This window comes from Nicotiana tabacum, chromosome 11, assembly GCF_000715075.1.
Source record: "Nicotiana tabacum cultivar K326 chromosome 11, ASM71507v2, whole genome shotgun sequence".
Classification (NCBI taxonomy): domain Eukaryota; kingdom Viridiplantae; phylum Streptophyta; class Magnoliopsida; order Solanales; family Solanaceae; genus Nicotiana; species Nicotiana tabacum.
The window spans coordinates 15,877,994-15,950,082 of NC_134090.1; the positions used below are offsets into that span (position 1 = coordinate 15,877,994).

General features: G+C 38.0%; 2 protein-coding genes and 1 pseudogene across 4 annotated transcripts; 2 read left to right on the top strand and 1 right to left on the bottom strand.

Annotated features, from left to right (window-relative positions):
* Nucleotides 1–17,991: 17,991 nt before the first annotated feature.
* Nucleotides 17,992–20,263, bottom strand: LOC107792367 (vetispiradiene synthase 2-like). Of its 2 annotated transcripts, XM_075225894.1 has the most exons (5): nucleotides 19,857–20,262; nucleotides 19,471–19,729; nucleotides 19,055–19,193; nucleotides 18,661–18,906; nucleotides 17,992–18,560 (listed from the first exon to the last, which is right to left on the bottom strand). In XM_075225894.1, the coding sequence occupies exons 3-5, from the start codon at nucleotides 19,154–19,156 to the stop codon at nucleotides 18,264–18,266; spliced, it is 645 nt and encodes a 214-aa protein (XP_075081995.1). In that variant the 5' UTR covers nucleotides 19,157–19,193; nucleotides 19,471–19,729; nucleotides 19,857–20,262; the 3' UTR covers nucleotides 17,992–18,263. The 2 variants fall into 2 exon arrangements, with proteins under 2 accessions (XP_075081995.1, XP_075081994.1); XM_075225893.1 differs by having other exon boundaries at nucleotides 19,055–19,729; nucleotides 19,857–20,263.
* A 10,697-nt stretch (nucleotides 20,264–30,960) lies between these two features.
* LOC107792284 (5-epi-aristolochene synthase 2-like) lies at nucleotides 30,961–34,363 on the top strand (annotated as a pseudogene).
* A 5,269-nt stretch (nucleotides 34,364–39,632) lies between these two features.
* LOC107792538 (putative CoA ligase CCL5) lies at nucleotides 39,633–42,660 on the top strand. 2 transcript variants are annotated; one of them, XM_016614790.2, is made up of 4 exons: nucleotides 39,642–40,773; nucleotides 41,052–41,438; nucleotides 42,030–42,097; nucleotides 42,182–42,660. In XM_016614790.2, the coding sequence occupies exons 1-4, from the start codon at nucleotides 39,754–39,756 to the stop codon at nucleotides 42,405–42,407; spliced, it is 1,701 nt and encodes a 566-aa protein (XP_016470276.1). In that variant the 5' UTR covers nucleotides 39,642–39,753; the 3' UTR covers nucleotides 42,408–42,660. The 2 variants fall into 2 exon arrangements, with proteins under 2 accessions (XP_016470340.1, XP_016470276.1); XM_016614854.2 differs by lacking the exon at nucleotides 42,030–42,097 and having other exon boundaries at nucleotides 39,633–40,773; nucleotides 42,182–42,378.
* Nucleotides 42,661–72,089: the final 29,429 nt, after the last annotated feature.

Here is a 72,089-nt window from a genome sequence, read left to right on the forward strand (position 1 = left end):
GATGAGCTCCTGGATGGCATTTTTCAAGTGCCAGAACTTCTCTGTATCATGCCTCGGAGTACCAGAACAATATACACAGCTCAAGGAGTAATCAAGATTCTTTGGAGGAGGTTTTGGCAATTTCGACTCAATTGGCCTCAGCATATCCAACTGCCTCAATCTCTGGAATAAACTGGTATAAGACTCCCCCAGTGGGGTAAAAGTTTTCTTTCGCTGCAACCTCTTTTTTTTAACGCTGGATTAGGTCGAAAACCTAGGCCGGTGGGGTTTCGGTAGGCTAGTGGGGGTGGGTAAGCATTTTGTGGAGCTGGGTAGGTGTTTTGTGGTGTTGGGGCACGCCATTGTGCGTAGGCAAGAGGTTGAGTATATATCTGGGCATAGTGGACAGAAATCTGAGGATCTGATGATGGGAAGTAATGCTGGGGTGGATTGTATGGGGTTTGGGCGTAGGTTCGGTGATGGGGTCGAGGCTGAGTATAATGGTGTGACGGGCTCCTCGGTCCAAACCATGATCCTGATTCAATTGTCACCACATCTTCTTTCTTCTTCTTTCCGATCACTCCTCCATTACCATTCTGAATGGCTTGGGTAGTTGCTTTGATTGCCGAGTAGCTCATGATTTTGCTTGATTTAAGCCCTTCTTCCACCATGCCACCCATCTTCACTCTCTCGTTGAAAGACTTGCCTATGGCCGATATCAGATGGCTAAAGTAAGTAGGCTCCAGAGCCTACAGAAAGTACTCCACCATTTCACTCTCCTCCATCAGGGGGTTAACTCTTTCTGCTTGTTCTCTCCAGCGAAAACCATATTCTCTAAAACATTTACTAGGCTTGTTCTCAATTTTAGTCAGAGACAAACGATTTGGAACAATCTCAATGTTATATTGGAAATGATAAGCGAATGCTTTGGCCAAATAATCCCATGTATACCATCTGCTGTGATCCTGACGAGTGTACCACTCCAATGCCACGCCACTCAGACTCTGGCTAAAGTATGCCATCAATAGCTTATCTTTCCCACCAGCTCCTCTCGTTTTACTGCAGAATCCCCTCAAATGGGCCATCGGGTCTCTGTGCCCGTCATACAAATCAAACTTCGGCATCTTAAAACCCACAGGCAACTGAACATCGGTAAATAGACATAAATCTTTGTAGGCTACACTCACCTGGCCTCCCAATCCCTGTATGTTTCTGAATGATTGTTCTAGGGTTCTTACCTTCATGAACATCTCCTCCTACTCTGGGTTTTTTGGTGGTTTCTCAGTCTCAACTGGGAGGTCAAAACGAGGAGTGTAGGAGTAATGATCTAGGGCCTTGAAAGTAGGCTCCGGGGGATAGTATTGGCTATCTTGGTTCTGGAATAAGGGCTCACTAGAGGATCGATGGAGTATAGCGGGTGGGGGTGCTATGAAAACAGGGGTGACTAGTGGAGGGGGGTATGGGATTGGTTTGGGTGGTGGTGCTTGTAGGGTCTGGGAAGTGGTGCCTTGATAGTGGTGGAAATGGGGAAAGCCTGGAGATGAATCAACAGTGGGAGGTTCTTAGGATTGAGCCAGTGGCGGGACAGAAACCGGGTTGGCGGAGTTTGATGGAGGTGGATGCCCTTTCATCCATGCCTGGTACATCTCTGCCATTTGATGTTTCAACTTATGTATCTCCTCTTTCAGATTAACATCAGACTCTTCCCCCTCCCTTGACGGATCAATAACACTTGCATCAAGTTCTTGGCCAGCCATGATCAACTTGTCTTTGGACCAGGTGTTGTATGGGTGAGTTGCCATAATGCCAAACAAACTAACTGCCTGCCTGGACTAGATGACAACAAGCAAACTTGTTAGCAATTCAGAGCTTAGCAGATAGGCAACCGCACGTTGGGGATGCAATGCACCTAAGCAGTTAACCATTTTTATTATGCATTTGAACGGTCGCTTGCGTCATCCCGGCTTTCACTAACTTCCTTTCTGCAGTCTCTTTCTCTTTTTTTGTCCACTCCTGCTTTAGCTTGATCCTTGTTTTTATTCTTTTGCCCTCTCATTTTCCTCTCTTGTTTTGCCATTATTTCTTCCCCACAGTTTTTTCTCTTTTTTTTCTTTTGTTTTCTCTCCTCTCTTTTTCTTTTTTCATTTCATGGTTATGATCGAATCCTATGGGGATTACCTACGTATCATGACGCCATATGAATCAGACCAAGTATAGTTTGGGAATAGGTGCGAAATAAAATAAATAAAAAATATTTTTGGGGTTTTCAAATTTTCATAAAATAAAACATCTTGATTACAACAACTTCCCCTACAAAGTTAAACATAAAGACTGACAGACTCGTTGAGTGGACCAACAACTTCAAAAGAAAACTGAAAATATAGACTCGAAAATGAACTAGCAAACTTAGAAGAAACTGACAGTACAGACTCGAAAACAAAATACAGACATCAAACAAACAAAGTCAAGAATACATAAGTGCCTCAACTACTACTCAAGTTGGCCTTGCTGCGAACCTTTGCGCCATATCTTCTTGGAGGCAGAACAAGTCATCCATGATCTGTCGGACAAAAGTCATAACTGATGTGAAGAACATGGACCTGGTCATGTTTTCACACTCATTGCACTTCATCACAATGTAGTCCACAATTCTTCTAACCCTTTCCCTGATAATGCCCTTCTCCTGTAGCAATCGTCCAATCTGCTGAGATGGCATCCAAAACTTATTCAACTGTATGATTTTGCTCTTGAAGCTGCTACAGGTCTTTCTCTAGCCGTGACATCAGGGTATGGCAGTGCTCCCTTTCTTCTTTGAAGTCTCTCGCCTGCTTGGCCATTTCATTCTCAAGGACATTGACCTTTTTCTTTATACTCACCATTCCTTTGTCATACTTCTCCTTCAGTTGCCGAACGAAACTGGCCCGTCCCTCCACATTCTTACCTAACTTCGCTCGGGCATTTGCTAGTTTCGCTTCAGTCTTTTGCAAATCATCATCATAGTCACGCACTCTTTGCGTAAGGCTGTAGATGAACTTTTCATTTTTTCTGCTTCTACCCGGGTTCTCAGCTGCTATTCTCATTTTTCGAACTTGGGCTCGGAGAGCTTCATTCTTTTGGGCTAACCTTCTTCTTTCACCTTCAGCTTCTTACGCCTGGAGATCATTATTGAATTACATGTTTCTTGGCTTCTCTTCCAAGGTGTGAATCGCGGCTCGATATTTTTTCTCATTCTCTCCCCAGGACACCCTTTCTTGGATTTTATCATCAAAAGCTTGAACATGAGGTCTCTTGGCAGGCTTCTCGGCTCGGGCTTAGGCTCGGGCTTTGGCTCTAACTCGTTGTTTACACAAGATCTTTTCTCAAACCATGCAGCATAATTTGGATCCACTTCCCCTTTTACAACATCTGGTACCTAGGTGCCATTTTTCAGATACCGACAACTATTCCAATCCTGCTGAACTACAGTTTCGGGCAATGCAGCTTCTGGATGTAGCTCAATGACCTCTGTGGTCAGATCTTCATCTTTGAACACCACCTGATATCTTCCTAACTGCCTTAAGACCCTCTGCGGTGCATATGGCTGGATACTCCTCACACACATCAACCTCAAGTAACCCTTGGTAGCCATTATGTATATGGCTTCTATCATCAGAAGTCATCCTATAGTCCACTCGACCTGACTTGCTTTGAGAACTTTCAAGTGGGAGACCCAAGCTTCAAACCCTTCTGGCACGTTGTAGTCTTTCACCCTTTCCTAATTACTCTTAATGAAGTTATCCGGGTTCGAACCATAACTCATGAATTTAGGGTGATGGCGCAGATGTTCGATCAACCACATTTGTAGAAGAATATTGCAACCTTCAAAGAATTGAGCCCCATCTTTTCATAATGTCAATGCTCGATAAATGTCTGTCAGCACTAACGGGACAAGTTTATGATCTTCCTTGGTAGTGAGGATTTGTGCAATTATGACCATACGAGTATCCACTGTCCCTTCCGCATTTGGAAAGACCATGATCCCCAAAATTGCCACAATAAAAGCGAACCGATGATGAATTTGCCAAAGGGGCTTATCTTGTTTGTTGCTCAAACCCTTTTCATGTGTTTCGAACCTAGCTGAGTGCCCGAACCTGAAGTACAAGAAGTGGAAAGAACAACACCCTTTGCTTACATGGGCCTTCTTCATCTGTTTACTGATATTTAGGAGGTCAAAGAACTTGTTCACCGAAGGAGCCCTTGGAAATATAAGTTGTTGTTTCCTCAAATCCCGGCCAAAATCAATATACCCAGCCATTTCCTCCAAAGTAGGGGTTATCTCAAGTCCGAGAAATGAAAAACATTGTGGACAGGGTCCCAAAAAGTTACTAAAGCTTGATTAGATCTTCCCGTGGTTTGATTTCCAAAATGTTTATAAGGGCACCCAACTATTTTTTCACCCACTTCTGACCATCTTCATCTAGATCATTCCACCACATATACAACTGCAGCTGAGCCTGTTCTATGACCAACTCTAACGGGTTCTGGGCAGCGTTCACTTGTGACGGGTCCTAGAAAGTATCCATTTGTACCTGTGGAGGGTTAAGGATAGGTTTGACTCCAGTGGACCCTTTTTGTAAAACAGGTTTTTTAATTTCTAAAAAAATCAACAGACATGACTCCTTCCCATATATGCTAATTTTAGTAAAAATGGTCATTTTTGCAAACGTGGCCCCTTCCCAATTCCAAATAAATTTTGAGGCCGGGGAGAACTACTTTAAGAAAAGATGACACTTTACCGATAGACTTGTCCGTTCTTTTACAAAGATAGTCTTTTGACAACTGAAGATACTCTAAGGCTATCCCGGCAAGAACGGCTTAAGACATTACCGAAGCTGGATCGACTTATTTTTGACCAAAACCCTAAACTACATTTATTTGACTATTTACTCTGCTTTTTTCCTTCTTTTTTTCTCGAAAAATAAGGCCGAACCTTATGTAGGTTGCCTACGTATCCCACATCCGGTGAGAACCAGACCTACGTAGTTTGGTCAATTTTGACACATTCAAAAAGGACACCGTATTGAAATGACTCTTTTCTTTTCCTTTTTTTTCAAAAATTTTGGTAGAGTTTCGGGACATTTCCGAATATCAAGGATTTTTAGAACCGGCTTTATTTCCTTCTCTACATCACTCTTGGTTTTTCTTTTGCTTTATTTTTCCTACCCGGTCAGCATGCATGCCGAAATAAATAAATGTACACATAGCACATAGGATGCATCAGGATGATCTATTATTTTGGCTACACCTATCCTAGATGGTCCCAACCCCTCTGTTGAGTTCCCTAAGTCAAATGCACATGATGCAAACAAACGTTCCTACTAGGGATCTGACGTGAGGCTGTGTTTTTCTAGGTTTAAATCCTGGGGTTGTGTTCTAGACCTGGCTTACTCGAGCGGACAACTCAAGCCGAAGAGAGGGAAACGTACCGAGAGCACTGAAATCTACCCGGACTTATTGCTGGCCCAGCCCCATTCTTATTTGGTATAACTTCTAAAGAAAAAGCGGGTCATGCGAACGTGTGCACCATTTTCAGAAAACTCAGAGAGGTGGCGTAAGAAGACAGTTATATACAATCAAACAATATTAAAGCGGTAAACAGATAGCATTTAGCACAAAAGGTTTACAGGATACAGTAATATTACCAATAAATGAAGCCAAGTAAAAAATCATTTTAACAAGCTCGAATTCTTGAACCCTGAACTAGAGATTATGGGTTCAATCCCCAGTAGAGTCGCCAGAGCTGTCACACCTCCTTTTAATACCCCGAAAGCGTATAAGGGAGTTTTTTTCACTTTAAGTGACAATCGAAACAGAATTATTTATTTAAAATCAGAGTCGATACTTGGGATAATTTATGGTATCCCAAGTCACTGGTTTAAAATCCCGAATCGAGAAAATTGACTATATCTATGGTCTGCGGACACAAAAATTTGGGTAAGGAATTCTGTTAACCCGGGAGAAGGTGTTAGGCACTCCCGAGTTTTGTGGTTCTAGCACGGTTGCTTTGATCATATTTGGCTTAAACAAATTGTCTAATTACTTATTTTAGAACCTATGTGCATTAGCTGCTTTTAATTAAGAAATTATCTTGAAACAGGTCACGCGTACATGTACCCGTTTGTTTGGCGCGTCAAAAATCATGTCACACGAACGTGTCCACAATTAATAATACTTTATTATTATTAAGAAAATTTGGTCGAAGTTGCGCGGACGCATACTCCAGTTTTGTTTTTAGAAATCGTAACCATGTCATGTGAATGTGTCCACAACCACAATAATATATTAAATGTGCCTAAAGCAAACTCCGAACATTTGTTATTTTTATATCTAAATTAATACAAGGGCCATGTATGATTAAATGGTGGATGGCACACCTCGGACTATATGAACTAAAATTAATTTAGCGAACTATTAAAACCAATTTTATTAAATTTGATCGAAGTTGCGCGAACGCATACTCCGAATTGGTTTTTAGAATCGTAATTATGTTACACAAATGTATGCATAATCACGATGATATTTTAAACGCGCCTGAAGGCCTTCCTACGAATATTCATTTTAAATAACCAGTTATGATATTTATGAGGGCCATGGGTGATTTGATTAAAATGGCACATCTAAACTATTATAGAGAAAGAATTATGGATGATCAGATTAAATCTAATTATGTCCAATGTAAACTACCAATTGAAAGTAGACACTGAATAGATTACTAGGAACTTAATTATTTAAAAAAAAAAAATTGGAACAGCAATGATCCCAACATCACTTAAAGCCTTTTAAGGAAAACAAGGCCACGAGAGGGGCGTCGGGCTGGAAATTGAGCCCAAGGATAAGAGAAAAAGGGCAAGTGAGCTTGATTCAGCCTAGCTACTGGATTGGGCTAATATCAGGCCCATCGAAAATTGCTATGTTAGAACTCGTTATTTGTAAGCCAATTGATGAATGAAGATTGCTTAAGGTAATTGGGCACGAGGTAGAGCCCAAAAACGAAAGCAAAAAGAAGTTAGGGCACTCTAAACCTGATTTCAACCAGGGTGGCACGCCTAGGCCCAGGCCAGGCCCAATTATCATTGAGGCTTATTGATCCTCTCCAATACACTTAACCACAATTACATAAAGGGTGAAAATTAATCTATGACTTAACCATGCAAAAAGTACTTGAATTAATTTATACAACATGGATAACTAAATTAAATTTATACAACTCTAGTCATAATAACTCTAACACCCATGGTATGTAGCTAATTAACACTTGCAGCTTCATAAAAAGACATTCCAATCTTGAGCTAAGGCAAATTAGTCCAGCCCAGGTGATTCCACAATTTCTAAAAGACAACAGTTGCATTTACAAGGATAGCTACAAAGCTAGCCTGCAAACCCGCATCTAACTCTCCCCAATTGAAGCAAATGAAACATCAGTTAGGGTGATTATAGTATTTCCATGACTTAACACACAAAAATCAGAGAAGAGACATGCCAAACAAAATTTTTCTTTTTTTTTAAAAGGGTTAATTCAATGAAACAGCAAGTCCATTGAACTATAAAATTCAGAATCAGCCATCAAAACATCAAAGTTAGTTATATTACATGCTTGTAAACGCAAGATATTAAGTTGAATCTGGATTTCACTATCATTTGTGTTACTACCAAACTTCAACTAGAAAAATTGCATAATCAAACTAAAGAAGGGAACAATTAATCATGGTAATTCTTAGTGATCAATCACAGAAATAACATAGAGAAGACATTTTTTTCATTGCATGAATTCAGAATAAGACAAAGTAGGTGAAGGTTTACATACCTAGAAGGGAGATAACAGCAAATAACCAAATAGAAGTATGAAATATAGGAGTGAAATCAGTTTTTTGGGTAACAGCAGTGAGAACCAGCAACAATACTCAACACAACTGTGCTATCAAGCCATTCTTAGCTCCCAAAACCCAGAAATTTTAGAGAAAACACACTTCCAAACTTTAGAAAAAGAAGCTGGACCTCTCAAAAGAATTTTTAGGTCTGTTTTGCGTGTCTAAAGAGCGAGGGGAAGGCCTTATTTATACAACAGAAATTTGTTGTGTGCCATCAGAGGTAAGGAATAATTTTCTTGAAAACACCCCTTACAAAGCATCTTTTTTAACAGCAATTAAACAGCTGGCCATTTCTAATTGGCTTCAGCATTTGTACTGGCAAAATGAAACCAGTTGTCCATCCTCCAGAACCTTATAAATACCTTATCTAAAATCCTCATTTCTAAACCCCAAATTACCCCCTTAAGTTACTGATTCGAATCCTTTTACCCTCACAAGTTTAATTTGTTCACAAAATAATACCAACAAACCAAACAGAACTGGGCACGAATTAAGAAATTAGTAAATAAAAAAAACCTAAATTTTTATGCAATTAAATCCTGAATTACTCCCAACCATAACTAATGAATAAAATTGAGAAACAACATGAACAAACATCGACAAGGAATTGCTAAAGCTGACTAATCTAGCCACTGAACTGAGAACTCAAACAAATTTTAACAAACCAATATGAAACTTAACCCTAAATTAATCTGCAAATCGGAATCATGCAAGCTAAGAAAATGATGAGAAGATGAATAGCGAGAGCTCTTACCCCAAACCTGCCCCAAGAAAGGTACAAATGATGGATTTCAACCGGAATCCGATGAGTCACCCAAATCTGGCGCTCTTGAAGTGACTAACAACTGCCGTCAATCGATCTTATAGAGAGCAGTCTATTAACGTAAGTTTTTAGTCAAATCGACTCGGATTTATGAAGAAAATCGAAGAAGGGAGAAATAGGGCTAATTCTGGAATCCCTATATCTAAAACTAATAGCAATTGGTTGGATTCTTCAGGAGTTTAATGGTGGCTCGTCAGTGAGGTGAGCGTGAACAATATGGGGTGTGGATCTAATCACGTTTGGAAGTCATTTGGTGGGGTTGGAACGGCGATTAGTTGATGGAGTTTTTAGGGGCGGCTAGGGTTTGATAAGATGAGAGAGGGGGACGAAGTGGCTTGTGAGTTTAGGGTTTGGAGGGATTGAGTTTGGACAATTAAATATAACCCCAGTACCCAGTTCACAGTCGTTGGATTACATAAGATCAACAGCTGCGATGATAAGGGCCCCAGAACAGCGTCGTTTGGTACGGGGTAAGGATGGACCGGGTGTTCCGATTTGGGCCTAGATCGGAGGAGATTTTTGAGCGGTTCTTGGGGTAAAAATCTTGGGCTTCAGCATTTTGGTCCAATAAACAACAACCCTTTAATTTCCTCTAATTCCCTTTCTTCTTTTTCCTTTTTTTCAATTTTTCTTTTCCTATTTTAATTAATTAAAACCTAAATTAATTAATTTGAAAAAATTAAGCTGATTATCTAATATAATATTTAAAAAAATTAATTATTCCTAAATTAAAAGAGAAACTTACTAATTTAAATTTAAAAGGCTAAAAATGCAAAAGTAAGCCAATTTTTGTGATTTTTATTTTTTAAATAAAACAACTAATTTACCAATTAACCTTAAAAATATAAAAATAAAACCTAAATGCAATGCATGGTATTTTTGGCATTTTCATGATTTTAACATAATAAACATGAACAGAAATGCAAACAATTAACACAAATTCCTACAAAATCCTATAAAATTGTAAAAAATGGAGAAATTTTTTTTTTCCTTGTATTTTATGGGAGTAATTCCTATAGGGCAAAAATTCCGTGTTCACACCTACTATCAAGTTATCCTATTTATCCGAGTTCCTTCTGGATTACCTTCAAATTGATACTCCTCCTCACCATAACACCACAACCCTCAACCCAGACTCATCCCACTAGACCTAAGCATAAAACCACACCACCCTAAAGCTCATAAGCTGCTAAATACTCTCTTAAATATCCCCAAAAGTACCACATTCAAAATACTTACCTTGAAAAAGACTTCGTGCGAATCTAAAGTCATTACCTTCCTGATATTGATATGTAGAATCCATAAAGATATACGAACCCAAAGTCTTGACACCATCCAATGTAAACCTCAGTTTCTTACCAATTATACATCCTAAAGATCCCCACTTGTTATATATAAATCTTGAATCCATTAGAACCATTCTCGAGAGTCGTCCACTCTTCTTAGGTCTCAATTAGCTGATCAAATGAGCCGAACGACCTGTGTCCCATTAGTACAACAACATCTAAGAAAGTAACCCATTATCCTAAGTCATCGAGCGATTTCCTACTCCATGCACGTTACATCCTTTACAAATAACAACTAAATCATCCAATATTTTCTCGTATACCCATAAAGCATAACACAATCCTTATCCAAAATTTCCTTTACGCAAGTCATCCTTGATCTCAACCTCTGTAAGCCATAACTAATTCACCAGTATACCTCAAACTGAAATCAATACAACACATAACTGTGCAATCAATTGATCAATTCTCCCATACTTGCTCAAAGCCATAGATCCAAAACACACAATAACTCACAATGCCCATACTCTATTACCGCCATAATACCAAAGTGAGATTCAGCTAAAATATTTCATAAGCTTATGCAACCCAATCCACCTAGTATTTCAAATCATCAGCAAATCTTGCATTCACCCTCATAACAGACAAGCCCACTCTCCTAAGCGATCCAATTCAAATTGCCGCACATATATTTCACTGGTAAAAGAGAACTACCAACAAACAACATAGGGATCACACCAAGCTCATAACACTCCGCAGGAGATAACCCACCTGCTTTGCCTCAAACTGGTATCTCTCTATACTCCTCCATAATCATAAATATTACGCAATTACTTAGTCTCCCTGAGTCTGAACTCATAACACAACATGAAGATCTACTCCACTCCACAACTAAACTACACGAGAGGTCCTTCAACACACCCATAGCTCGAGGCCATACGCCAACTCAAGACAGAAGTCAAGCACCCAATAGCCCTTGCTACATCCCCAACAAACTCTTTTCGCCATATTTGAACAATCTGAACACATCTCGTAATCAAATCATACCCATCACGTAGCCATACAACCACAAACTCTACTAATAGGGATACTACTGTACATATAAATCTAAAAGCAATTGCTCTCACAATCAACACCTCAGTGCTCGAGCTATAGTCAAAACCCGATCTGAAATCCTCCAGACTAGCCCATCATCAGCATACTGAAATCACATCTCGCTCTTCATCCATGGAATCACAAGCCGTCAATGCACAACTGATATCGAGTGCTCATGTGCGCTTACGAACGCGTGGAAGGAATTCAAAGAGTTACATTTCAAACTAAATTAATGTCGCACGATTAGAATTCAAGAATGTGAAGTTTCCTAAAGGTTCTACATCCTCTCGAAGATAAGTACAGACGTCTATGTACCGATCCGTAAGACTCTATTAAACCCTCTCATCACTCATGAGACCTATGTAACCTAGCTCTGATACCAACTTGTCACGACCCAAATCTACCATGTCATGATGACGCCTAACGTGGAACTAGGTAAGCCGACTCTTTTACCAAAATAATTCCATATTTCAAAATAAATATTTCTTCAAGCTATTTAATTAATAAAACTTCATAAGATAAATTTGAATAACAAAGTGCGGAAAGAAAAGCCCGACATTGGGGTATAACTAGTCATGAGCATCTACCAAGGATTGTCTGATAAAAATAAGACTAATACAGTCTGGAAAACAACTAATAGCATCTATAGGAAGATAAGAGGGAGAAGAGCAGGGTTGTGATCGCCATGTAGCTACCTTGCTAACTCCACAGATCTGCGACAGATGAAATCAACACTCGCTAGCACGTCCAGCAACCCCTGGATCTGCACACAAGGTGCATGAGTAATGTGAGTTCGCCAATTCTGTAAGTAATAAAAGTAAATAAAGATTGAGCAGTAGTGACGAGCAATAAAACATATACAGTTCATATCATGAAATCTCAGTAGCATACAACAGGCTTTTAAAATCATGGTTTTGAATCAACTCGGCTCATTTAAATCCAGTTTCAGCAAAACCGTTTAAAACATCTTTCAAACAAAGTGATGAAATAGTGAGTAAAAATGATGAAAACATAAACATCCCCTCGGGCAAAACATCACTCGTGAACAGTCCCTGGTGCAAACATGAATCATAAATAGTCCCTCAGGCAAACCTCGTAGTCACTCATATACAGCCCCTTGGGCATACCTCACAATCACTCGTAAACAGCCCCTCGGGCACAACATGAATCAAGAATAGCCCCCGGGCAAAACATCATATCACTCACTCAAGGTACCTGTGCTCACTAGGGGGTGTGCAGACTCCAGAGGGGCTCCTACAGCCCAAGCGCTATAACAAGCCACCTCGTGGCATAAATCAATCAGGCCCTCGGCCTCACATAATCATGAATCAGTAACAAAATGTTGTGGCGTGTAGCCCGATCCCATAATATCCTCACAAAAACAGGCCCTCAGCCTCACTCAGTCATAAACCTCTCAAGTCACTAGGGCTATCAGTAAAAATAGGGTGCTCACCCCAAAATAATATTTTATACGCATTAAATCAGAGTGATAAAGACTGAGTTATGAAATCAGTAAATATAGTATGACTGAGTATAGATTTTCAATCAAAATAGTGGGACGATAATAAGGAAAAGGCCCCTAAGGGTCCAGACAGCTCTATCACAAGGCCCAACTATGGCATTCAACCCAATTTATAGAAACTCTTTCTAAAACACATAAGTATCATATAGTATCATTCAAATACGCAACTTTACAGTTGCTACGGGACGGACTCACAATCCCCAACAAAGCACGCCTACATGCCCGTCACCTTGCATGTGCGTCACTTCAAAATAGTAAAACGATGTGAAATTCGGGGTTTCATACTCTCAGGACTAAAATTACAATCATTACTTACCTCAACCGGTCAAATCCCTACTCCGTGATTCTCTTGCCCCTCGACTCGGCCTCCAATCACTCCGAATCTATTTACAACCAGAACAATACCATCAATATACACTAATGGAATGAATTCCACAAGAAAAAATATCAAATTAGGCACAAATCCCGAAATCTTCTCAAACCCGACCCCCGGGCCCATATCTCGGAATCCGATAAAAATCAAAAACCTAGAAAGCACTTACACTCACGAGTCTATACATACCAAATTCATCAAAATCCGACATCAAATGGTCCCTCAAATCCCCAAATCAAACTCTCCAATTTCCAATCCCTAACCCCTCATTTTCATCCCTAATTCCTACTAATTACATGCTTTAAACAACTGAAAATCACCAAAAGCATGAGTATTAGGCTCAAGTAACTTACCTCAATGAAACCACCTTGATTCCCTCTTCAAAACTCTCCAAAAGCTTCAAAATACGAATAGAAATGGTGATGAATGATCAAAATTCGCGAAGGATTTAATTTATACCTTCTGCCCAGGCATTTTCGCACTTGCGGTGCTGCTTCTGCGCCCAAATGTCTGCATCTGTGGAAGTCTCTTATAGTCCAAGGACCGCATCTGCGCCCCAGGCATCGCACATGCAGGCCTGCAGATGTGTCAAACCCACCGCATTTGCGGCTTCTCTCTGAGTCCTCCAATTCCTCATCTGCGGCTTCCCCACCGCATCTGCTACCTCGCACCTGCGGTTTCCACTTCGCAGGTGCGGTTACATCAGAAGCAGCAACTTCAGCTGCACAATTCTATTTCCAAAACTTTTGTTAACCATCAAAATTCATCCCGAGGCCCTCGGGACCTCAGTCAAAAATACCAACAAGTCGCATATCAAAATACGAACTTAGTCGAACCTTCGGAACACTGAAAACAACATCAAAACACCAAATTACCCTCGAATTCAAGCCTAAGAACTTCTAAACTTCCAAATTCCGCAAATGATACCGAAACCTGCCAAACCTCGTCCGAATGACCTGAAATTTTGCACACACGTCACAAATGATACTACGAACCTACTCCAACTTCCAAAATTTTATTCCGACTCTGATATCAAAATTTCCACTGCCGACCGAAAATTGCAAAATTTCCAATTTTACCAATTCAAGCATAATTCTACCACAGACCTCCAAATCTCATTCCGGATGCGCTCCCAAGTCTAAAATCACCCAACGGAGCTAACAGAACTATCAGAAATCCAATCCAAGGTCAAATATTAAAAAGTCAAAAAATTGGTCAAACCTTTCAAATTTAAAGCTTCAAGCTGAGAATCATTCTTCCAAATCTATTCTGATTAACCTGAAAAACCAAAAACGACGATTTACATGAGTCATAATACATCATGCGGAGCTACTCATGTCCTCAAACAACCGAGCGAAGTGCAAATACTCAAAAAGATCAATTGGGTCGTTACAATAAGCCTAGAAGAAAACATGTTCAATCCCTACAAGTCAAAGCCTCTAATCTTTTCTCACAAAATAGCTATGGCCATCAAAACAAGACACGAATTTTGTTAAGTGGTATCACTTGATTTATATTTAGCACAGGTACGTCAGTTCTATGTCTATTAGCAAAAACTAGTATTAGTACCCATGCGATGCGCGGACACAAATCATATCGGATTGTGATTTTGATTATTTGAATTATGTATAAATAACTTTAAAATATAAACCTTCCAGATAAAATTTATTGATAATCATTAGATATTAATTAAGAAGCAAGACATGAAACCATTTCGCAAATCTCATAGTGGATAACCTGTTTTCTTTTTCTATATTTATATAATCCAATAGGGTTAATTTTAGTACTTGAATTTCGTTTCGTTATCAATATTAAAAATTACTAACTATGTCATGTGGTGATTTGTCTCGTTTGAACATATTAAATTATATTATTTTAATAAAATTTTCAATATTAGTTTATTTTTTATCTCAAGCTTTAATAAGTCTTACTCTTTTAAATTTTACACAATTTTTTTTGTTCTTTGCTTATAATTATTATATTATTTATTATTTAATATTATTATACTTTCATGTGATTTTTTTGGCTTACTAATTGACTTTATATTTTGCTTATTATTCTTTTAATAATTATAATATATTTTTTATTCTTGAAATTTAATATATTTTACGCTTTTATCCTCTTATTCAAATCTATTTTACAATCTATCAATAATACTTTTGAAAATAATTCAATTATTTACTTTATTTTATTTTAAATTAATTTAAAGTATAAATATTCTCACATTGTATCTATTTTTTTCTTTATACAGTCTCTTCCCTATTAAGAAATTTTTAATTAGTATTTTACCCGTAATCAAAATAATATCATATTTGACTTTAAGTTGTAACTTTGATTAGTATAAAATATTAATATATAAGTTCTTTGATTATTATATTCCAAATCTATTAAGTTTTCTTATATTTATTTTTTGTATTACATACAATAAAAAAAAATCTCTTTTAGTTTCAACATACAAATTTGACTTTTAATTTTAGTTAATAAAATTACTTATATTAGATATTTATTTTATATTTTTAAATTTTAATTCTATATCTAGCAAGACTTTAATTTTTGGTGCCACTTTATTTAGTATTATTATCCATTACTATCCTTTAATATAATATAGATAATCAAGAAATTTTTTAATCTTAAAATAAATATCTATTTTATTTTTAAAATATTTCTTGAATTCTTAAGTTATTTAAATTTATCAATAGTATTTTTAATTATTTTATTTCACTTTATTTTATTTTCTAAACCAATTCTTAGAATAAATATTCTCACGCTATTTCTAATTTATTTTAAATATTTTTAAGTTCTTATTTTATCTGTTAGACATAAGTTGCGTGGTATTATCCACAATATGATATTTCTTATCATAATAGATAAATAACAACTTTCTCTTCTCAAATATTTAAATAAGTTTTATCATTTTCTTTATGATGAAAGATTTGATTAATTTCTCTCTATTTATTCCTTATTTTTGCTATTCTATTGTTCAATAAATAATATTATTACATTGTTATGTGACTTTCATTAGCTTGTTTAATTTAGTATCTATTTCTACCACTCTTATTTTAGTATTAATCATAAAAGTTAGTTTCTTATTTGTTTGAACACATTATATCTAATGATAATATTTTCATTATCATTTTATTTCTCTATGTACTATTTCTAAAAATAATAAAATTATGAAATGAAAGAAAAGAAAACAGATCAAGTGGTTAGTGAATAATTATATTTGGAAAGCTATCAAAATTTATTTACTATAAGAATGTGAGTCAATTTTAATTGATTTCTACCATAAATTAAATTTGATCAAATCTAATTTGTTTTAATCCTTATTAAATTTGTCTAAAAATCTATTTAGATTATGTCTTAAAAATGTTAAGTGACATTTTCTGAATATGCCCCATGGCTTAATGTCATGCCTCACTACCTTCCTTTTAATATAATATATATAGAAGATACAAATATTTAAGTTTTTTCTTATCTTATAAATAATTGTATACTTTATGTAAGATCTTATTTTACTGCTTGAATATTTTAATTTTTGAAGTCAATAAATCTTTAATAGCATAAGTAAATTTTGGTTTTATTTTATATTTTAACTTACTTCAAAGTATAAATAGTCATAGGTTATCTCAATTTACGTTTTTATATATTTTTTATTTTTTCCAATTATAGTTTTTTAATTAATTTTTTACCTCCATATTTCTAGGTAATTTAGAAGAAAATCTATGAGTGATTATATATATATATATATATATATATATATATATATATATATATATATATATATATATATATATATATATATATATATATATATATATATATATATATATATATATATATATATATATATATATATATATATACTACTCCCCAATTTAAATTGTTAATTATTTTTCTTATTTTCATATTTTATAGATATTTAAATTCAAAAACAATAACCAATAACTAATTATTAACTAAATAACTAATTATGCCAAGTGACTTTTTTCTAGGCTGCCACTTGGCTTAAGGAGAGGGCTTTTTCCTCTCCTTTTAATAATATATAGATTTTCGCCGAAGCGGTGTGACGTGCCACTGATTACACTAACGTGTGTCCACCCTTGTTACGGGGAAAAGCTATTTTTTCAGTTTATGTTTTCTGCTACTATTCAAAAAGTGCTTATGTCTCCTCTAAAAACTTGGTCAGACACCTCAGCTCTCTTAAATAAATACTTTTAATATTTAAATTAAAGCACTTTTGGCTTCTTAAAAACTTGGCCAAACAGGCTACTATTCAAAAAGTGCTTATGTCTCCTCTAAAAACTTGGTCAGACACCTCAGCTCTCTTAAATAAATACTTTTAATATTTAAATTAAAGCAGTTTTGGCTTCTTAAAAACTTGGCCAAACAGGCTATAAATCAGATTTAAGTCAATAATATTGGAATAGATTTTCCAATTTCTAGTTAACGTTTAGGTTTTTGCACTACTATAAATATAGGAATGCTAATATCTATTTACTTGTGTAGAAAACATTGAGAGATGTATTGTAATTATGAATTAATTATTTTTCGGTTAATTGTATACCTCGAAAATGGTAAGTAAATTACACCAAAATATCAATTTTCTCAAAATTTCAACATTACGTGTGTTCCTACCTGTTTTTTGCAAACTCAGTACAGCGTTTAAAAGATGGAATTCAGTTTCGTTTAATTGCCCCACAACTTGAATTTTTTAAGTTTCTGTTCTCTGGAAGAGAAGGGAGATACTTTAAAAACAATAGTAGAAGGAATTCACCTTTGAGTGGAATTCAGAGAGTTGAAATTTCAGAAAACCAACCAATTTTAAGAGAAGCATACCATCCATTAACACTTGTTCGTATCATTTAGCTCAATGATTTCGAGAAGGGATTGTTTCAGAGTGTGAATAATTGTGTTGATAACGTGTTATACAATGGTATAAATTGAAAGTAAAACAAAAAAAATTAGAAAAGGAACTTAAAGAGAGATTTATTTCTTCTTCTTGGTGTATTACAAATAGGTCACAAGTGACTATTTATAAGAAAAGGAAGACTCCCACATGAAACTTCATAACCTTAACTTATTGTTATGTAACAAGATTTCTCCATAAATCTTGTTATGGAAAGACATCCACAATGCACAAGGTCCTAGTTAAGAAGTGCACTGCACTATCGCAAAAGCGACTCCCTAACAACTTTATTCAACAAGATAAAAACACAACATCTTATTTTCTAAACAAAGATGAATGAAGTTTCCTTAAGATGAGCAATAGTTGGCAGCTCTAGATTTTGATGGATTCCACAAGTAGGGCAATAATGTGAGGTTTTAAAACTTTCTCCGGGTTAGTATATCCATCTTGATTGTTTTTATATGTAAAGTCAACAATACGAGCAAAATTAAGAATACGAGATAAAAGCTCCATAGAGACAGGAGTAGGCCTAAGAATTCCTTCGTTAACATCCTTCCATGCTGCATCAACCATTTCTTGAAATTTAGTCATTGCCTCTTCTGTTGATACTCCATAATCTCTCATGTAGCACTCAATTCCTGTTGCAATTTGTCCCCTACTTTTTTCAACCTGTAAAGGCAGATTGATTAATTAGGGTTGCCTCAATTGTCGTTGCAATACTTTGTTTGGTCAAATATCATATAATGATCTAATCCGTGTGGGATACTACCTCGTATGTTGCTATGTCATCAATAATTCGGCATAATATCGCACTAGCTTCAAAAATCTTAGGATTCTTTGCTAACCACTCAAAATCCTGCTCGGTAATAGACTTCACGCCCAAATAACATGTTGTAGGGCACGAGTAATAGGTGCTAGTTGCAAGTCCATTGCTTAGGTATTCAGAAAAATGTGGCTTATATCCTTCAATAAACCATTTTGCCTCGATATTATAATTCCTTACTAGTTCTTTGACCTGTAAAACCCAAACATATGAATTGAAGTGTTAGAGAATTGTATCTTGATTGCTCCAAGTTTATGATCTGCTAGCCGCCAGACAAAATGACGTGAGAAATGAATTACGAAAAAAATAATTGGATAGTTAGGTTGTTGGGACTACACACTCTTTCTTTTGCATGGTAGACAACATGAGATCTTCCATCACTAGACAATTCCTTTTCATAATCCTCATGAAGGTCTAAAAGAGCCTTATAACTGATTTTCATGTAATCAGGGAGCCGATCAATTTCGCTAATATCCCATCTGCAAGGTGACAAAGCTATGGTAAATTTGTGCATTTTAAAAGAGCATAAATATAATGAGCAAAAGCTCGCCTTAATCTTTTCATGATATTGATCACTTTCAAAGTATATTTGAATAAGTGAATTGATGAAGTTCATATATACCTTTCTATGGCATCCGTGTATATGTCAAGTTCTTTAATTGTACCATAAGCATCAAAAGTGTCATCCAAACGAATATATATAAATAATTGTAACAATATTTTATTAAAGGCGTATGTGCTTCATGATGAACTTACCTGGAGAGATGTTGAAACCATGTTGCCTGAGCAATCGAAATTGAAGTGCAGAAGTGCACAAATCATCAAAGGTTGAGTTTTGGTTGTAAATTTGATCCAAAATTTCATCAATTTCTTTCTCAAAGTGGTAGGCTATGCCAAGGCGTTCAATAGTGTCAATTAAATTCAACGTATCAGCCAATTTACTTCCAGTAGCTAATAACATACTCCTTGTTTGTTCCTTCAATGGTTCAATCTCTTGAGCATACTTTTCTGCAATCTATTTATAATGTATTAAAAAAGAAAACTAAAATTAGCAAAACTAATGTTGTTCAATAAACATAAAGAAGAAACTAACCATGCTTGCAAGAAGAATTAAACTATATAGAAAGAAGTTAATGAATTACCTGATTTTCAAAGGAGAATGAAAGGAACTGATCACCCCAAAGACTAGGGGAGAAGTTGGCGACGGGGCGAACGATCTCTTCTTGATAGTTGTCAACTGCTGCTGCTGAGGCCATTGCTAATGCAAGATGAAAGTTGATAGAAGAAAGAAACTGTATAGTTGAAAACAGTGAGTGTGATGACATAAATGGAAGAGAAAGGATAAGCATATATAGTGGTGAGAGACACACAACCAACTCTCCAAGTAATCTCTTATTTAATCTTAAGATCACGTTAATGTGATCTTAAGATCAGATTAACTGATCAAAATTAATTTGCAGGATCATCTAATCTTCTTGCAGTTGCCTTACTTGACATTAGACTAACTAGTCATCACTCACAAGGTTGGATCACTTAATTCTGCACGTTAGAAAGAAAACTTAGGCCCAACTGTGGACTTCCAAATATTATTGGAGGCTTCGCGCGTTTTTAAAAAGATAGAATGCAACTTTTACCTACATTTATATTAACTGAAATAAAATACTGTTAAGTAACTTTTATGAAGTGATGGTGTAAATAATTTTGAAACTACCAGCCACGAGGTTTAGACGTCAAATCTAAACTTTCTTATTAATTTATTACTAAAGTAAAAACTACTAAATGTTTTAACAAGAACATATTTATAAGAAACTTTTAAACTCGGTACACTAAGTTCCCGCTATGCGTGGGGTCTATAATGGTCATACCTTCTATTCTATGCAGCCTTACCATGCATTTCTGCAAGAGGTTATTTCTACGGTCAAACACGTGACCTCCTAGTCACATGACAACAACGAACTTTACCAGTTACGCCAAAGCTCCTCTTCTACGAGAGACTTTTAAGCAATGGTAGAAAAGTAGTACTACATTTCCAATTAGAGTCATGGTCAACGTGCCCAAGGCACCCTTAACTATTAACACCAAAATCAAAGATATTGTCAAGGAGATAGAGTAATGGTTAAACATTGTTACAAAGAAGCAAATAAAGTTGCAGATATAAATTTGCATTCATAGCCATATCCACCAAGGCAAATTAGAGGCTTTCTTCAACTAGACAAATAGGAGATGATTTCCTTCATAATCACACAACTAAAAGCTGCAGAGAATTTCAATTTCAGCTACTTGAACTTTGTTTTGTTATTAGTAGATTGAGTAGTGTTTTTTCTGTTGAAGTTTCTTGACAGAATATTCAGAGTTTGGTAACTCTCACATTCTATGAAAGAGTCAAGCACTGCGATGAAGGGAGCCATAGCGTAACTGGTAAAGTTGTTGCCATGTAACTAGGAGGTCACGGGTTCGAGCCGTAGAAACAACGTCTTGCAGAAATGCAGGGTAAAGCTGCGTACAATAGACCTTTGTGGTCTGGCCCTTCCCCGGACCCCGCGCATAGCGGGAGCTTAGTACAGCGGGCTGCCCTTTTTACTCAAGCAATATGGTCCTCCTTTTCCAAATAAGATCCTTTCCCACTATTCTATTTTAAGCTATCCCATTGTATTGTAAATAATTCGACTTAAAAAATTAGTTAAACATTCTTTAAACCTCACACTTATTTCTATTATATTATGAGAAAACTTTTGAAAATACCAGATGTAATCTAAGTTTAACCAACAATACCTTATTGTCGCACTTCCTTTGGTAATCGGTTGGTAACTTAATTTACCAACCAATTTGTTTTTTTGTCGGAATATTCTTTTGTAGTGAATCCAATTATTTAGTGGGTAGACCTTTTTGGTAGATGTAATCGTTCATTAGATTAAAAAAAAAAGGAATATATGGGGTATAATGTAAAATATATGTTTGGTTTATAATAAATAAATTTGGAGAAACTTTTATTTCCAGTTTTTACACTGTCTTAAAAGGCTTTGGATGAAGAGTATTGGTGAAGGACACTTTTGTCATTTAGTTAGTTTATCCTGAGATTATTAATCTACATTGAATAATGAATATTGTATAAAAATAATACTAGAATTGTAATATATCTAGTCCCGGCATTGCTCATACTGGAAACGAAAATTCCAAACATGGAATTAATTAAAGAATCTCATATTTTTATTATGAGATTATTATCTCTTATCCCACAAACCAACAGAGTGAATAGAAGCATATGGTCCAAGTCCTCAATTTGACCTACTTAGATAGAAAATGGCAAGAAAATTACATCAAAATATCAATTTTCTGACTCATTATTGTCTGTATCTCAAATTTTCAACATCACGTGTATTCCTAGCTACAAGTTTTTCCTTTCGTTTAATTGTACCACAAGTTGAATTGCCAGCTTTTCTCCTTCTGTTATTAAAGAACTTTCAAAGTTTTGTTGTGTGGAGGAGAACAGATATGAATTTAAGCGTTTTAATGCTTTATTAGTGGGGCCAAAGTATCAATGAACCCTATTCTCTGTGACAATTACTATGAACAAACCAATTATATACGTTTATTTTTAAAATATAACCACAAAGGCGGCTAGATTATGTTAAGCAAATAAAACTTAATACTGAATTTATAAAATGAAATCTTATTAATTTAGTCACTATAGAAGAGATAAAATTTTCATGTATAGGTATATAATATTGTAAATTTACTCGGAATATTAGAGATAAAACTTTCATGTATATGCATATAATAAAGTGAATTTTATAAATTAATGAAATTAACTACATAAATATAAATATTTCTCGGATTTTCTCCAATACTCTTCCGTATTATCAACTCCCTATAAACGGATGATAATATTACATTATGATGTGAACAGCTCAAACATATTAAAATGAAAAAACCATATATTTTATATACAATAATAGTTTGCAATAAAACATTAACAGTAAGCTATATAAAGTAAAAGAAAGAAAAGGCCATCAATTGCTACTAAGAACCTAATAACCTAATAGAACTTCTATCGCGCCGTAAAATTCATGGACTGGCGTGATTAGCACCCTATACTTTATTCGTATTGAGCGAATCATTCCATATGATATGCCCAAACCATATGCATTAAAACTAAAATAAACCATTTCCAAAACCATGCATAAAATATTTAAATCGAGGCTCATTCGGCCCATTTCATACAAGTAAAAAGTAATAAATTATACAATATCTATAAATGTCTCCGTTCATGATTGTTATGTGGAACCATATTACAACCCTACATTACTATTACTATCTATATATGGAAGCCTCTAAAACATGAAGTAAAATAACCACCCACGACAACCCCCAAATAAATAAAAAGGAAAGAACAACATAATAAGCTAGCGCGAACAAGAAATGGTGCCTCACCAAAATAAGTTGGAAAATAAATCATTTTAGCCCTGTATGCTCATCACGTGCCACACTGGCCTCATCCAGATTTCGGAAATATGACTACACAGGATTAGCGAATTATCCCATGATTACTCACAAAATAAGACGTGAAGTCATCTTATCAATTTTTTTTTCATGAATAGACCTCATCTCACACACACATATATATGTATATATGTGCGCGCGCATGTTTTCATATTGATTGTTTTTAGGTGAAAGAAATTTTTTATTGATTCCCACCTAGCAAAGTTACTTACAAGTAATATTTCCAATCCATAATCTATAAGCTATCCTATCTAGCTCAATGTCAAAACTATATCGTTATTCTCTTCTCCTTGAGCATCCCTAGTAGGTAGGTTTGCCCAGTTAGAAACTAGTCCTACACTATTGCATAGTCATTGCTATTTCTTTATCTGTACAATTTATTGATTCACTCTATTTTTTTTCTATTCTTCCTGTTGGCTTCTATGAGTTATAGTCTGTATTTGCTATCCTCTTTTATGCTCTTCCACATCTTTGTTTGCAATGGTACTTTCTGATTCCATAGAGCTTCATTATATTCCTTGCTCGCCATATTCCATACATAACTGCTGTGATGATTGAGGTCACGAATCCTCGGCATATTCTCCTTTTTATACGTCTACCCATTTTCCTCCAAATGCTTTGCATATCTGGTTGCTTCAGCTTTATTCCCATCCAGTTGCATAGTTCATCAATGCACATTTTAGAGAATTGACACTCAAAGTACAAATGATGAATTGTTTCATCCTGCATTCCACAGAGTAGACATGTTCTCTCCTGGCTTATTCCCATCATATGTAGTCTGTCCCTCATAAGTAATCTCTATCTCATGATCAACTAGCCTATAAAACAATGTTTTGGAACATTTTAATCTATTCCAAATCCATCGTGCATATGACCATTTAATTAGGTGTTGCTCTTCTTCTCCATTGGTATCCTTCATCATTTACTGTGTACCCCTTCATTTTCCCCTTCCACCCTTTTTGTTCAAACCCTACAGCAAAAACTATTTTGATATTACATATTTTCTTCCAATACCATTCACTATCTTGCGGTGGTTTGTATTGCCACCAGTCTTTGTCATTTATGTATATGTGATTTACCCATTTAACCCATAATAAATTACTTTTTTGCTCTATATTTCATACATATTTTACCAATGTTGCTTCATTCCATAGCAAACAGTCTTGTATTCCTAATCCACTCTAGCTCTCTTTTTGTTCGGCAGACTAGGTCCCATGCTACCTGTAAGGATTTGTTCATGACACTTTTTCCATCCCATAGGTAGTTCCTACAGATAGCTACAATGTCCTTCATGACCCTTTTTGGTAGTAAGAAGATGAATTCCCAATATGACTGTAGGTGCAGCAACACTGTATTTACCAATTGAATTCTCCCTGCATACAGTAAGATCCTAGATCCCCATCCTTTGATCTATACCAGTATCTTGTCTATCAACATTTCACAATCTACAACACTTAGTTTCTTTGAGGATATAGGCACTCCAAGATATTTAAATGGAAGTTTACCTTTCTTATATCCTGTCAACTCACATATGTCTTTTATCTCTCTACCATTCATATTTGCACCTAAGATGTTCGATTTATTTGCATTAACAGCCATACCAGATGCATTCGAGAATGATTTGAGTCCCCTTAGCATGAGCATTACTGATAGATAATCTCATTTACTGAATAGTATCATATCATTCGCAAAACAAAGGTGTGTCAGCTTCAATCCTTTGCATTTTGTATGAAAAGCAAATTCTTCCTTTTTAGCTACATGCACCATGCATCATGCGCGTGAAATATTCCATACAGATCACAAACAGTAAAGGAGAGATTGTATCCCCGTGTCTTAATCCTCTTTTCCCCTTTATTTTGCCATAGCACCCACCATTTAAGTTCATATTAATTGTTGTCGTCCATATTTATATGGAGTTGATGATATGGAGAGTGTGGGAGCAAATCCGAGAAATATTTATATTTGTGTAGTTAATTTCATTAATTTACAAAATTCATTTTATTATATGCATATACATGAAAATTCTATCTCTTATATATCGAGTAAATTAAAAATTTGATACGCATATACATATAAAATTCGTTTTCTCACTCTCTTCTTCTCCATAACCTACTTCCTCTCTCTTCACTCTTTAATTTCGTTTCACGGTGCCACGAAACGAAAACTTTGAAAATTCTCTAATTGTTGTCCCAATGTCCCACATCGGTGAAGTACCAATTTTGGTTGGTACTTCACCCTATAAAAGAAGGCCTAATGTTTAGGATTTAAACACACTTCTCATTTGCCTTCGTATCTCTTTAAGGCATTTGTATCTTCTTTCTTTAGTATTATTTCACTTGTATTTTTGGAGTGGAACAAAATATTGATTGTGTCCGAGGAAGTAGGCAAAATTAGTCGAACCTCGTAAATTCTGGTGTTCCTTTTATTGTTGCTTTATTGTCTTATTTATTATATGGTGGCTATCATAATTTTTGGTATAATAGTTGTGACTCATTCACACTATATACATTTGGCTTCCGCAACAATTGGTATCAGAGCCAAGGTACTGTCTAAGTATGATCTGTGGTTGCAGCATAGTCTGATCTTCCACATCAGAAAAGATTTATTTTGGTAAGTGAGTCAAGGTTTTGTCTGAGTCTGCTCTATGGTTGCATCTTAGTCTGATCTTCCACACCAGAAAGGAAATAATCTTGATTTGTGTCGTCAGCTATTAAATAATATTTGTGTCAAAGGTGGGAGACAATAAACAAGAAAAATCTACATCAAGTGTCAACAATACATCATCATTGGCATCTTCGCTTATGACAAGAATTGTATCAAGTGCAACATTTGCGGTAGAAATTTTTTACGGTTCAGGACATTTTGGGATGTGGCAAGGAGAGGTTCTAGATGTCCTTTTTCTACAAGAGCTAGATCTTTCTATTGAAGAAAAGAGACCAGATATTATTGGAGAAGAAGATTGGAGAATTTTCAACCATGTTGCTTGCGGTACCATTCAATCCTACCTTGCTAGAGAGCAGAAATATCCATATACAAAGGAAACTTCTGTAAGTAAATTATGGAAAGCACTGAAGGATAAATTTTTGAAGGAAAACAGTCAAAATACATTGTACATGAAGAAGAGACTGTTTCGCTTCACCTATGTTCTTGGTACCACGATGAATGAACATATCACCAATTTCAATAAGTTGGTCACAAATTTGCAAAATATGGATGCAACTTTTGATGATGGTGACTTGGACTTGATGTTGTTGGGGTCACTTCCTGATGAGTACGAGCACCTTGAAACTACTCTACTCCATGGGAATGATGAAATTTCTCTCAGAGAAGTTTGTTCGGCTTTGCACAGCTATGAACAAAGAAAGGGAGAAAAACAGAATGACGGAGAAGGAGAAGCACTGGTTGTGAGAGGTCGTCCTCAAAATCAAACGAGGACAAAGAAGGAAAAATCAAAGTCAAGATCTAGACCCATCAAAGATGAATGTGCCTTTTGTCGAGAAAAGCGGCACTGGAAGAAAGACTGTCCGAAGTTGAAGAATAAGGCCAAATATAACAATGGAAAGACCATTATGGATTCAAATGTAGCTGATTATGATGATTCAAACTTCTCATTAGTTACAACAGAGTCATCAACATCATCAGACATATGGTTGATGGACTCGGCTTGTAGCTATCATATGTGTCCCAACAAGGACTGGTTCGTGGATTTTCAAGAAGGAGAATATGGAGTCATCCACACAGCGGACAACAACCCTCTTACCTCATATGGAATTGGTTCAATACGATTAAGGAACCATGATGGAATGATCAGAATATTAACAGATGTTCGATATATACCAGATTTGAAAAAGAATCTCATCTTTGTGGGAGCCCTAGAATCAAAAGGGTTCAAAATCATTGCAGAAATGGAGTGATGAGAGTATGTTCCGGTGCACTAGTGTTAATGAAGGCCAATCGGAAAAATAATAATATGTACCGTTATCGTGGTAGTACAGTTATTGGGACAGAGACAGTGATATCTAGTGACGAAATAGAGGCAGAAGCAACCAGGTTATGGAACATGCGCTTGGGACATGCTGGAGGAAAATCCTTGAAAACTCTATCAGATCAAGGATTGTTAAAGGGAATAAAGGCTTGAAACTTGGAGTTTTGCGAGCATTGTGTCAAAAGGAAACAGACAAGGGTTAAGCGATCCATAATACTAAAGGCATTTTGGATTATGTACACTCTGATGTTTGTGGTCCTTCCAAAATACCTTCATTGGATGGGAAGCACTATTTTGTAACCTTTGTTGATGATTTTTCCCAAAGAGTGTATACAATGAAGAGCAAAGATGAAGTGTTGAGAATTTTTCTCAAATGGAAGACGATGGTGGAGAATCAAACAGGCAGGAGGATCAAGTGTATTCACACAGACAATGGAGGTGAATACAAAAATAATCATTTCAATAAAGTCTGTGAAAATGATGGCATCGTCCGACACTTCACTGTCAGACATACACCATAACAGAATGGAGTGGCAGAACGTATGAACCGGAACTTGCTGGAGAAGGTACGGTGTATGTTGTCTGTCTTGGACAAAGAATTTTGAGCTGAGGCAATTACATATGCATGACACCTCATTAATCGCTTACCATCTGATGCTATTGATGGGAAGACACCATTTGAAAAATGGTATGGAAAGCCTGCTGTAAATTATGACTTTTTGCACATATTTGGCTCAACTGCATATTATCATAACAGAGTCAAAATTGGATCTAAGGGCAAAGAAGACTATTTTTATGGGGATTACTTCTGGAGTCAAAGGATATCGCTCATGGTGTCCTATGATAAAGAAAGTAATATTCAGCAGGGATGTTACCTTTGATGAATCTGCTATGGTAAATAAGGTAACAGAAGATACTAAACAAAATGAGGGTGCTTCTAAGCAGGTGGAGTTTGAGGGAAAATTTATTTTTCCTATACAAGAAGCAGAGGAGGAAACAAATGAAGATTATCTTCTGGAAGAAGAGCCAGTAGAGAGGGAGATTCCAACTCAGGAACCTTAACAACAACTTGAATCAATAGCAACCAGCAAGCCAAAAAGGACAATAACAAAACCTATTCGTCTTTATAGAGATGGTTACTTGTGCCGCCTCAATTGTAGCTGATGATGTTCCTACCACTTATAAAGATGCAGTCCAAAGTTTAGAAGAAGATAAGTGGAGGATTGTCATGAATGATGAAATACAGTCCCTTCATCAGAATCATACATGAAGATTGGCTAATCTCTTAAAGGGAAAGAAAGCAATTGGGTGCAAATGGGTGTTTGCAAAGAAAGAAGGATTTTCTAACCAAGAAGATGTTCGCTACAAAGCAAGATTGGTGGCCAAAGGATATTCTCAAAAGGAGGGAATTGATTACAATAAAGTATTTTCTCCAGTTGTAAAACATTCCTCCATTATAATTATGTTGGCTTTAGTAGCACAGTTGGATTTGTAACTAGTTCAGATGGATGTAAAACTATATTTTTACATGGAAATTTGGAGGAGGAAATCTATATGACTCTGCCAGAAGGATTCAAAGTTGTTGGAAAATAAAATATGGTATGCAAACTTGAAAAATCATTGTATGGATTGAAACAATCTTCTAGATAATGGTACAAGCGATTTGACAAGTTTATGTTGCGGCAAGGGTACAAGAGAAACAAATATGATCATTGTGTGTATTTGTGCAAGCTTAAAGATGGTTCCTTTGTATATCTTCTCCTATATGTTAATGATATGTTGATAGCTTCTAAGAATTCGGAAGAAATTGATAAGTTGAGGATTCAACTGAAGAAGGAGTTCGAGATGAAGGATCTGGGTGAGGCAAAGAAAATTCTTGGCATGGAGATAATAAGAGATACACGTTCAAAGAAACTCTGATTATCTCAGAAAGAATATCTGAAAAGAGTACTACAACGTTTTGGCATAGATGAAAAGACTAAGCCAGTTAGTACTCCACTTGCTCCCCATTTTAAGCTAAGTACTACTATGTCGCCAAAAGATGAAGCTGAACGAGAGTATATGTCAAAGGTACCATACGCAAATGTTGTTGGCAGCTTGATGTATGCAATGGTCTGTACGAGATCTGACATTTCACAAGTTGTTGAAGTTATTAGCAGATATATGCATAATCCAGGAAAGGAGCATTGGCAAGCTGTGAAGTGGATTCTACGGTATATTCATAATACTGTAGATGTTGGGCTAGTTTTTGAGCAGGAATGCAATCAGTCTGCAGTTGGATATTGTGACTCAGATTTTGCGGGTGATCTGGACAAACGAAGATCAACTACTGGTTATGTGTTTACTTTTGCAAAGGCACCAGTTAGTTGGAAGTCTATTTTGCAGTCAACAGTTGCTTTGTCTACAACAGAGGCAGAGTACATGGCTATTATAGAGGCTGTGAAGGAGGCAATTTGGCTTCAGGGATTGCTAAAAGAGCTTGGTATTGGACAAAAAAGTATCAGAATTTTTCGGTTTATCATGCAAGGATGAAGCACATTGATGTTCGGTATCATTTCGTACGAGAAATCATAGAAGAAGCTGGAGTTGCGGTGAAGAAAATTCATACTACAGAGAATCCTGCTGATATACTGACAAAAGTGGTGACTGCGGTCAAATTTCAACATTGTTTAGATTTGATCAACATTGTTGAACACTGAAGATTGAAGATGAAGACATAACCAAACTTTGTATTGAGAGAAAATTGAAGATGTGGAATTTTCCCAAGGTGGAGATTTGTTGTGCCAAAGTCCCAAGTACCAATATAAAAGAAGGCCTAATGTTTAAGATTTAAACACACCTTTCATTTGCCTTCTTATCTCTTTAAGGGATTTGTATCTTCTTTCTTTAGTATTATTTCACTTGTATTTTTGGAGTGGAATAAAATATTGGTTGTGTCCGAGGAAGTATGCAAAATTAACCGAACCTCGTAAATTCTGGTATTCCTTTTATTGTTGCTTTATTGTCTTATTTATTATTTAGTGGTTGTCATAATTTTTGGTATAATAGTTGTGACTCATTCACACTATATACATTTGACTTCCGCAAAACTAATAACATAAGAAAAAATGCTGACAATTCAACTTGTGGGACAATTATTAAACACTGTACTGAGTTTGGAAGAAAAAAAAGGTAGGAATACAAGTGATGTAGAAATTTTGAGATAATTAATGAGTCAGAGAAAAGTGATATTTGGGATAATTTAAGAGACATCCTCTCATTTCGCTTCGTAACACTAACTTCCATTCCATTGTGGTTTACGATATTACGATCTGCCTTGGCAAGCTAGTAAGAATTTAAGTTTAGATATTTAACATCCATACCTGGTGGCTGGTAGTCTCAAAGTTCTTTACACTATCACTTTATAAAAGTTACGTAAAAGTTTTTTTTTTTATTTTGTTTACTCCTGTTTCAATTTAAATGACACATTTTTCTTATTAGTACGTTTTAAAAATAATTGGAAACAATTTAACTTTAAACTTTTTATTTTACTCATTTTGTCCTTAATGAGAAATTTTTATAACAACAAAAAAGTCATGATCCCACAAAGCTTTTTGCCCTTTAGTTTTTAGGACCATGAAAAGTGCAAGTCAAACTTTGTGGAAACAGACAGTAATATAAATGTTTCAAACGTGAAGAATTAAGTGATCCAACTTTGTGAGTGATGTCTACCTAGTATAAAGTCAAGTAAGGCTACTGCAAAAAGATTAGGTGATCCTGCAAATGTTGATCAGTTAAAATCTGATCTTAAGATCACATTAACGTAATCTTGTTAGTTGTTTAGATTACATAAGAGATTAATTAGAGAGTTGGCTGTGTGTCTCTCACCACTATATATACTTGTCTTTTCTCTTCCATTTAAGTCATCAGTTTTCAACAATTGAGAGTTCCTTCTTTCTTCTTTAAAAGAACAAAAACAATACTCTCATCTTCCATTAGCAATGGCCTCAGCAGCAGCAGTTGGCAACTATGAAGAAGAGATCGTTCGCCCCGTCGCCAACTTCTCCCCTAGTTTATGGGGTGTTCAGTTCCTTTCATTCTCCATTGACAATCAGGTAAATAATTAACTTCTTTCTATATAGTTTCTTCTTGCAAGCATGGTTAATTTCTTTCTTCTTTATGTTTATTGAACAACATTAATTTGCCAATATCTGTTTTGTTTTTTACTTTTTGTTTTTAAACATTCAAATATACGATATATAGGTTGCGGAAAAGTATGCTCAAGAGATTGAAGCATTGAAGGAACAGACAAGGAGTATGTTGTTAGCAACCGGAAGGAAGTTGGCTGAAACATTGAATTTGATTGACATTATTGAACGCCTTGGCACATCCTACCACTTTGAGAAAGAAATTTATGATATTTTGGATCAAATTTACAACCAAAACTCAACCTTCGATGATTTGAGCACTTCTGCACTTCAATTTCGATTGCTCAGGCAACATGGTTTCAACATCTCTCATGGTAAGTTCATCATAAAGCACATACGCCTTTAATATAATGTTGTTATATATCCATTTGGAAGAAGGCTAGTTACTCTATCTTGAGTTTTATTTTTTTGAAATACCAGAAATTTTCAGCAAATTCCAAGACGAAAATGGCAAATTCAAGGAGTCTCTTGCTAGCGATGTCTTAGGACTATTGAGCTTATACGAAGCTACATATGTAAGAACTCATGCTGACGACATCTTAGAAAATGCACTTGCTTTCTCAACTATTCATCTTGAATCTGCAGCTCCACATTTGAAATCTCCACTTCGGGAGCAAGTGACACATGACCTTGAGCAACCTTTGCACAAGGGCGTTCCTAAAGTTGAGACCTGATTCTTCATCTCATCAATCTGTGAGAAGGAGCAATCAAAGAACAATATGTTACTTCGATTTGCCAAATTGGATTTCAACTTGCTCCAGATGTTGCACAAAATAGAACTTGCTGAAATATCAAGATGCAATATATAAAAACAATAAAACCTTTTTGACTGATCATTTCTCTAAGTACTGATGTTAATTTGTTATGCTGCAGGTGGTGGAAAGATTTGAATTTTGTGACAACACTTCCATATGCAAGAGATACAGTTGAATGCTACTTTTGGGCATTAGGAGTATATTTTGAGCCTCAATATTCTCAAGCTAGTATCATGCTCACTAAGACCATATCAATGATTTCGATTTTGGATGACACCTTTGATTCTTATGGTACAATTAAAGAACTTGACACATACACGGATGCCATAGAAAGGTATATATGAACTTCATCAATTCATTTATTCAGATATACTTTGAAAGTGATCAATATCATGAAAAGATTAAGGCGAGCTTTTGCTCATTATATTTATGTTCTTTTAAAATGCACAAATTTACCATAGCTTTGTCACCTTGCAGATAGGATATTAGCGAAATCGATCGGCTCCCTGATTACATGAAAATCAATTATAAGGCTCTTTTAGATCTTCATGAGGATTATGAAAAGGATTTGTCTAGTGATGGAAGATCTCGTGTTGTCTACCATGCAAAAGAAAGAGTCTGTAGACCCAACGACCTAACTATCAAACTACTTTTTCCTTAATCAATTTTTCACATTGTTTTATCTCGTGTTCTTTTATTCGTGATCATAAGCTCGAAGCAAACAAGCAATTCTCTAACACTGGAATTCATATGTTTGGGTTTCATAGGTGAAAGAACTAGTAAGAAATTATAATATCGAAGCAAAATGGTTTATTGAAGGATATAAGCCATATTTTTCTGAATACCTAAGCAATGGGCTAGCAACTAGCACCTATTACTCGTGCCCTACAACATGTTATTTGGGGGTGAAGTCTATTACCGAGCAGGATTTTGAATGGTTAGCAAAGAATCCTAAGATTTTTGAAGCTAGTGCAATATTATGTCGAATTATTGATGACATAGCAACATACGAGGTATGAGTTGTATCCCCACACATATTAGATCATTATATGATATTTGAGCAAACAAAGTATTGCGACGACAATTGAGGCAACCCTAATCAATTTGCCTTTACAGATTGAGAAAAGTAGGGGACAAATTGCAACAAGAATTGAGTGCTACATGAGAGATTATGGGGTATCAACAGAAGAGGCAATGACTAAATTTCAAGAAAAGGTTGATGCAGCATGGAAGGATGTTAACGAAGGAATTCTTAGGCGCACTCCTGTCTCTATGGAGCTTTTATATCGTATTCTCAATTTTGCTCGTATTGTTGACTTTTCATATAAAAACAACCAAGATGGATATACTAACCCGGAGAAAGTTTTAAAACCTCACATTATTGCCCTACTTGTGGAATCCATCAAAATCTAGAGCTGCCAACTATTGCTCATCTTAAGGAAACTTCATTCATCTTTGTTTAGAAAATAAGATGTTGTGTTTTTATCTTGTTGAATAAAGTTGTTAGGGAGTCGCTTTTGCGATAGTGCAGTGCACTTCCTAACTAGGACGCATTTAAATCCTTATAAGAATAATGCTACAAGTCTAATATTTATAATACATAATTAAGAAGAAGAAATAAAATTGAAGTTCCTTTTCTAGTTCTCTTGTTTTGCTTTCATTTTATATTATCTTAACACAAGCTCTTTTCTTTTTTCTTTAAGTTATTTCCTGATTGTACATCTTAAGTTGATATTTGAGGTTTCTAGTGACGACATCCCCACTAAAGCAATAGTTTGAAACTTATTACAAAAATTGAGATATTTGACGAGCGCAATTTCCACATTGACAACCATTAAAAAGCTTTGAATTCGAATTTGGATTTTCAAAAAACATTGTTTGTTAGAATTGGATATTGTTGCAAATAATTGAGGATTCTTTCTAGGTCTCATTCTATCTCTCAATCCCAAATTTCAGTAATGTAAAGCAAAGGAAAAGAGAAGAGCAATTCTACCATTGAGAGCCATTAAAAAAGCTTTGAAGCTTTGAATTCGAATTTGGGTTTTCAAAAATCATTATTTGTTTGGATTGGGTGTTGTTGCAAATAACTGAGAATATGGTTTGGAGTTTATATCTCAATTTTGAGGGGTTTTGGTGAAGATTAGACTTGGTTTTGGCTGAATTTCAGATTGAAACTCGAAGAAGAAGAAGAAGACATGACATACATTATACTGTAGAAATTGAAGCAAAATTGTAGAAAAATTATAGAAAAATTGTATTTTGTTGTTTATATATTTTTCTTTTATTCATTTAACTATTGTATGAAAGTTGAACAACATTGTATAAAAATTATATTTAAGTTGTATGATATTGTAGTTGTATATAACTGAGTAGAAATAATGTATGAAAAGTGTAGATAAGTTGTATAATATATAATTAGTTGTATGAAATTTATTTTTTACCATGTATAAATCAGATACAAAATATACAAAAGACATATTGTATAAAATTTATTTTTAAGTTGTATGTTGTTCTAGTTGTATTTAACTGGGTAGAAATAATGTATGAAAGTTGTAGATAAATTGTATAATATATAATTAGTTGTATGAAATTTATTTTACTATGTATAAATTAGATACAAAATATACAAAAGACATATTGTATAAAAGTTGTATTTAAGTGGTATTATATTGTAGTTGTATATAACTGGGTAGAAATAATGTGTGAAAATTGTAGATAAGTTGTATAATATATAATTAATTGTATGAAATTAATTTTTATATGTATAAATCATATACAAATTATACAAAAGATATATTTTATAAAATTGTATAAAAATTATTTAGTTATATCGAAGTTCGTTTAGAACAGAATAGAAAGAACGTAAAGTGCCTTGCAGCTTAATTCCAAAATCTCACAATTACTACCACTACATGTTCTGGATTTCTTCTTTCCTTAGAATTGGTAACTGATACTCCTATATTAAACTAGCATAATGCAAAACTTATACAATGATAAAAGGATGGCGAGACTACTTCTTCACCGCACAATAATATTGTGTGATGACCCAAAAGGTCATCACTTGTGTTGCAAGTAAATTCAGTGTCCTAAGACCTTAAAACATCCTATTCGTCTCACCTCGATATGCGTGCACAGTCCAGACGCGTATCCGAAAAGCTATTTTGTGAAATTTTGTGAAAAATGATGAATTTTGCTTTTAAAATTAATTTGAGTTGACTTCTGTCAACATTTTGGGTAAACGGACCATGACCCGTGCTTTGACGGTCCCATTGGGTCCGTAGGAAAATATGGGACTTGGGCATATGCCTGGAACCGAATTCCGAGATCCCAAGCCCGAGAAATAAATTTTTAAAGAAAATTATTTTCTGGAAAATATGTGTTTTTGGAAATGAAATATGTTTGAAAGTAATAGTATCGGGCCCGTATTTTTTATTCCGGATCCCGATACAGGTCTTATATAGTATTTAAGTTGAGCCCATAAAGTTTGGTAAGAAACGGACTTGAAATGACATGAATCGGACCCTTGGTTGTTAAAAATGGAACTTAAGAGTTCATGAGATATTTCTTTGATATTGATGCTAAATTCGTTGTTAAAGGTGTTAATTTGACAATTTGATCGCACAAGTAAGTCCATATGATGTTTTTGAGTTAGTATACATATTTCGTTTGGAGCCCCGAGGGCTCGGGTGAGTTTCGGATAAGTTCTGGGATGTTTTTACACTTAGAAAAGTTGCAGGTTCAGAGAAAGTTGCAGGTCTCTGAAGTCAAGTCTCGCGGTCCGCGGAGAAACCTTCGCGACCGCATTGGGGACTTCGCTACCGTGGTGGGAATTATGCGGTCCGTGGTGGGTCAAGGCCATACCTTTGTGGCCGCGCTCGATTTCTTGCGGTCCGCGGTGGAGCTCCGCAGCCGCAATCCTTTTTATACAGTCCGCGGAGAGGGTCTGAGAGGGGTATATTTAAGCGGACTTTTCAGTTATTTTTCACTTTTCAAAACCCTAAAACACAATAGGTGATTTTCCATACACTCTTTCTTCTCCTAAAACACTAGTAAGTGATTTCTAACTTATTTCTTTCACTCCTTAACTTCTTTTAACAAGATTTCATCCTAGAATCTAGGGTTTTCATGGTGGAATTGAGAATTTTGGGTAAAACCTAAGAATATTGAAATTTGGGGATTTAGACCTCAAATTGAGGTCGGATTCCAAAACCAATTATATATCCGGGCTCGGAGGTGAATGGGTGATCGGGTTTTTGGTCCGAATTTCGAGTTTGGACCAAGCGGGTCCGGGGTCGATTTTTGGACTTTTTGGAAAAAACATTGGAAAACCTATTTTCATGCATTAGAATTGGTTCATTTAACATTTACTGATATCATTATGTAAACTGTGGCTAGATACAAGCGAGTTGGTGGTGGAAACAAGAGGTAAAGCGGTAGTTGAGACTTGAAATGTGTTCGTGGCATCGAGGTAAGTGTTTGGTCTAACCTTAGGTTGAGGGATTAGGAGTTGAGTCTTATTTGCTATGTGCTAAATATTGAGTACGACATATAGGTACGGTGACGAGTATCTATATGTTGGTGTCAACCGTGAGTATTATTCAATGTTTAATGTGACTCTGTTTCATATTATTCATGCTTTACATAATGATTTTTATTGATGAATAAGACTTGTGAAAGCATTATTGGCGATTGAACATTGTAGAGCGTTGACTCAAGTTGAGAATTGAATTGAGAACTAAATGTGGAAAAGAGAAGAGGTTTATGATATTATCTCTCTTGTCGGGATGTTATTGCCTTGTAGTATCTCCCTTGCCGGGACGTCATTATTCATGATATTATTTTCCTTGCCGGGATATTATTGTTGTGCTATTGTTCCCTTGCCAGAATTTTTATTTTAATTTACTTGATTCCCTTGCCCTTATTGCTTTGGGTGAGGAAGAGAGTTAAAGCTCGAAGGGTGATGTCATGCATGATATTTGTGAGAGAGTGTAATGCACAAAGGGTGATGCCGTGTATGATTTTGAGAGTGTTAATGAACGAAGGGTGATGTCGTGCCAATATTGTAAGGTAAAAGCACGAAGGGTGATGCCGTGTCGCACGATGTACAATTCCGTGCCAATTATTTTGATTTCTATGGTGAGGACGAGAGTAAAAGCACGAAGGGTGATGCCGTGCAGATTCTATTGATTCTTATGGTGAGGATGAGAGTAAAAGTACGAAGGGTGATGCCGTGCACTTGTCTTTTATTTCTGCTTCTTATTGATATTTGAACTTTGGTGGATCCTTATATTTATCTGTTGCTCTTATGTTATTATTTGATGTTCCCCGTAACATGTTTCCCCCTCCCGCCCTTAACTGTTCATTCTTGCTGTTACTTTTCGCTGTTTATGATTTAACTGCACAAGTTTATTTGGTAGTCTGGTCCTAGCCTCGTCACTTCTTCACCGAGGTTAGGCTAGGCACTTACCAGTAGATGGGGTCGGTTGTGCTGATACTACACTCTACACTGTATGCAGATCCCGGAGTTGCAGCTTATAGACCTTACCTTTGGGTTGCTGCCTTCAGTCCATTCGTAGATCCGAGGTAGTCCTGCAGGCGTCCGCAGGCCTTGGCGTCTCCTTCTATCCTTTCATCCTGTTTCATTTATGTATTTCAGGGACAATGTTGTATTTATTTTCTTCGGACCCGTATTTGTAGTGTTCTTAGACCGTCTATGAAATTGTGACACTTATTCTAGGTACTCTTTGTTTAAGGAATTGTATTGGAAATATTTAAATGGTTTTATTTTGTTCTTCCGCTTATTTAAATTCCGTTGTATATATAATGCTGGTTCATAATTGTTAAAAGATTAAAATGGGAAAAAGGTAAATAATTCAAATGGTTGGCTTGCCTAGCTTTCATTAGTAGGCGCCATCACCACTCTCGAGGGTGCGAAATCCGGATCGTGACATATTGGCATTGGATTACAGGCAATTCAATATTAAAAATTCCTGAGAATAACAGAGGCTGGCCTACAACTTTAACCAAAAAGGAAATGTAGGGTTTTTGCAAGTGATAAAAGATACTAATTAATGATGGTACTCAGAGAGTTCAGAAAGCGAAGAGGAGAAAAAAAAAGAAGGAAAAGGGGATGGGAAGCCTAATAATGAGGCGACGATTACTTCTTCTTCAAATAAACATATACTCTAAAGCATGGAGTTCATATACTTCTGCATATTCATTTCTGCACTTATGCAGAATTTGACAAAAATTTTGCCATTTCAATAGTTTTGCTTGACCTTTTAAAAGAAAAATAAATATCGTACACCGGCATTCTTCGGAGTGCAAGATGGCTTGAAAGCACTGGAAGGGGCCACTATGTTTGGTCTAATTCTTTATTATTAATCAAACAAAGTTTTATAATTGTCTTTTACCTTATTGTTTTCCTAAGAATGAACCAGAAATATTTACAAGCTTTTATAGATATCTTCCTGGAATATTAAGTTCAACTATTTTGCTATTTTTCTTATATTTTTATGTGGTATATATCCTCTCCCTTGAAACCTCCCTGCCCAGTTTACGATTGTTGAAAAATATGAAAAGAGAAGAGGAGAAAAAAAAAGAAAAGGATGTAACTAAATTCCTTAATTAAAGGCACTAATAATGGATTGAGAGCCTTTTAAGGTGGAATGTATATATTTTGTAAACAAAACTTGTGTAGGTAGGATAATTTACTAAACATGACTATTTAGGGTAATAAAGTTTCCAATAAGTGTATAAGAATGAAGAAATCCCAATTGAAAAAAAGATCTGCCGGCCCAGGGGAAAAAGACAAAAGAAACACTAATCATCTGAAAATTAAGAGCATGTTACTCAGAATTTTATATATGCCATTTTATTTATTCTTCAAGGGAAACATCAGAATTTCCAATCATTCAAACTAAAATTATTGGCTTAGATAGATGAACGTACGGAGGAAGTGGTCAAACAAGTAGATCATTAGAAAAAAGTGAAGAAAATCTGGACACACAAGTAATGGTTAACTATATATAGAGAGAGTTACCTATTTTTGCATATGGAGAGTTACCTGTTATTATTGCAGGTTAACTATATCAGGTTTAATACGATGAGTTACCTTTCATCTGACAGTGTAAAATTCTTTCAGTATATATTTATAGAGAAGTTTTATTGTATGTCTCACATTAGTTGTGTGAGGCTTTATCTCACAAATTTGTGGACCCCAATCTTATACTTTTGGGTCCACAAAAATCCAGATCCACAAAACTGTAAGACAACAAAAAATACTTCATACAACTATTGTAAGTTGTATAAGACACAAAATAAATTTTTTCATATTTGTATATTACATACCAGACATAACGTCTTGTCTTGTCTATTCCATCCAAGCAATTGACAGGCAAAATAATATACTTTTATTCGATTGGTCCGAAGAATGAAGACTTGGTCCCTTAGTTTCTGCCGACTAAAGCTAGAAGACAGAGTCACATAAATTAAACATGATTTTCAAGCTCTAAACCAAAACCTTATTTATTTACACTCACCATTTGCATAAACTAGCAGATATACAAGGTCAGTCCAAACATTGTTAGTTTAAGACATATTTTTCCTAAAAATGTCAGGTGAGGAGGGATGGACTTCCACGGGCGAAGAAGAGGAATCCATGTACGATCGGAAAAACGGCTACGATTCCAAGACTGGAATCTATCACTCAGTCCTCCAACTTAGTGAACAACACAAAATGCCTAGTGATAATCTTGATCTTGACACAGCCAAATTTGTGTTGTCACAATTTCCATCCCCTGCTCAAGCTGAGTCACAAATAGCACTAATTGACTCTGCAAATAACCAGAAATTAACCTATGCTCAACTCCGTCGCGCTATCGCCTCACTTGCCACAGGATTATACCATGCACTAGGTGTTAGAAAAGGTGATGTTGTGTTTGTTTTGTCACCAAATTCACTTTTGTATCCGACTATATGTCTAGCTGTTCTTTCAGTTGGTGCTATATTATCCCCTGCCAATCCTCTTAACACTGAATCAGAAATTTATAAACAAGTACGTTTATCGCGTGCAAAACTAGCCATTTCTGCACCAGAAGAAGTACATAAATTAGTCCGCACTGGTGTGCCAACTCTTCTCACAACTCGATCCAAGAACGACGAAAATTCAGTTTCAGTAGAGGATTTGATTGAGAACTGTGACCCTTTAGAAATGCCAAAGGATAGACCAATGCTTTCGGATACAGCAGCAATACTATACTCTTCAGGAACCACTGGAGTTAGCAAAGGTGTAGTTTTGACTCATGCTAATTTTGTAGCAATTATGAAACTTCTTAAGTTCTACGTCGATGTAACATCGTCTCAGGACGATGTTTTCCTCTGTTTCATACCGATGTTTCATGTATACGGTCTAGTCTTTTTCGGTCTGGGATTATTTTGTTCAGGTGTTACAACTGTGTTGATGCAAAAATTTGATTTCCAAGCAATGTTGGAAGCAGTTCAGACACACAAAGTCAGTAACATTCCAGCAGTTGCACCAGTGATTCTCGGGCTAGTTAAGTATAATAAAGATAGTTATGACTTATCATCGTTGCGGAAGGTTTCCTCAGGAGCTGCACCACTGAGCAAAGAGGTAGTGTTGAATTATATGACCGTATCTTTAAACGGTTAGAGAGAATATCCTTTTTACCAATTGATTATATTATTGTGTCTCAACATGTCCCTTCACGTGTGGACCTGATTCAGTTTCATGGTCAAACACGTGAAAATATTTTTTGCTTTTTGGATGACACTGAGATTTGAACTTGAACTTGTTATCTGCTTTGATACCATGTTGAATTATTTTATCATCTCATATATCAGAGAAAATTAACCTACTTTCTATTACTTCATTATATTATGTCTTAACAGGTAGCTTATGCATTCCGGGAGAAGTTCCCTTGGGTGGAGCTCAAACAAGGCTATGGCCTAACTGAGACAACTGGTGCTGCTACATTTTTTGTTACCAATGAGGAGGCAAAGGCGCGTCCATGCTCAGTAGGGATGTTGTTCCCGAGCTTCTCCGCTAAGGTGGTTAATCACGATACAGGGGAAGCATTGCCACCATTTAAGGAAGGTGAATTGTGGTTAAAAGGTCCAGGGGTGATGAAAGAGTATTTCGGAAATGAGGAATCAACTGCTGCTACAATCACTGCTGATGGCTGGCTCCGAACTGGTGATCTTTGTTACTTTGACCACGAGGGGTATTTGTACATCGTTGATCGAATAAAGGAACTCATCAAGCATAATGGTTATCAGGTATGGGCAAACTTTCATGATCTCTACATTCACTATCTACGCGTCAAAGTAAATTTGGCCGTTTTGTTTATCTGATTAAAATTAGCGATAAGTATCAGATGATGAAAAATAGTTTAAATTGTTGTAAAAAGGGCAACCACGTACACAAAGCATCCCGCATTCACGCATGGTCTATATAAGGGCCGCATCCCTAGGTGTGATATGGACAGTCTATCCTAATGCAAACATTAGTGGCTGATTCCATGGCTCGAACCCGTGAATAGTTTATATTGTTGTGATTTTTTAAAGGAAAAATGACACTGTATGGCCGCTCTCAAAACAATAGCCGAAAAATATATATTTTTTATATATATATACATTTTGTACGTTATATACAAAAATTATACAAATTTTATACATTTTTGGGCTACCAAATGTACAGTTCTGGCGCAGGCTAAAAATGAAAAAAAGCTTTTTTTTTTTTTTTTAAATAAGTACTTTGTATTATGATAAAAACGCTGAAACTGATAACAGGTATTTCATATATTTGGTAAAAAAAGTGTCGATAAGCACATTTTCAGGTAAAATAAATTGGTTTATATTCAAATACAGGCAGCTCCAGCAGAACTTGAAGCAATACTATTGAGTCACCATCAGATACTTGATGCAGCAGTTGTCCCGTGCGTTGCCTCAACTCCTCTACCCCTCTCTCACTTTTCGTTAAATACAACTTTTGTATCTAACAATATAATATTTTTAAGCAGACTAGAAGACGAGGAAGCAGGACAAATACCAGCGGCATATGTTGTAAAAGCAGCTGGTTCTGAGCTCACAGAAGACCAGGTCATTCAATTTGTTTCTAGCCAAGTAGCCCCATACAAGAAAGTCAGAAGAGTTAATTTTATCAGTGGTATACCAAGATCAGCTGCAGGGAAAATATTGCGAAAGGAGTTAGTGCAAAACAAATTGCCAATTCTGTCCAAATTATAAATTTGTCCTTAGGAACCAATAGTTAGCAGCAACAAAAGAAAATGGATACATCGACAGTGTAAAAGATTGAGATTTACCTATCAGTTTAATTTTATATGTTAAAAAGGACAGTCCGGTGCACAAGGTATTCCGCGTTTACGTAGTGTCCGGAGAAGGGTCATATCCTAAGGGGCATGATGTAAACAATCTAATCGTTATTTTTACCTGTTATAATGAATAATTTACCATGTTTTGCAAATAATCATTTTAGCTATCAATCTATGATTGTTATGAAAAGTCACATATAATTAACTTTTAGTGACCAGATAATGTAAGTCATATGTACACTATCAATGTAAATATTGTTCAACTGAATCTCTTTCGACAAAAACAAATTACGCAAATAGGGAAAGAATGATTATTATTATTATTATTATTATTATTATTATTATTATTATTATTATAACATTTAAACGTTGAATATCCTTGATGATAAGATTGAGTGTACGTTTTATGTCACGTGTCAAATCCTAGGCGATTACTGCCCATAATAAGTAATTAACTTAAACATAAACAAATAATCTATTATACAACAAGTTAAATAACACTGCATAGGCGAGTAGTAATTCGGGAGAATACTATGAGAGTAATTACTCGACTAATTAGCAACCATAAGCGAATTGCATGAAAAGGAAAGTTAATTAGAACACAATAAGATTGGTGAATCGATCACAACCCTAGAATATTTATCTTTACTGAATTCTTAACAACCATTTTCTGCCTGCTTAGCTAGTTAATTGTTACAATCTATGCTTAGTTATAATCTCACCATTCAACTTCGATTGACTCGACTAAATAACAATTTGAGTGAAATTAGTGAATAGTTAGCACAAGTCTCTATAAGTTTGACACTCTATTTATTATTGTATTACTTTGTACGACCACATGTATATGCATGTGCGTTTGGAACAAAATTAATCAGATTAATATAAAACTCTTGACTGGTAATAAGCATTTCAGTCTGGTTGTGAAAACTTGCGAAGGCTCGTAGCATTTTTGGAAGTCTGCAGTGCGACCAAACTAAATTTCATTCTTAGGAATGTTGATTTTGTAAGAATTGCAGTCTTTTGTGGCCCACATATTGTGGTAATTAATTAAATTAACTTGTCTCCCAAGTAATTACCTTATCAGAAAATATTTTATTGTTATGCACATCTAGAAGTTTCCTTAATGGAAGAAAACTATTAATTATAAGTATCTAGGGCAATCGTACTTTACGGAGAAGTCCCTACGGCTAAAGCATCTACCTAATAGTCCCTAGCCTACCTATAAATATACTTGTGACTCTATCAGTGTGGCATCCTGTGATATGCACAGGCTAGAAGACTCCTTAGGTTTTCTGTCAAACGTTTCAAAGGCGATTCTCTATATCACTTGAACAACCATGGTTGAAGGTACGTTCTCACTAATATTTCGCTGCGTAGGTTCTGTGTATGTGCTTAAATTCTACATCGTGGTATCAGAGCTTGCCTTTAGCTATCTTGTTCAGTATCTGGTTTTGCGAATATAGTTGCAATAGATCTGTATTATTGTATGATTACAGATTCTCTTGATTTTATTTGATGTCTTTTAGCTAGACCGTAAATTGGATAATCGGTAGGATGGGTTCTCTTCCGTAATCTTGACTGTGTGTCACGACCCCAAATTCTTACCTTAGGATGTCGTGATGACACCTAGTCACTATGACTATGTAAGCCTAACACATGCTGATTTAATAACAGAATTGAACTATTTAATCATTTATCATAAACCATTAAATGACATACATAGCTACAAACGGCCAATAGTTATACATTTTCCAAAACCGGTAGTACGGAGTAATAAGAATTACTAAAACACACTAGAATTTCTAAACACAATACTGTTTTGAATTACAGTTTAACAATACATAATGAAGTAGAATGGTGACTCCGAGACCTGCGAACGTCAAGCAGGTATACCTTGAAGTCTCCTATCGTGCAGACACAACTCTCAACAACACAATCAGAATACTTAGATCTGCACAAAAATGTGCTGAAGTGTAGCATGAGTACACCGAAACAGTACTCAATAAATATCAACCCTAACCTCGGTAGAGTAGTGACGAGGCCAGGTTAAGACACCTACTAGACATAGAAACATGATCAAGATATACATAAGCTAACAATGGAAAGAACGTCAATGTAAAACCAACAACGGAAAACTTATTGATTTACAACCAACAATAAAGTAATAGAAACATAAATGGTTGCAAGTAGTAAGCGAGTAATAAAGTGTGATGACCCGTCCGGTCGTTTTCAGTGTTGTATCCCCATTGGCCCATTTATTGCTTATCCTATGCTCATTTGCTATTATGTAACTTGCCAGAATAGTTAGTTTGGTTCCGGGGATGTTTCGGAGTGAGTTGAGACACTTAATCCCAAGGTTGGAAGCTTAAGTTAAAAGAGTTGACCGAATGTTGACTTATATGCAAATAACTCCGAATGGAGTTTTAACGGTTCCGATAGCTCTGTAGGGTGAATTTGGACTTATGAGTGTGTCCGGAGAGTGATTTGGGGGTCCGTAGGTGATTTTGGCTTAAAATGGCGAAAGTTAGAAAATTTAAAGTTTGGAGAGTTGAGAAATTTGACCGAGAGTTGACTTTCTAGTTACTGAGATCAGAGTTTGGTTCCTAAAGTTGGGATAGGTCCATTGTTTTATTTATGACTTGTATGCAAAATTTGAGGTCAATCAGAATAGATTTGATAGGTTTCGGCATCGATTGTAGAAATAAGACGTTCATAAAATTCATTAGACTTGAATCGGTGTGCGATTCGTGGTCTTAGTATTGGTTGATGTGATTTGACGCTTCGAGCAAGTTTGTATGATATTTTAGGACTCTTTAGTATGTTTGGTTGAGGTCCCGGGGGTCTCGGGTGGATTTCGAATGATTTACGGATTGGAATTTGGACTTAGAAGATGGCTGATGTTGCAGATTTTTAGTGTTTGCTTTCCTTCTTCGCATTCACGAGAGGGACCACGCGTTCGCGAAGTGTATCTGGTGTCAAGTGAGGAATTGTTGTTCGCGTTCAAGAAAAGGGAAATGCGTTCACGAAGGTCTAGGGAAAGTGTGCATCGCCAATGCAAGAAGGAAGTCGCGTTCGCAAAGAAGAGAGGGGCAGGCTTGGGACCTCACGAGTTTGGTGTACGCGTTTGTGAAGCTTAGGGAATTTGGATATCGCATTCACGAGGGGGATCTCGCATTCGCATAAGAGGATTTTGGCAGCAGAATATTTTTGTGCTTCGCAAATGGGAGGCACCTTCAGTGTTTGCAAAAAAGAGTTACCTGGGCCGAATATAAGTCTTCAAAACGAGGGTTAGAGTAAAATTTCACAATTTGATTTTTGGATCTCGGATTGGGGCGATTCTTGGAGATATTTTCAAGGGAGTAATTAGGGTAAGTGATTCTAACTCGGTTTGGTTAAATTACATGAATATATCATTATTTTCGTCATTTAATTAGTGTTTGGGGTTGAAATTTTGGGAAAAAATTGTAGAAACTTCATAGGCTTTAATTTGAGGATTTGAAGGTCGAGTTGTAATCGAATTTGAGTAATTTTGGTATGGTTGTACTCGTGGTTGAATGAGTGTTATGATTTGATTAGTTTTGTCAGAGTTCGAGACGTGGGCCGGGGATTGACCTTTTGAGTTGACTTTTTGACTTTTTTTTAAAAAACTTAGTTTTGTCATAGGGAATTGATTCATGTAGCTTGTGTTGATTGTATCGAATTATTTGTGACTATATTCGAGGCGTTCGGAGATCGATTCGCGAGGCAATGGCTTATTGGAGTATAGATTTGTACGGTTTGAGGTAAGTAACACTTCTAAACTTGGTTTTGAGGGTATGAATCCCTGAATTACGTGTTATGTGTTTGGTTTTGAGGTGACGTATATGTTAGGTGACAGGCGTGTGGGCGTGCACCGTAGAAATTATGATCCGGTTGATTTTGTGGTACTGTGTAGTCACTAGACCTTGTAGCCATTCATGCGATCTCTATGTGTTGGAGTAATTGAGTTGCTGATTCAAGTTTGAAATCGTGTTAGGCTATATGCTATTCCGGTTGAGACCCACTGTGGTAATATTTGTTATTGAATTATTTGCTTAGATGGCAATTTTATACTCAATCACATCCATCATTTGCATATCATGTCTCAATGTCTGTTACTATTATTGTTATGTCATACATCATTGTTTGGGCTAATTGACATGAGAGTTATGAGTCCGAGAAACTGGAGAGATTGATTATTGAATTGGGGCCTGAGAGCCGTGTTATGAGTGAGATTTGTGGATCGGGTTGCACGCTGCAACATGCCTTATGGCTATATATGGATTGGGTTGGACGCTGCAACATGCCTTATGGCTATATGTGGATCGAGCTTCATGCCGTAGCAGGTACCGTACAGTGCAGAGTGATTGAGTGTGATGAGCGAGAATTGAAACAATCAGATTGAGTGCTCTTATAGTGTGAGTACGTGAGGTTTTCATTGCGTTGCATCACATACGGTTGCATATTGGCATATAGATGTAGAAATGTCATATTCCTCATATCAGTCACACTTGGCATATTTTATTTGTATTGAGCTTATTGTTAAACCTGAAATCTTGTCAACATTTTTTGTACAGTGTACAAACTGATAATGAGTTTTCTTGGAGATATTTGTCCTATTTCCTGTGATTTCTACACTGTTAAACTCTATATTTGTACTGTATTGGTTGAGTTCATCACTACTTTCAGCCCAAAGGTTAGTTTTGTTACTTATTGAGTTGGTTGTAGTCATAGTACACTCTGCACCTCATATGCAGATCCAGATATTTTCGGGCACGGTGGTCGCTTATCTTGGAGTTTTTGCCCGTTGGGAGATCATCGAGGTAGCTACTTTGGTGTCCGCAGACCTTGACTCTCCTCCTCTATCTCTTAGTTTTACCTATACTATTCTACCTTTTTAGACAGTGTTTCAGACTATGTTATTGGTTAGATGCTCATGTACTCAATGATACCCGCATTTTGGGAAAGTTTGTTGTCGAGTCGCAGTTGTCCATATCGGCTATTTATGAGAGTTAATACTATTAAATTGCTTCACCTTATTTTTTTAAATATAAAACGGCCAGTTTAATTGTGATTGTCAGCTTGCCTAGTTTTGTGATAGGAGCCATCGCGACATGTTGAGTTTTGGGTCGTGACAAGTTGGTATCACAACCTAGGTTATATTGGTCTCACAAATTATGAGCAAGTTCAGTAGAGTCTTGCGGATAGGTACAGAGACGTATGTACTTATCTTCGAGAGGCTGCCAAACCCTTAGGAAAACTTTACATTCTTGTATTCTTGTCATGCAAATTTGTTGATTTCGGAAACTAAACTTCTGTTGTTCTATTCTCTCACAGATGGTGAGGATACGTGCTACCAGATCGAGCGGACAACCACTAGTACCACCAGCTAGGGCCATGAGAGGCTAGGGCCACGGTAGTGTCCAAGGTGCAGCTTGTACAGCAGCTAGGGCAGCACCTGCAGATCCACCAGTTGCTCCATCTTAGGAGTAGATTCCATATGTGGTTGTACCGGTGGGAGCAACTCAGGCACTAGCACCTATTGTGATTCCAGGCCTTTAGGAGGCTCTGGCCCATATATTGACTATTTTCACTAGCCTTGCTCATGCGGTTTCTATTCAGAGCGCACCAACCATTTCTCAGGCCAGGGGAGGCACTTAAACTCCCGCCGCCCGCACTCCATAGCATGTGGTGTAGGGACTTCAGACATCGGGGGTACTACCAGCCCAGCCGGTTATAGTTGCTCAGGTCCAGGTGGTCCTATTATGAGTGATGAGGTACAAAAGAGACTAGCGAGGTTTGTGAGGCTCAAGCCTCCATCAATTAGTGGGCCCGAGTCAGAGGATGCTCATGATTTCTTGGATAGGTGCTAGTGGATTCTTCACACCACGGGTATTCTTGAGACTAGTAGGGTCTCATTTACTACTTTGTAGCTGATGGGGGTAGCCTTCAGATGGTGGGAGGTCTATGAGCGGAGCAGGCCAGCAGATGCAGCACCACTTTCATTGAATGAGTTCTCCGTTCTCTTCTTGGAGAAGTTTGTGCCACCGACCCACAGGGAGGAGTTGCGCATGCAGTTTGAGAAGCTACGAAAGGAGGGCATGTCTGTCACCCAGTATGAGAAGAGATTTTTGGAGTTGACTCTCATGCGATCTGGTTGGTTCCCACTGAGAGGGAAAGGATTAGGAGGTTCATTAATGGCTTCAACTATCAGTTGCATTTTATTTTGACTTGGGAGAATGCATTGGGTGCTAGGTTCGACGAGGTGGTTGATATTGCTCGAGGACTAGAGTTGGTCCATAGTCAGGAGCATGAGGATAGAGAGGCCAAGAGGCCTCGTGGTTTAGGTGGTTTCAGCGGTGTTCCTTCTGGGGGCAGTCCTACCATAAAAGGAGTCGTCCTTATAGGCCCACTCAGATGGCTCATCCAATTAATCGTGGTGCATCAGCTAGCCATGGTTCATATAGTACACATCCGGATCAGTCATCTCTCAGTGCTCTCCCAGCTCAGAGTTCATCCTGTGCTCCATCAGTTCAGGGTTCGTTTGTGCCGGGTTCTTCTAATAGTTATTCTGGTTCTCTGGGTTCGATTCAGTCCCCAACACCATTGACGGATCAGAGTTGCTACGAGTTTGGGGAGCTTGGACAATGTCTCTATCTCTTGGGAGGTCTATTTCAGTAGAGGGGTGAGGCTATGACTTCTACACCAGTCACTTTACCACCCCCTTAGCCAGCTCAGGGTAGGGCTTAGGCAGCTAGAGGTCGCCCAAAAGAGGGAGGCCGATCATGTGGCAGTCAGGCTCGATTCTATGCTATTCCTGCCAGGCCAGAGGCCGTTGCTTCAGACACAGTGATCACAGGTGTTGTCTAAGTATGTCATAGGTATACTTCTATATTATTTGACCCTGGTTCCATTTATTCGTATGTATCATCATATTTTTCCCTTTATTTGGATATGCCCCGTGAGTCCTTAGTCTCATATGTTCATGTATCTACGCTGCTGGGTGATACTATTGTTGTGGACCATGTGTATCGATCGTGTGTGGTGACCATTGGAGGATGTGAGACTAAGGTTGATCTCTTATTACTTAGTATGGTTGATTTCAACGTAATTTTGGGTATGGACTAGTTGCCTCTGTGTTATGCTTTTCTGGATTGTCACGCTAAAATTGCGATGTTGGTGATGCCAGGTTTCCAAGGATCGAGTGGAGAGGTTCTCTAGATTATGTTCCCAACATGGTGATTTCATATTTGAAGGCCCAACAGATGGTTGGGAAGGGGTATTTATCATACTTGGCCTTTGTGAGATATTGGTGCAGATACTCTTACTATTGATTATGTCCCGATAGTATGAGACTTTCCAAATGTCTTTCCTGCAAACCTGCCGGGCATGCTACCCGACAAGGATATTGATTTTGGTATTGACTTGGTGCTGGGAACTTAGCCCATTTCTATTCCTCCGTATCGTATGGAACCAGCTAAGTTGAAGGAATTAAAGGAACAACTTCACAAACTTCTTGATAAGGGGTTTATTAGGCCTAGTGTATCACCTTGGGGTACACCGGTTCTGTTCGTGAAGAAGGATGGTACTATGCAGATGTGCAAGAACTATAGGCAGTTGAACAAAGTTACAATCAAGAACAAGTATCCTTTATCGTGCATTAATGATTTATTTGACCAACTTCAGAGGGAGAGGTTGTTCTTTAAGATTGATTTGAGGTCAAGGTATCACCAGTTGAAGATTCGGGACTGGAATATTCTGAAGACGGTATTCAAGATGCATTATGGTCACTATGAATTCCTTGTGATGTCTTTTGGGCTGACCAATGCCCCAACAATATTCATGCATCTAATGAACAGTGTATTTCAGCCATCTTGATTCGCTTGTCATTGTACTCATTGATGGCATCCTGGTGTGTACTCACGTCGCCAAGAGGAACATGCACAACATTTGAAGATTGTACTTCAGAGGTTAAGGGAGGAGAAGCTTTATGCCAAGTTCTCCAAGTATGAGTTTTGGCTCAGCTCGGTGGCATTCTTGTGGCACGTGGTGCCTAGTGAGGGGATTAAGGCGGATCCAAAGAAGATAGAGGCGGTTCATAGTTGGCCCAGCCCGTCTTTAGCTACTCAAATTTTGAGTTTTCTCATCTTGGCTGGGATATTATCGTCGCTTTGTGGAGGGTTTCTCATCTATTGCAACACCTTTGACCAAATTGACCCAGAAAGGTGCTCCATTGAGGTGGTCGGATGAGTGTGAGGAGAGCTTTGAGAAGCTCAAGGCTGCTTTGACCACAACTCCAGTGCTAGTTTTGCCTTCAGCGTTAGACTCTTATACAGTGTATTGTTATGCTTCTTAGATTGTTATTGGGTGTGTCTTGATGTAGTAGGGTAGAGTGATTGCTTATGCTTCGCTCCAGTTAAAAACTCATGCGAAGAACTACAATGTTCAGGATTTGGAGTTGGCAGCCATCGTTCATGCATTTATGATTTGGAGGAACTATCTCTATAGCATGTCTTGTGAAGTATTTACGGATCATCGGAGTCTCCAGCACTTGTTCAAACAAAAGGATCTAAATTTAAGGAAGCAGAGATGGTTGGACCTGCTAAAGGACTATGATATCACATTCTGTATCATCTTAGGAAGGCCAATGTGGTGGCCGATGCCTTGAGTAGGAAGGCGGTGAGTATGGTTAGCCTTGCATTAATTCCGGTAGGTGAGAGATCGCTTGCATCAGATGTTCAGGCCTTGGCCAATTAGTTCATGAGGTTAGATGTTTCGGAGCCCAGTCGAGTTCTAGCTTGTGTAATTTCTCGGTCTTCCTTATATGATCGCATCAGAGAGGACACGGTTCAGCACGGTGATGCCAATGAGGTTACTATTGAGGATGATGGGATGTTGCGGATACAAGGTTGGATTTATGTCCCTCTGTGGATGGGCTACGTGAATTGATTCTTGAGGAGGCCCACAGTTCGCGGTATTCCATATATCGGGGTGCCGTAAAGATATATCAGGACTTGAGGCAACACTATTGATGGAAGAGGATTAAGAAGGATATAGTGGGGTTTATAGCTCAGTGCCTAAATTGTCAGCAAGTGAAGTACGGGCATCAGAGACTGGGCGGATTGCTTCAGAGGCTTGAGATTCCAGAGTGGAAATGGAAGCATATCACCATGGATTTTGTAGTTGGGCTCCTATGGACTTCAAGGAAGTTTGATGCTATTTGAGTGATTGTGATGGGTTGACCAAGTCCGTGCATTTCATTCCAGTTGGGACTACTTATTCTTTGGAGTGGTTGGCTGAGATCTACATGCGCGAGATTATTCACCTTTACAGTGTGTCGGTGTCCATCATTTCAGATCGGGGCATATAGTTTACGTTACAGACGGACATCATTCCATCATTGAGTACATCATTCCATCCTCAGACGGACAGACAGTTCGAGCGCACTATTCAAATATTGAGTATAAGCCACGTGCTTGTGTTATAGATTTTGGGGGTTCTTGGGATCAGTTTCTACTGCTTGCAGAGTTTTCCTATAACAACAGCTACTAATCGAGTATTCAGATGGCTCCGTATGATACTTTGTATAGGAGACAGTGTCAGTCTCCGATGGTTGGTTTGAGCAAGGTGAGGAGAGGCTATTGGGTACTAACTTGGTTCAAAATGCTTTGGTCAAGGTCAAGTTGATTCAGGATCGGCTTCGTACGACACAATCTAGATAGAAGAGCTACGATGATCAAAGGGTTTGTGATGTTGCTTATATGGTTGGGGAGAAGGTACTGCTCAGAGATTCGTCTATAAAGGGTGTTATGAGGATCGAGAAGAAGGGAAAGTTGAGCCCTCGGTATATTAGGACTTTTGAGGTACTTGAGAGGATTGGAGAGGTGGCTTATAGGCTTGCATTGCCGCCTAGTATATCAAGTGCTCATCTAGTGTTTCATGTTTCCATGCTCCAGAAGTATGTTGGCAGTCCATCTCATGTTTTTCACTTCAGCACGGTTCAGTTGGATGGTGATTTGTCTTATGATGTGGAGCCAATGGCCATTTTGGATTGACAAGTTGGAAAGTTGAGGTCAAAGAACATAACTTTTGTGAAGGTGCAGTGGAGAGATCAGCCATTTGGGGAGGCTACTTGGGAGACCAAGCGGAAGATGCGGAGCAGATATCTATGCCTATTTGAGACTCCAGGTATGATTCTAGACCCGTTTGAGGATGAACATTTGTTTAAGAGGGGGAGGATGTAATGACCCGGCCGGTCGTCTTAAGTATTTTAGCCCCCATTCCCCCATTTACTACTTATTCTACGTTCAATTGCTATTATGTGACTTTCCGGGTGGTTAGTTTGGTTTCGGGGATGTTTTGGAGTGAGTTGGGGCACTTAGTCCCAAGGTTGGAAGCTTATTTTGAAAGAGTTGACCAGAGATTGACTTATGTGTAAATGACTCTGGAATGGAGATTTGATGGTTTCGATAGCTCCATAGGGTTATTTTGGACTTAGAAGTGTGTCCGAATAGTGATTTGGAAGTCCGCAGGTGATTGTGGCTTGAAATGGTGAAAGTTGAAAAATTTGAAGTTTGGAGAGTTGAGAAGTTTGACCGAGAATTGACTTTATGGTTACCGGGCTCGGATTTTTTTTTGTTGAAGTTGGGATAGGTCCGTTGTGTCATCTTGTGTGCAAAATTTGTGGTCAATCAGAATTGATTTGATAGGTTTCGGCATCGATGGTAGAAGTTGGAAGTTCATAAAATTCATTAGGCTTGAATCAATGTACGATTCATGATTTTAATGTTGGTTGGTGTGATTTGACGCTTTGAGCAAGTTTGTATGATATTTTAGGACTTGTTAGTATGTTTTGTTGTGGTTCCGGGGGGTCTCGGGTGGATTTCGACTGATTTACAGCATGGAATTTGGACTTCGAAGATGGTTGATATTGTAGATTTTTGGTGTCTGGTTTCCTTCTTCACGTTCGTGAGAGGGACCACGCATTCGCGAAGAGTATGTGGAGTCAGGTGAGGAATTGTTCTTCATGTTTTTGAAGAGGGCAATACATTCACGAAGGTCTGGGAAAAGTGTGCATCGCGAACGCGAGAAGGGAGTCACATTCACGATGAAGAGAGAGGCAGGCTGGGACCTCACGAGTTTGGTCTATGCATTTGCGAAGCTTGGGGCATTTGGCCATCGCGTTCATGAGGAGACATTCACATAAGAGGATTTTGGTGGAAGAATATTTTTTTGCTTCACCAACGCGAGGCAACTTCCGCGTTTTCAAAGAAGAGTTACCTGGGCAGAATATAAGTCTTCAAAATGTGGGTTAGAGTAAAATTTCACAATTTGATATTTGGAGCTCGGATTGAGGCAATTCTAGGAGAGATTTTCAAGGGAGTGATTGGGGTAAGTGATTCTAACTCGTTTTTGGTTAAATTACATGAATATATCATTATTTTCATCATTTAATTAGTGTTTGGCGTTGAAAAATAGGGAAAAATTGTAGAAACTACATAGGCTTTAATTTAAGTATTTGAAGATCAAGTTTTGATCGGATTTTAGTAATTTTTGTATGGTTGGACTCATGGTTGAATGGATGTTTGAATTTTATTAATTTTGTCAGAGTTCGAGATGTGGGCCCGGAGTTGACTTTTTGACTTTTGTTAAAGGACTTATGTTTGTCATATGGAATTGATTCCTATAGCTCGTGTTGATTGTATCAAATTGTTTGTGGCAAGATTCAAGGCGTTCAGAGGCCGATTCGCTAGGCAAAAGCTTATTGGAGTAGAGATTTACACGATTTGAGGTAGGCAATATTTCTAAACTTGGTTCTGAGGGTACGAATCCCTGAATTACGCGTTATGTGATTGGTGTTGAGGTGACACACATGCTAGGTGACAGACGTGTGGGCGTACACTGTAGCAATTGTGATCCGGTTGATTTCAAGGTACTATGTAGTCACCAGACCTTGTAGCCATTCATGTGATGTCTATGTGTTGGAGTAATAGAGCTGCAGATTCATGTTAGAAATTGGTTAGGATGTATGATAATCCGGTTGAGACCCACTATGGTCAATTTGGCTGTTGAATTATTTGCTTAGATGGCAATTTTATATTCAGTCACATCCATTATTTGCATATCATGTCTTAGTCTCTACTACTATTATTATTGTGTCATACATCATTGTTTAGGCTAATTGGCATAAGAGTTGTGAGCCCGAGAAACTGGAGAGATTGATGATTGAGTTGTGGCCTGAGAGCCATGTTGTGAGTGAGATTTGTGGATCATGTTGTATGTCGCAACATGCCTTATGGCTACATGTGAATCGGGTTACATGCCGCAACATGACTTATGGCTATACGTGGATCGGGTTGCATGCCGTACCAGGTACCGTATAGTGCTGAGTGACTGATTGTGACGAGCGAGAATTGAGACAGTCAGATTGAGTACTCTGAGAGTGTGAGTACGTGAGGTTTTCATCGCGTTGCATCACATACGGTTTTCATATTGGCCTATAGATATAAATATGTCATATTCCTCATATCAGTCACACTTGGCATATTTTATCTGTGTTGCGCTTAAATGTTAAACCTAAAATCATGTCTATATTTCTTGTACTGTGTACAAACATATAATGAGTTATCTTGGAGATATTGCTGTCCTATTTCCTGTCATTTCTGCAGTGTTAAACTCAATATTTGTAAAGTAATGTATTGGTTGAGCTCGTTGCTGCTTTCAACCCAAAGGTTAGTTTTTTTTACTTATTGAGTTGGTTGTACTCATACTACACTCTACACCTCGTATGCAAATCCAGATATTACCGGGCACGGTGGTCGCTGATCTTGGAGTTTTTGCCCGTTCGGAGATTATCGAGGTAGCTTCTTTAGCGTCCAACCTTGACTCTCCTCATCTATTTCTCAGCTTTTCTTATACTGTTCTACCTTCTTAGACAATTTTTCAGACTATGTTATTTTTTAGATTCTTATGTACTAAGTGACATCCGGATTTTGGAAAAGTTTGTATTCGAGTCGCAGTTGTCCATATCGGCTATTTATGAGAGTTGCTCTGTTAAACTACTTCACCTTATTTTTTTTAAATATAAAACACCCATTTTAATTGTAATTGTCGGCTTGCCTAATTTTGTGATAGGCGCCATCATGACATGTTGAGTTTTGGGTCATGACAGAAAGAAACAACATAATCAGAACACCGGTGAGATGTAAATGAGCTCAAATAAAGAAACGGATGACAACTCAAATAACCAAATCTCTCCTAACGCCTGGACTTACAACAAGAATTACCCCGAGGCACCTCACCTTATAAACCACAAGTCATGAACCACAATTTTCAAATCTTACACATATGGCACCTCGTGCCCAGAATAATAATCACCTTCGCATGGCAAAGCCCACGTACTACCATGTACTTTGAAACCGTGAAAAATATTAATTTAGATGAACAAAATATATATTTAGACATCATAAAACATAATAAAATCTTGAATAAGGTAAGGTGTCAAATGAAGTAATGAGTTTATTTTAGAAATCAAATAAAATAAAAATAATATACAATTTGTACGAAACATAGTATAAGATGGGTTTAGTTTAGAAATCAATAAAATTGAGTAAAAGTATCATTTTTAAACGAAGCAAAACATAAGTTAAATTAAAAAATTAAATATAGAATTTGTTAAAGAAAAACATGATAACAATTTTAAGTAAGGTAATTATCTAACAGGGTGATGAGTATAATTTGAGAACCCAACTATAGTGAAAGTGCGATAGCCATTTAGAATCATAAGGCACCGAAAGAGATAACAAGTTTTACTTAAGAGGCACATAGAATAAAGCATGTTAATAATTGTTTTATTTAAACCATTCTATAACTAACAACTCAACAGAATATGATATAGTGACTCCATGCAATTAAATTCACATTGGCAATCAATTCACCAAGTTATAACGGAGGCATATACTGGCATGTTAAAGAAACACAACAAATTACATAGAATGCATAAGTCACACAAGAAACCACAATCATTCCAACATCAACATAACAACGAATAACCAAACACAATCAAAATGTGTATGAATGATTGAAGGAACAACTATGACCGTTCAAATCAACAAGTTGCCCCAACATGGAATGTACAATGAAAATCACAACCGAGGTACTGCCTCGTATTCTCATTTCACAATTTCAATCGCAATCTTTCCTTATACCGTAGCATGAGCCTTACATTTGAAATAAGTTTTGAAAGTATTTTTTCCGAAATAGCTACATGCAATTTAGCCCACCTTATGATGCCGCGTGGCTTCACGTAGTTCCTCTTCAAGCAACAAGCACATAAGTCGCACCTTATACATGCATGAACATTAACACCAAGCCTTGTACTGCCGCATGCGCGTCAATATTACATTACAATAACAGCGCGCACCACAAGTGCCCAATATCTCAATTTTCCAATAATCAACAGTATTAATATATCTACAACAATAGCCCATGGCTCCACCACAACGGGTACAACAATATTAACAACAATGAATGTAAAATGCCTAACAAGGAAGATGTTTCAATAATAACAATTTCGCCTCAACGTGATAACGTCCTTCACAACCTCAACACGAACAACTCAACAATGGCATAATATATAACCACGATATTAAATAAGAATGACTCACAATGGAAGAGATAACATATAATGATGACTTCATATAGTGGAAATCAACAAGGAAAGAGATAACATGAACAATAACTTCAAGTAATGATAATCAAGAATGAAGGGGATAACACGAACAATAACTTCAAATAATGATGTTTAACAATGAAAAGATAGCATGTAACAACAAAAGAGCCCATCAAGTTCAACTAAGGGATGAGAGCAATTTACCGAGTAGGATATAGAACAAGTTTTAAACAAGTCAATCAAGGCATGTAGGGATAGATTAACACAAACAAGAATAGATTAATTAAGAGAATTTAGAACATGATATGACATTTCAACTAAATCATGGAAAATTGTCTAAGTAGCCTAAATCAGCCAAATACCTTTCACGACCCAGAATTCCCACCACGTGGACCATGATGGCGCCTAAGATTTCACTTGCTAGGCAAGCCAACGTTAGAACATATTATCCATTTTTTAACAATTGAATTAACTAATGAGAAATAACTGTAGTAACTGAAATATTAAAGCGGAAACTAAAACTGCCAAACGCTTGTTACAATCCCTGAATCTGGTGTCACAAGTGAACGAGCTACTAGAATAATACATACAAAGATCTGAAATAACTTAAAGCTATTCGAAAAGAAGATACACAGCTAAATAAGAACAAGAAGGGGGACTTCAGGAGTTGCGGGCGCTAAACAACTGTACCTTAAGTCTCCGCAAGTTGTCTGATCCGAGCTCTCTAATAGACGCCTCCGAGACCGACTCCAAAATCTGCACAGTGCATTATCAGTACAACCAACCTTATGTACTGGTAAGTTCCGAGCCTAACCTCGACAAAGTAGTGATGAGGCTAAGGCGGATCAACTACACTATAACCTGTACGCAATATATAATAATGATAGAATAATGGAAATACTGAACGAAATTTAAATAGTCAACAGAAAATAATAACCACAACCTCGAAAATAAACCAATTTCGTCCAGAATTACCAATCTTTACCAGTCAAATAATAATACCAAGAAACAACACAACTCAGGAAATGGAAACATATAGATTGTTGCGGCGCGCAACCCGATCCCACCATACAACACAAAATCCTCCCTTATCCCACCATAACGATATCAATAAAAATCCTCCCTTATCCCACCATAACGATATCAATAACAGTAAATAATATAAAGTTGTTGCAGCATACAACACGATCCCACCATATATTAATATCAATATCATAATTCACCCATATTCCACCATATAAATCTACCTTTATTACACCTGCTGCGGCGTGTCGATCCTACCATATTAGCACCAAACACTCACTATACACAGTCAAATCAATAGTTGAAACTACAAGGCTTCTACAGTCAATAAATACCAAATCGAACCAAAAAGGGAACCTCGTTCAATATAGAATCTACACAAATATTACTACACATCTAGACCAATCCAGCAATTTACAATTATAAGGTGAAAACAATTCAAGTTAGGCAAATAGCAGGCATTCGTGAAATTATGAAAAGAGCTAACATCATTAACAAGAGAAGATATTGGTCAACAGGTAGAAGTTAAGCATGGAAAGCATGTACAACATATAACAGTTAAGACAAGAAGGAAAACGATTAAGGAAAAGTGGTAAATCAGGGAAAACAGATAATTTGGCGGCGTATAAGTACTCGTCACCTCGCATATACGCCTTTCCCCTAGAATTCGCCTCCAAATTACTCGTATCTAGCCACAATTAACTCAATAACGTCAAATATTGGTAAAGAAATCAACTACAATGCATAATTTAAAGTTCCCAAACTTTCCCCTAAAAAGTCAAAAATAAACCCTTGGCCCGCTTGGTCAAAACCTAGGTTCGGACCAAAATCCATTTACCCATTCACCCCTGAGTCCAATTATGCAGTTTGTTTTGAAATCCGACGTCAATTCTAGGTCTAAATTCAAATTTTACAAAAATCCCTAATTCTACCCAAACCCCCAATTTTCACCATGAAAACCCTAGATTTCAGGTTGAAAATTCATGAAATGTAATGGGTAATTGAAAGAAAGTAGGTTAGAATTACTTACCAACAAATTGGGGAAGAAATTATCTTTTGAAATTGCCTCTAGGTCTTCTAGTTTTGAAATTTTTGAAAGATTGGCAAAATCCCGTTTTTGATTCTGTTTATAATAACTGGGCAGGCCTTCTTCGCGTTCGCGAAGGGCTTGCCGCGTTCGCGACGCGTAGTATCTCAGAAGGCCTACGCTTTCGCGAAGGGTTGCACGCGTTCGTGATGGTCTTTTCCCCTGGTCATCGCATTTGTGAGCCTCGGATCGCGTTCGCGTAGAACAACCCACTGATTCTTAGCCCACCTCCAATAACTCTACGCGTTTGCATGTTGCCGGTCACGTTCAAGAAGAGCAGACCCCAGTGCTCTGTGTTCACGACCATGGCCTCGTGTTCGTGTAGAATAAAACCATCCCTAGCCCAGATCACATTTCGCATTCCCAAACACGAAGAAGGAAACTAGAAAACACTGGCTGCAGAAAAACCATATTTTTCCATGTTCAAAACATCCCGAAGCCTATCCGAAACTCACTCAAGCCCTTGGGTCTCCAAAACAAACATGCACACAAGTCCTAAAATATCATACGAACTTGCTCTCCTGATCAAATCGCCAAAATAGCACCTATAACTACAAATTGAACACCAAATTGGACAGATAATTCTTAAATATCATAATCGACCTATGCCGGGCTCCGAAACCTAAATACGGACCCGATATAAATAAGGCCGAACATAAACCAAATTCTTAAAACCATTAAATTTTCAACAAAAATTCATATCTTGAGCTAGGGATCTCGGAATTCGATTCCGAGTATACGACGAGGTCCCAAATTACGATAAGGACCCACCGGGACAGTCAAAATATGGATCTGGGTCCGTTTTCTTAAAACATTGACCAAAGTCAACTAAATTTAACTTTTAAGGCAAAAAATCTTGTTTTAATCAGTTTTTAACAAATAAGCCTTTCAAAAAAACACCCAGATTGCGCAACCAAACCGAGGAGGATAAATTAAGATATTTAAGGCTTGGGAACACAAAATTTAGTCTTAAAACATGAAATGGCCTATCGGGTCATCACATTCTCCGCCTCTAAAACAACCGTTTGTCCTCGAATGGATGTAAAAAAGTACTTGAGTTGGTAAAAGGTGGGGATATCTACTCTGCATGTTCGACTCGGACTCCTAAGTAGTTGCCTCAACAGGCTGACCTCTCCACTATATTCTAACTAAAGGATAACGCTTTTACCTCTACTGGTAAAGCTGCCTGGCTAGAATAGCCACCGGCTCCTCCTCATAAGTCAAATCCTTATTCAACTGGAAAGAGCTGACATATAGCATATGAGACGGATCACCATGGTACTTCTGGAGCATGGACACATGGAATACCGGATGAACTACTGATAAACTAGGTGGCAATGCGAGCCTGTAAGCCACCTCACCACTCTTTAAAGAATCTCAAAAGGTCCGCTATACCTGGGGCTCAACTTTCCCTTCTTTCCAAACCTCATTACACCCTTTATGGGTGAAATACAGAGCAACACTCTCTCTTCGACCATGAATGCAACATCACGAACCTTACAGTCGGCATAACTCTTCTGCCTGGACTGAGCTGTGGGATGTCTATCCTGAATGATTTTAACCTTATCCAAGGCATCCTGTACTAAATCTGTACCCAATAACCGAGCCTCCCCCGGCTCAAACCATCAAATCGGAGATCAACATTATATACCATATAATGCCTCATAGGGAGCCATCTGGATGCTCGAGTGATAATTGTTATTGTAGGCAAACTCTGCAAGTGGCATGAACTGATCCCAAGAGCCTCCGAAATCAATAACAGAAACGTGGAGCATGTCCTCCAATATCTGAATAGTGCGCTCAGACTGACCATCCATTTGAGGATGATATGCTGTGCTCAACTCTACCTACGTGCCCAACTCACGTTGTACTACCTTCCAGAAATGCGAGGTGAACTGCGTACCTCGATCAGAAATGATAGACACGGTCACATCGTGAAGACGAATGATCTCGCAGATATAAATCTCTGCTAACCGCTCTGAAGAATAGGTAACTGACACAAGAATGAAATGCACTGACTTGGTTAGCCTATCCACAATGACCCAAATTGCATCGAACTTCCTCTGAGTCCGTGGGAGTCCAACAACGAAATCCATAGTGATACGCTCCCACTTCTACTCAAGAATCTCTATCTTCTAAAGCAAAGCACCATGTCTCTGATGTTCATACTTTACTTGCTGAAAATTTAGACACCGAGCTACCTATGAAACTATGTCCTTCTTCATCCTCCTCCACCAATAATGCTGCCACAAAGTCCTAATACATCTTGGCGACACTCGGATGAATAGAATACCAGGAAATGTGGGCTACCTCTAGAATCAACTTACGAAGCCCATCCACATTAGGCATACAAACACGACCTTGCATCCTCAAAACTCGATCATCTCCAACTATAACCTGCTTGGCATCTCCACGCCGCACTATGTCCCTAAGGAAAATCAAATGAGGGTTATCATACTGTCGCTCCCTGATGCACTTAAACAATGAAGACGGAGTGACGGTACAAGCTGGAGTACGACTGGGCTCAGAAACATTAAACCCCATAAACTGATTGGCCAAGTCCTGAACATCTAATGCAAGTGGCCTCTCACCGATTGGAATGAATGCAAGGCTGCCCATGCTCACTGACTTCCTACTCAAAGCATCGACCACCACATTGGCTTTCCTGAGATGATACAAGATGGTAATGTTTAAGTATTTTAATAGCTCCAACCACCTTCTCAGCCTCAAATTTAGCTCCTTTTTCTTGAACAAGTACTGCAAAATCTGATGGTCCGTGAATACCTCACACGACACACCATAAAGATAGTGCCTCCAGCACATGAACAATGGCTGCCAGCTCTAAGTCATGACATGTTAATTCTTCTCGTGTACCTTCAGCTGCCACGACGCATATGCTATCACCTTGCCACCTTGCATCAATACCTCACCTAGTCCAATACGAGATGCATCACAATATACCATATAAGATCCTGAACCTGTTGGAAAAACCAACACTGCGTCATAGTCAAAGTAGTCTTGAGCTTCTGAAAGATCGCCTCACACTCGTCTGACCATTTGAATGGGGCACCCTTCTGGGTTAACCTTTTCAACGGGTCTGTTATAGATGAAACCCCCCTACAAACTAATGGTAATAGCCTGCCAATCCCAAGAAACTCCGGATCTCTATAACTGATGTGGGTCTAGGCCAGTTATGAAGTGTCTCAATATTCTTAGGATCCACCCAAATACCTTCTACTGATACAATGTGCCCCAAGAAAATGACTGAGCTCAACCAAAACTCACATTTTGAAAACTTAGCATATAACTGGCTGTCTTTTAGAGTCTGAAGAACGATCTGAAGATGCTGCTCATGCTCCTCTCGACTACGGGAGTATATCAGAATATCATCCACGAGCACAATCACAAAGAAATTTAAATAAGGCTTAAACACTCGGTTCATCAAATCCATAAACGCTGCTGGGGCATTTGTCAGGCTAAATGACATCACTAGAAACTCATAATGCCCATATTGAGTTCGAAAAGCTGTCTTAGGGACAAGGGATGCCCTAATCCTCAACTGATGGTAGCCAGACCTCAAATCAATCATAGAAAACACTTTGACACCCTCAAGCCGATCAAATAAGTCATCAATCCTTGGCAATAAATACTTGTTCTTGATGGTGACTTTGTTCAACTGCCGATAATCTATGTACATCCTAATCGATCCATCCTTTTCTTTATAAACAATACAAGCAGACCCCAAGGCGATACACTAGGTCTAATAAAGCCCTTAACAAGTAGATCTTGCAACTGCTCCTTTAATTCTTTCAACTCTAGCGGGGCCATGTAGTATTCCAGAATAGAAATGGGCTGAGTTCCAAGAGCCAAATCAATATAGAAGTCGATGTCCTTGTTGGGTGGCATCCCCGGCAGGTCCGTAGGGAACACCTCTGGAAACTCATGAACAACTAGCATAGAATCTATAGAAGGAACCTCCGCACTTGAATCATAGACATAGGCCATATAAGCTAGACACCCCTTCTCGTCCATATTCCGAGCCTTCACATAAGAGATAACCCTGCTAGAAGAATGGCCAGGAGTCCCTATCCACTCTAACCGAGGCAACCCCGACAAGGCTAAAGTCACCGTCTTAGTGTGACAATCCAATATAGCATGATAAGATGACAACCAATTCATGCCCAAAATGACATCAAAATCTACGCTAGTCTCAAGACCTCCAATGATAACCACACATGAATGATAGACACGATCTACCACAATAGAATCTCCCACAGGTGTGGACACATGCACATGGGCTCTTAAAGAATCATGAGGCACAACTATATATGAAGCAAAATAGGATGACACATAGGAATAAGTAGAACCTGGATCAAATAAAACTGAAGCATCTATACTGCAAACTGAAACTGTACCTGTGATAACTGTGTCAAATGACTCAGCCTCAGGCCTGGCAGGAAAGGCGTAGCATCAGGGCTGGGCCTCACCACTCTAAACCACATCTCTAGGACGGGCTCCTGTTGGATGGCCTCCATCTCTAGTGGCCTGACCTCCACCTCTAACAACCTGGCCTCCACCTCTAGCTATTTAGCCTCCACCTCTGGCTCCCTGACCCCTACCTCTAGCTGGCTGGGCGGGCGGTGGTGCAATCGGTATGGGAATCATGGAACGAGAACTCTTCTGTGAAGTGCCGGCTAATAACCTTGGACAAGTCCTCCTAATATGCCCAAAACAACCACACTCATAACATCCATGGATGCCTGTAATGCTGACTGATATGGTCTGGGAGGATGACCCCTGCCTCCAGACGAAGCACCACTAAAACCACCTGAATGAGGAGGTCTCTTGTCAGATCCCTAACCACTCACCTGAGCTAGAACCATCTATACTCGCCTGGCACCATTGGCAGCCGCCCGAAAAGAAATCTCACTCATAGTCCTTATCCAATTAGAACCTGGTAGGCTGGGCAAGTCCCTCAATAAACCTCCTCATCCACTCTCTCTCGGTAGGAAGTAGGAGAATAGCATGGTGGGCCAAATCCACAAATCGAGTCTCGTACTGAGTGACAAACATAGAGCCTTGCTGAAGATGCTCGAACTGCCTCTGATAGTCCTCTTTCTAAGTGATAGGAAAGAACTTCTCAAGAAATAACTGAGAGAATTGGTCCCAAGTAAGAGCAGGCGACCCAGCTGGTCTAGTCAACACATAATCCTTCCATCATTTCCTGGTGGAACCCAACAAATGAAAGGCAGCAGAGTCGACCCCATTGGTCTCCACTATCCCCATGTACCATAAAACCTCAAAACAACTATCTAGATAGTCCTGGATTCCTCTGAAGATGCACCATTGAAGTGAATTGTGAAAAGCTTGGTAAACCTATCCAAATTCCACAAAGCCTTAGAAGACATAATTGATCCATCACCGGTCTGTGCCGCAACACCCGACTGAACTACCCCAATGGGTTGGGCTGCTTGAGTCTGAAACTGGGAAGCCATCTACTTCGGAGTGTGAGTAGCGGGAGTCTGTGCTCCTCCCCTATCCTGAGAGATGGTTCGTGCTACAGGAAACATGCCGGTCTGAGCCACACTCTCCATAAAGCCCACTCAAAGGACCAAAACATCCTAAAGTACTGGGGTGGCAATAAACCCATGGGGGACCTGAGGTGGTCCGACAGGCACAACCTGGGCTAGAAGATCATCATTAAAATCCACCTGAGGCTCCGCTACTGGTGCTGCTGCTCGAGCTCTAGGCTGAGCCTCGCCCCTGCCTCGGCCTCTAGCACGGCTTTAGCCATGACCCTTGCCCCTCGTAGTGGCTTTCACTAGGGGCTCTGGCTGCTGCTCGACTGAAGATGTAGTGCGTGTTCTTGCTATCCGTGAGAGAACAAAATACAAGAGCTCAATCAGCAATGATAGAATAAAATCGAACGTCAGAGAAGAATAGAAGTGAAACTTCTCCTAACTTCATAGCCTTTGGAAGATAAGTAAAGACATCTCTATACCGATCCTCCAGACTCTATTAAGTTTGCTCGTGACTCGTGAGACCTATGTAACCTAGTTCTATAATACCAACTTGCCACGACCCGAAATTTGCACCATTGGGACCGTGATGGCGCCTAACATTACACTTGTTAGGTAAACCAACGTTAGAACATATTATCCATTTTTAACAATTGAATTAACTAATAAGAAATAACTGTTGTAACTTAAATATTGAAGCGAAAACTAAAACTGCCAAGCGTTTATTACAATCACTGAATCTGGTGTCACAAGTGCACGAGCTGCTAGAATAATACATACAAAGGTCTGAAAAAACTTAAAACAACAACAACAACCCAGTATAATCCCACAAGTGGGGTCTGGGGAGGGTAATATGTACGCAAACCTTACCCCTACCCCGAGGGGCAGAGAGGCTGTTTCCAGGAGACCTTCGGCTCAACACAGCGATAAGAGATGATATATTAGTACTATCAATAGACTAATAATAAAATAACATAAAATAATATAGCATAACATAAAATAAAAATACCAGCAATATAAGAAATATAGGAAGTACAAAAAAGATGGAAGATATAATAATATTCAGCAGATAAAGCCCTGCATCAGTAGCTGACCAGTGGCATTCTAAGACTAACTCCTAACTGGCTAGTCTCACTCTAGTGCGCTGTAGAAATACTCACAAATCCTCCTAGCCTACAACCTTAATGCTCGACCTCTACAATTCCCTGTCAAGGGCCATGTCCTTAGTAATCCTAAGTCGCGCCATGTCCTGCCTGATCACCTCTCCCCAATACTTCTTAGGCCTACCTCTAGCTCTCCTCGTGCCCACCACAACCAGTTGTTCACACCTCCTCACCAGTGCCTTAGTGCTCCTCCTATGAATGTGCCCGAACCATTTGAGTCTTGCTTGCCACATCTTATCCTCCATGGGGGCCACGCCCACCTTCTCTCGAATATCTTTATTTCTAATCTTATCCATTCTTGTATGCCCGCACATCCACCTTAACATCCTCATCTCTGCTACTTTTATCTTCTGGATGTGTGAGTTCTTAACCGGCCAACACTCGATCCCATACAACATGGCAGGCCTAACCACTGCTCTATAAACCTTACCTTTCAGTAACGTTGGCGCTTTCTTGTCATATAGGACTCCCGACGCTAACCTCCACTTCATCCACCCTACCCCTATACGGTGTGTGACATCCTCGTCGATCTCCCTGATCCCCTGAATAACTAACCCAAGGTACTTGAAACTACTCCTCTTAGGAATGACTTGAGAGTCAAGCCTCACTTCCACTTCCGTTTCCGTTGGCTCGGCCCCAAATTTGCACTCGAGGTATTCCGTCTTCGTCCTGCTCAACCTGAAGCCTTTAGACTCAAGGGCTTGTCTCCAAACCTCTAGCCTCTCGTTGATGCCGCCTCGTGTCTCATCAATTAGAACTATGTCATCAGCAAATAGCATGCACCATGGCACATCTGCTTGAATATGATGAGTTAGTGCATCCATCACCAGGGCAAATAGGAAAGGGCTGAACGCAGACCCTTGGTGTAACCCCGTAACAATCGGAAAGTGCTCGGAGTTGCCTCCTACTGTCCTAACCCGAGTCTTAGCTCCATCATACATGTCTTTAATCATCCTAATGTAGGCCACCGGGACCCCTTTAACTTCTAAGCAGCTCCATAAGACCTCCCTAGGAACTCTGTCGTACGCTTTCTCTAGATCAATAAACACCATGTGGAGATCCTTCTTCTTATCCCTATATTGTTCCACCATCCTCCTAATAAGGTGGATAGCTTCTGTGGAAGATCGCCCCGGCATGAACCCGAACTGGTTGTTTGAAATAGACACCGTCTTTCACACTCTCATTTCTACCACTCTCTCCCAGACTTTTATGGTATGACTCAGTAATTTGATACCCCTATAGTTGTTACAGCTCTGGATATCGCCTTTGTTTTTATACAACGGAACCATTGTACTCCACCTCCACTCTTCAGGCATCCTATTAGTCTTGATTATAACATTAAACAACCCAGTAAGCCATTCCAAGCCTGCTCTTCCCACACACCTCCAAAGTTCAACCGGAATTTCGTCTGGCCCGGTAGCTCTGCCCCTTCTCATCTTACGCATTGCCTCCATGACCTCATCAACCTAAATGTCCCTACAATAACTTAATTCATGGGGACTGTCGACATTCCTCAATTCACCTAGTAAAATATCTTGATCCCCTTCTTCATTTAGGAGTTTATGAAAGTAGGTCTGCCATCTCCTCTTAATCTGGTCATCTCCCATCAAAACTTTGCCGTTATCATCTTTTATGCACCTCACTTGGTCCAGATCTCGAGCCGTCCTCTCTCTCACCTTAGCGATTCGGAATAACTTCTTCTCCCCGCCTTTGTTCCCTAGTTCCTCATACAGACGAGCAAAAGCTATCATCTTCGACTTCGTCACTGCCATCTTCGCCTCCTTCCTAGGTACCTTATACCTCTCATTGTTCGCTCTCTTGTCCTCCTCACCAGTGCTCCCTATTAACCGTAGGTAAGCCGCCTTCTTTGCTTCCACTTTACCTTGGACAACTACATTCCACCACCAGTCTCCTTTGTGGCCACCGGTGCGGCCCGAAGATGTCCCTAACACCTCTCTCACCGCCTTCCTTATACAGTTCGCCGTCGTCGACCACATAGTGTTTGCATCCCCACTACTTCTCCAAGCTCCCATTGCCGATAACCTACCTTCCAAATCCTGATCTTTATCCTTAGTCAAAGAGCCCCACCTAATTCTCGGGCGTCCTCGTATTGACCTCTTCTTCCTCTTTATCCTAATACCAATGTCCATCACCAAAAGCCTATGCTGCGTCGCAAGGGTCTCTCCTGGGATAACTTTGCAATCCTCGCACAACCTTCTGTCGCATCTCCTGAGGATGAGATAGTCAATCTAAGTCTTTGCCACCGAACTTTGGTAAGTAACCAGGTGCTCCTCCCGCTTCGGAAAACATGAGTTCGCAATCACTAGATCGAATGCCTTGGCAAAGTCCAACAGCGAAGTGCCCCCTTCATTCCGTTCCCCAAAACCAAAACTGCCATGCACCTCAGTATAACCACCTGCCAACGACCCAATATGACAATTGAAATCTCCTCCTATGAATAACCTCTCGGAAGACGGAATACTACGAACGACGTCATCCAACCCCTCCCAAAAGCGCCTTTTAATCTTCTCATCCAAGCCTGTTTGCGGTGCGTACGCACTAATGATATTTAAAGTACACTCACCCACCACCAATTTAATAGTCATTAGTCTATCATTCACCCGCCTAACCTCTACCACCGACTCTCTAAGATGGCTATCTACTAGGATACCTGCTCCATTCTTACCTCTCCGGACTCCAGAGTACCACAACTTATACCCATCCGCATTTTTCGCCCTCGATCCAACCCACCTAGTCTCCTGGACACATGCTATATTAATCTTCCTCTTCTGAAGGATCTTTGCCAACTCTATAAGAAAAAGAAGGGGACTTTAAGAGCTGTAGGCGCTACAATAGTTGTACCTCAAGTCTCCGCAAGTTGTCTTATCCGAGCTCTCTAGTAGCCTCCGTCGGGACCGACTCCAAAATCTGCACAGTGTGCATAGTGCAGTATCAGTACAACCAACCCTATGTACTGGTAAGTGCCAAACCTAACCTCAATGAAGTAGTGACGAGGCTAATAATAATGGAAATACCGAAGAGAATTTAAATAGCCAACAGAAAATGATAACCACAACCTTAAAAATAAAGCAGTGTTTTCTAGAATTACCAATCTTTACCAGTCAAATAATAATACCAAGAAACAACGCAACTCAGGAAATGGAAACATATAGGTTGTTGCGGCGCACAACCCGATCCCACCAGACAACACAAAATCCTCCCTTATTCCACCGTAACAATATCAACAATAGTAAATAATATAGATTTGTTGTGGTGCGTAACCCGATCCCACTATATATTAATATCAATATCAAAATTCACCCTTATTCTACCATATCAATCCACCCTTATTTCACCTGTTGCGGCGTGCAACCTGATCCCACTATACAATATGAATTCACCCTTATTCCACCATATCAATCCACCCTTATTACACCTGCAGCGGCGTGTAGCCCAACCCCACCATATCAGTACCAAACACTCACTGTACATTGTCAAATCAATAGTTCGAACTATAAGGCCTCTACGACAATTAAATACCAAATCGAACCAAAAAGGGAACCTCGTTCAATATAGAATCTACACTAATAGTACTACACAGTGAGACCAATCCAGCAATTTACAATTATAATGTTAAAACAAGTCATATTAAGCAAATAACAAGGATTCGTGAAATTATGAAAATAGCTAATATCATTAATGGGAGAAGAGAATGACTAACAGGTAGCGGTTAAGCATGTTATCTTTTGAAAATTGCCTCTAGGTCTTCTATTTTTGAAATTTTTGAAAGAATGGCAAAATCCCATTTTTGATCCTGTTTTTAATAACTAGGCAGGACTTATTCGCGTTCGCGAAGGGGCTGTTGCATTCGCGAAGGGTAGCGGCCCGAAAAACCTATGCATTCACGAAGGGTTGCACGTGTTCGCGATGGTCTGTCCCCCCTGGTCATCGCATTCATGAGCCTTGGCTGGCATTTGCGTAGAACAACCTAATGATTCCCAGCCCACCTCCAATAACTATACGCATTCGCATGTTGCCGGTTGCGATCGCGAAGAGCAGATTCCCCAATGCTCCGTGTTCACGACCATGGCCGCACATTCACGTAGATTAAGACCATCCCCAACCTAACTCTCACTTTATGTTTGCAAAAGTAGCTTTGCAAACGCTAAGAAGGAAACCAGAAAACACTGACTGCAAAAAAACTAGATTTTTTCCAAGTTCAAAACATCCCAAAAGCTTTAAAATTTCTATTTTCACTACCGGATGTCCGAATCACATCAAAACAACTCCATTTCTCCCCAAATTTCACAGACTTGTCTTAAATATCATAATGGACTTGTACTGGACTCCGAGACCAAAATACGGACCCGATATCAACAAGGCCAAACATAAACCAAACTTTTAAAATCATTAAATTTTCAGTTTTTAAATTTTTTAACAAAAATTCATATCTCGAGCTAGGGACCTCGGAATTCGATTTCGAACATACTCCCAAATCCAAATTATGATACGGACCCACCAGGGCTATCAAAACACTGATCCAGGTCTATTTTCTCAAAGCGTTGATCGAAGTCAACTAAATTTAACTTTTAAGGCAAAATTTCTTTTTTTATCAGTGTTTAATAAATAAGACTTTCGGAAAACACCCGGACCGTGCACGGAAATCGAGAAAGGCTAAGTTAGATATCTAAGGCTTTGAAATACATAATTTAGTCTTAAAACATGAGATAACCTATCGGGTCATGACAAAACCACATACAACTCGTGTATTCACTCGTCACCTTGCGTACACGGCTTTTACATAGCACAAATGAATCAATAAATACTAATCCTAAGAGGTAGATCCCCCACACAAGGGGAACTAAGGGGTAGTTCAACCAATTTGCCAAAACATCACTCTTGGGTGTTCATAACCCAAGAGTACAACCCATACGAGTTGTGTCCCATATCTCCCGAAACACTCCTCCAAAACTTGCCAAATTTGAGTATGTTGTTCTCCTAATATAGTAGAACAAAACCCCAAAAGAAATTGGGAAATCAACAACTCTAACTCATTTTTAATTTTTAAAATTTAGGACATAACCCTAGGTCTTAATTTAAAGAATTTAATTGGTTTTCAATTAAAATCATGGATTAAAGATTAAACCAAGGAAATGAATCAAAGGGAAATGCTTAGATTATGGTTTATACCTTACCCCATGGAAGAAACTTGAAGAATATCCTTGAATTCTCCCAATCCCAAACTTTCAAGATGAGAAAAACTCCAACAATATTATTAGTCAAAAATATTCAGATGTTCTACCTCGTTTCTTGTGCCAAATAGTCATAAAACTCACTTTTGATGCCACCAATAAATTTCTCATAAAATTTCAGTCAAGTTAGGCTTTTGAATCACTTTATTTGACCTTATAATGAAACAGATATGTTGGGTTCAATATTTGAATATAGTGTAGATTTTTAAATACGAATTCAATGACACTTTCGTAATTAATCTGAAAAATCTGACTACCCAATTCGTAGTAAAATGACCATAAATTTCTCACAAGATGTCGAAACTTGATGATTTCAGTTGATATAGTTCCAAAATTACTGTCACGATCCGGATTTCCCACCATCGAGATCGTGATGGCGCTTAACATTATACTTGCTAGGTAAGCCAACGTTAGAATAATTTGCTCCTTTTAACAGTTTAAATTAGATATTAAAGAAGAATTGAGGTAACTAAATAAATTTAAAGTAACTATGCGGAAGCTGAACTTGCCAAATATCTATTACAATTCCCTGAACCTGGTGTCACGAGTGCACGAACTACTAGATTAATGTACATAAGGGTCTGAAAAAAATAACAAGCTGTTCGAATGAAAATACACAGCTAAATTGACAGAGGATGGTGACTCTAGGAGTTGCGGGCGCTGAACAGCCGTACCTCAAGTCTCCGCGAATGTCTGATCCGAGCTCTCTAGTAGCCGCTGTCGGAACTGTCTCCAAAACCTGTACAGTGTGCAAAGTACAGTATCAGTACAATCGAGCCCATGTACTCGTAAGTGCCGAGCCTAACCTCAATGAAGTAGTGACGAGGCTAAGACGGGTCACCTATGCTATAACCTGTCCGCAG

Excerpts from the sequence above, each read along its gene's own strand:
- LOC107792367 (XM_075225893.1), bottom strand. The coding sequence starts at position 19,330 with ATGAACTTCATCAATTCACTTATTCAAATATACTTTGAAAGTGATCAA. Across the intron at positions 18,907-19,054 it reads TCTACCATGCAAAAGAAAGA|GTCAAAGAACTAGTAAGGAA; the intron begins GTGTGTAGTCCC and ends TGGGTTTTACAG. Across the intron at positions 18,561-18,660 it reads ATGACATAGCAACATACGAG|GTTGAAAAAAGTAGGGGACA; the intron begins GTAGTATCCCAC and ends CTGCCTTTACAG.
- LOC107792538 (XM_016614790.2), top strand. The coding sequence starts at position 39,754 with ATGTCAGGTGAGGAGGGATGGACTTCCACGGGCGAAGAAGAGGAATCC. Across the intron at positions 40,774-41,051 it reads CTGCACCACTGAGCAAAGAG|GTAGCTTATGCATTCCGGGA; the intron begins GTAGTGTTGAAT and ends ATGTCTTAACAG. Across the intron at positions 41,439-42,029 it reads TCAAGCATAATGGTTATCAG|GCAGCTCCAGCAGAACTTGA; the intron begins GTATGGGCAAAC and ends ATTCAAATACAG.